The sequence below is a fragment of the Humulus lupulus genome, chromosome 4, assembly GCF_963169125.1.
Source record: "Humulus lupulus chromosome 4, drHumLupu1.1, whole genome shotgun sequence".
In the NCBI taxonomy this organism is placed as follows: domain Eukaryota; kingdom Viridiplantae; phylum Streptophyta; class Magnoliopsida; order Rosales; family Cannabaceae; genus Humulus; species Humulus lupulus.
In genome coordinates, this window is record NC_084796.1 from 236,015,304 (window position 1) to 236,087,392 (window position 72,089).

Below are 72,089 nucleotides of genomic sequence, written 5' to 3' on the forward strand. Positions count from 1 at the left end.
ATGTACCAGCAACTGGAGCTGGCTGTAAAGGGGGCGAGCGTTGGCATACAGGTGCTTGCTCGTTGCCTCCTTGAGCCTCTCGTTGAGAACCTCCAGGGGATCGTACATATCTTCTCAGGTGTCCTTGTCTGATAAGGAACTCAATCTCATCTTTAAGCTGGTTGCATTTGTTGGTGTCATGACCATAGTCGTTATGAAAACGACAGAACTTGGTTGTATCTCTCTTGGAGATATCTTTTCTGATTGGGGCTGGACACCTGAAGGGAACAATGGTGTTAGTGGCCTGGTACACTTTTGCTCTGCTATCGACTAGGGCCGTGTAATTGGTGAACCTCGGCTCGTATCTGTTACTTGTAGGGCGCTTGTTCTCAGATGTGATGGCTCGTTGTTCGCCCTTTTTCCTTCGATGTTCCCATTATTTTTGTCGTTGCCATTGGGTTTCCCAGACCCACTGGTGGCTTTGGTGGGATCTTCTTTCGGCCCCTGGTCGTCTGCAGGCGTCTTCCCTTCATTGGAAATGGCCTATTCGAGCTTGATGTACCAATTCGCTCGGTCCAGAAATTCTTGGGTGCTCTTTACCCCATTATTCCGCAAACTGTTCCAGAGGGATGAATGGCGCCGTACTCCAACAGTAAGTGCCATCATCTTCTCTTCATCACCAACTTTCTTAGCCCCAGCAGCGGCTCGCATAAAATGTTGGATATACCCCTTCAGGGTTTCTCCCTCCTTCTGGCGTATCTCAACCAGTTGCTTAGCCTCAGTAGGATGTACACGACCAGCGTAAAACTGTCCATAAAACTCATTCATGAACATTTCCCAAGACACTATGCTGGCAGGAGGGAATTTGAAAGACCACTCCTGAGCAGTATCGGACAAGGTGGCTGGAAGGATTCTGCATCGAGTGTCATCTGATACCTTCTGGATATCCATTTGTATCTCTAATTTATTTACGTGAGATACTGGATCTTCTAATCCTGTGAAGTTGGGCAAGACTGGCATCTTAAATTTGCTTGGAATGTCCGGCTCCCCACTAGCTGCTGGACGACCTGATTCAATGCATCGAGCTAGGCTTGTACATCGTCTGGTATTATTAGGGCAACTGGTGCTGGATGGGCATACTCGTTGTGTCTTTCTCGTCTGTCATTGAGAGCATCCCTCAGATCCTCATCCCTACGCCTTTGTTTGCTAGCGCCCAGTCGATCAAAGATGTTAGGTTGCCTAGGCTGCCCCCCAACATTCTGGCTCGTCGGTCGGTTCTCTCTTGGTGGGGGGTTCCGCTCTCCACCCTTATATCCTTGCCTTCGACCAACATTTCCTCCGTTGGAATCCGCCTCATTGTAGTCATGGCCATCCCTAAAGTGTGATCGACTATGGTGCGACCTGCTAATCGCATTGTTTCCTTCTCCCCTCGCTGGCATGTCTCGACCGTCAGGTGGAGGCCTGCGTTTGTCGGTAGGTCCCCGGGCATTATTATGTCATGGGGGGCCACTGACCGCAGAGTCTGATTCAATCTGCCTTCTGCCAGTAGAAGGACGTTGTCCCTTGCTCGGTGGATTTGGCTCCTCATCAGTCTAGCGCCTAGGGCTTCGGGGAGGCTGCCCAGACCTATTCTGACTTTGTTGCTGGGGATTGTCTCGACCAGCGCAAGAAGGTGGGTGCTGCTTAGGATTTTGAAATGGAATATCCTGTTGAGCTACAGGGGGTTGCTCCGCCCTCTGAGGACTTGCCGGTTGAGGCGAAGTGTGGTGATGTTATGGGTGACCTGAATGTGGACCTTGTTATGGTGGTACACTGGGTGGCTGATCTGGTTGGGAGGCTGGTGCAGGCTATCCTCAGGCAAACTGAATGGCTGCCTCCAGGGCGACAGTGGCATCCCTCTACCAGCAGTCCATATCGACCTGCCGCTCATTCAATTCTTGGCGTTGCCTATCAATTTCTCTCAGTTGCAATGCCATCGTTTCAGCCACATTTTCCTGATTAGCCCTCAGATTGGCTAATTCCTCCTGCAACACAATCAGTGTCGTCCTCAGGGTCTCATAATCCATTTCCTCCTCTTCGAATTCCACTTGTGGGTCATCTTCAACCAGATTTTGTGGAGGAGGCTGGGTTGGTGCAGCACTAGAGGTTTGTCCAGTCTTTCTAGCTATTTTCTCTATTTGATCATTTTGGAGGTCTTGAGTTTCGCTCTCAATGAAAGCACCGAAATGTTGACCCTCAAATTGGTCAACGACACAAAGTCAAATAAAACGATAGAAATCAAGACAAAAAGATAAATGACACAATAAGATTTATAGTGGTTCGACCCCAGTAAATGGTAATAACCTACATCCACTTAGTGTTCTTATTGATGTACAATCCCAAGAACTGTGATCAATGAACTAAGGGTTCACGAGTTTCACAAACCCTAGGATGAATACAAGTATGGTGGATAAAAACACTATAATTGTCTCTTAGAATTCCGAAGTTTTGCAAGTCCAAAGGAAAAAAGTCTCATCTCTTGAGCCCTTTGATTCTTATTTATAGGCTCAAGGAGTTTTTACATGGGCCGATGTGCCTTAATTACATTTAATACAAGCGTTTCTAAATAATAATGGAAATTGTAATTATTACATAAATGCAAAATTACATATCTGAAGGAAATAAATGAAATGTTACGACCAGGCTGGTCGCCCATAAAATATGATATATGCTAAGTGGATTCTCTTCTAGTTGATGGTTGAACAAATCATACTCACTTAAACAATCACGTGTAGGTTAATTTTGTCACGTCATCAAGTAGTCTTTTTTTGGGTAAACAAGTTTTAATAATTTTTTTAGTTTTAATTTTGTTTAAGTTTTAAGTTGGTATTTTTAATAAACTTTTAATTTTAGTTTAAAAGGTTTAAATTAAATTTTTATTGATTAATATTAATTTTTAAAAAGAGAATAGATTTTTAAAATTTTAAATTCTTTTTTATTTAAAATACACATGTGGCGCTGACGTGGCCAACACACATCAGCAAGTATAGAGCCACATCAACATTCAATTTAGCCACATATGATAAAACTTAACAGAAGTCCCACTTTACAAGACTGTGAATAGCTCAAGAAGAATTTTTAATGGCTTGAAAAAATCAGGGGCATAATAATGTATAGGTCATAGTTCAGAGGCAAAAATCCTAAATAACCTATTTTTTTTATATTTTTATTAAGTTTAAATTAATTTCTTAAATAACAAATATAATTTAATTATTTAAATCAAAATTTGAAGTTAAAATTTAATATTTTTATATTTTATTAAATTTAAATTAGTTTTTTTAAATAAAAATATAATTTAATTATTTAAATAATCAAATACTCTGGGAAATTTGATTTTTGATGCATAAAAGGGGGTCCTATGTCAAAATAAAACCAAGCTAAAAAAATATCACATTTTTATCTTAGTATTCCCTTTCATTCCCAAAATGCCTCTGACATAAGTTTCCCTCTTTTTTCTCCTATTGTAACGCCCTGGCTACCCCAGAACAGTTACGGAGAACGGTGAACTAGAAATTTGACTCGCTACCCGAGTCCTTTGGCTAAAATCGTGATCTAAGTGTTATTATCAAGTTAAGGTGGAAAACCAGTAAAAAGGAAAGGGTACATTTCATTATGTAAATAAACTGCTCATGAGCCTTTTAAAATGTTTACAAGTAGTTCGTATTACAAAAGAGTCGCTACAGTTTCATATATACAATCCCCGCCGGCCTAAGCGGCAAAAATAGGGTAAACCCCTAGTCCCTCTGAGAACTCCTTGACCGTGGCAGTCAAGCGGCCCTGTATGTACATCACACCGCCCAAGCTCTCCACTCAAGGCTGGCCAAGCTTTTCCTTTCCTTTACCTGCACCACGTAGCACCCATGAGCCAAGGCTCAGCAAGAAAACACAATAAGATACGGTATAATATCAACAACGATCATAATAATCATCCAGGACTATCAGTCCAACAAATAGGTGACAATAGCCAAAAGTCACGGTAATGAGCATCGCTCCTTCTAGCCATGTGACGATAGGGTCACCAGGGATTAACTGATAAGTGATTTCTTTCATAAGCATGTTCAGGACAGGTGCATGGTGACTGGTCACCAACATAACCTTCCTCACGACTCTAGAGTCGAAACTATGGACAACGTCCCTTAGCCACGTGACAAACGGTCACCGGGGTCATATACCTTGGCTATAGTCATCTGGTAGTAGACCAGGCAAGCGCTTATAAGTTCATCGACCTTAGGGCCGGTCCCGCATTAATGCCATAGAGCCATTCAATGCGTGATCATCGACTTTAGAGTCGGTCCCTGACTAGTCAGTGTCTTAAACAGGTGATTAGCAATCATTAGCATTTGATATGCAATCCACGTTCACATGTAACAAACAACATGCCTCAATATCAAACCATGCATGTCATATACCTGTACAGGGTGCAACTGTGTCCATACACTGTTTTCTTACCTCAAGTTCGAGCGAGAAGTATGATAAAGACGACCCCTGAGAACGATCGGTCTTTTAGTTCCTTAGCGGTTACCTAATCACAACCAATTATAACCTCCATTAATGAGAATCCACAATAATAGGGTCTTAACCTAAGCACCATCCTCGGGACCTCAAAACATGCCCACACGGTGAGTAGAATCGATCCCGGGCCTTAAGGATTGAAACCCCAAGTCAAAAACCCTTAAAAACACTCAAAACGGGGTTTGGAAGGAACAGGGTAGCGCTACAGCGCTCAACCCCTAGCGCTACAGTGCTATACTCAGAACCGCCCAAGTGCCAGAAACCCTCCTGAGGAGCGCTATAGCGCCCTAGGGTGGGCGCTGTAGCGCTACCTCCAGCCCAGAACACCCCTGAACCGACCTTCTTCATCTCCTTCGATTCTAACTCGATTCCCAAGCTTCCAAAGCCTATTCTTGATGCCAAGTGAACCCAAAAACCATCCCAACACATCCCAAACATCACAAGCATGGGAACCCTAGCCAAAACTCCCAACAAAACCCATGAATTCACCCTAAACATTCCAGCTGCAAAACAAAACTAAAACAGAGCAAACTAGAGAAACTATGGTTAGAAACTTACCCAAAGCTTGGCTTATGATGGCCTTCACTAGTGGAACATACCCCCAATCTCCCAAGGCTTGCTTCCCAAGCTAGAATCCTCAAAGTTGGTTCAGAAATCACAAAGAACAGTGAAGAGAAAAAAGTACGGGAGGACTCTTTTTACATACTCTGCTTTCCAACATTTTCTTCAGCCAACAAAGGTTATATCTATCCTAGGGGTGAAATGACCATTTTACCCCTAGGTCAATTAATGGTTTCTAAAGACTCCCAAGGGCATTTTTGGTACTTTCCTCCTAACTCGTTAATCATAATTAACGCTCTCTAATTCCCGTTATTCTCGAAAATCATAAACACCAATAATTCACATCCCGTTACCCTTTATCTCCCGGTAACGCTCTAATCATCAAAATCACCCCGAGACTCAAACCAAGTCCCGGCACTTAAACCCGTTGTGATTAAACCGCTAATCAACAATCTACGATCGTCTCATGTCGAACAGCTCGAACAAACCCACATCATAATGTGGTCTCAACATATATCACCGACATGCATACAATTAACATTATATTATAATATAATTCTCATAAACGTACATAAACACGTTTAACAGCATAATTAAGCAATTATGGCCCTCCCGGCCTACTAATCCAGCCGTTAAACCACATTAGGGAATCCGGGGCATTACACCTATTGTCTTCTCCTTCTCTATCTCTCACGTTTTCTTTCTCTATCTCTCTAAGCTCCCATACACAAAGGCAGCCACCATTATCTTAATCTATACTAATTTTCGAGCTCATTTTGGATTCCTTTCAAGCCAAGAAACTTCATTTTGGATTCTCTTTCGGATTTAGGGGAAAAAATCGTATGGGTAAGTATATATTTGTTATATGTAGTGAGGAAACTTGTTTATGTACATTGCTTGTGTTATTTCGAACATATATGTGTATGCCTTCATGTTTTATTGTAATTTTTCAGTATTGGAATGGATTTTCGTTCCTTTCTGGTTTTTTTTTTCTTCTGGGTTTTTGGTCTGCCTCGATGATTTTTGATGAAACTCGATAGGCCTCGATGGATTGCATGAATAGAGGCTCGATGGACCTCGACGTGCCTCAATAGTGTTAGGATTTTAACTCCTCGATGAGGCTCGATGGTCCTCGATGGACCTCAATAAAACTCTCATATGTTTATGTCCATCGGCTACCTTGATATGCCTCGATGGTCCTCGATGGACCTTGATAGAGGCATAGAACTTAATATATATATAGTATGTGCCTCGATATGCCTCGATGGGTTCATAAGAATTTTTTTGGGCAGTTTTCCTCGATGTGCCTCGACTGTCCTCGATAGATCATAAGAATTACATTGGATTGTCTGCCTTGATTGTACTCGATAGACCTCGATAGTTTGACCTCGGTAAGCCTTGACATATCTCGATAGAAATCGATTTTTTGCTGTTTTATGTTTTAGTTTTAATTTTTGACCTATTTTTTTGTTTTTTTTATACAAATTCGACTATTTCCATATTTATTGCATTCAATGGTGTTTGGGAACTGGAAATTAGGGATTGGATTTTTAGGGATGCTGAAAATCAAGTTTCTGCCTTTGGAGAAGGGTGTGACGTATGAGCAACTGCTTGACCATCTGTACAATGAGCTTGAAGTGGATAAATGTGTGTATGCCTTGAAACTTGAGGTCTCGTACACATGCCTCTTCACAATCCGTCAAACCTATCATTGTAAAAAATGATAGGCATGTGCGTGAATTCATTGGGTTAGCATTGAAATTTGTAGAGAAGTTGATTCCTCTATGTGTAACATTGGTTAAGAAGGGAGGTATAAGAAATGCATCAACCTCTCCCAGCGTTAATAAAGAAGTTCGATTTGAAGAGAACATTTCTCCCCCATGTCATGATTTCAAAGGAACTTAAAGTGAGGTTGGGACATTTGTTACCAAGACAAATCCAGACGTTATAGTCCATGATGATATCCCTATTAGAGATCTGCCATATTTTCATGCCACAGCAGAGTACAATCCCTATGGCTACGATCCTTATGTCAATGACGATCCTATTGTTGATGCAGTAGATGTTGGTGGGCCAGATTTGCCAACGCAGATTTTAGATGTTATGGCAGTTGAGGAGCGCATAATAGAAGATCAGCAAACACTTGTGACCAGCAGTAGCGTCCAGGTCCAAGTAGAACCGATGATAGTTTTAGATGGAGTTCTCTATTGGACTTAGGTGAAGATCGTAGAATATGGAGTGCTCCCATGTTCACCAAAGAGGATATAGAGGCCTCACATCAACATCATTCCTCAACCGACGAAGCTTTAGGAGAATTGCACCTTGGAAAGTTCTTTCAGAACAAGCTTGAAATGAAAACCAAAGCAGCCATATTTGCGATGAAGAATAATTTTGAGTTTATGGTGAAGAAATATGGTACTGATGTGTGGTCCATTACCTAGAAGGATTCTGATTGTGATTGGAAATTGAGGGGAAAGAAAAAAATGTGATCTGAAATGTTCGAGATTACTGTATACAACAAAGTACACACTTGCTTACAAGAAATTCGAGATAAGGACCACCATCAAGCATCACCATGGGTTGTTGGCCACCTAATCAAGAGGAAATTTGCTACCAATGGTACTCAGTACATGGAAAACAACATAAAGGAGGACATGAAACACCATTTTGGGGTCAAAATGAGCTATGAGAAGGCTTGGAGATACAGAGAAAAAAGTCTTATGTATGTCAGATGCACACCTGAGGAATCATACTCCAAGTTACTTGGATACCCGTGTCAGTTGGAGCATAAGAACCCAGGTACAATTATTGATTTTGTAGTAGAAGATGCTCATTTCTTGTATTGCTTCTTTTCCCTCGGTGTTTCTAGGCGTAGATTCCAGTACTGTTGTCCTGTCATTTGTGTGGACGACACATTCTAAAGAACAAGTATGGTGGCCACATGCTTTGTGCTATTGCGGTGGATGTAAACAACTAGTTGTTTCCAATTGTGTTTGCATTGGTGGACAGTGAGAACCATAACTCTTGGACTTATTTCATGATAAAATTGAAGGAAGCCATATGGGATGACCTAGGCACACCTAGGGGAAGGTGGTGTTCATGATAGCAGAATCCTGCCGAAATGCGGCGTGATAAAAGTGGCGTCGACGGCATAGCATGTGTAGAGTAACATCAATATGCTGCAAAAACATGAAATTTCCTTAGTACCATCAATATATTTTATGATTGAATTAAAAACATAATTGTAATTTACATACTGAATCCCAAAGCCAAGTCTGAATGGTGCAAGAACCATGCCACACCGTGCATCCCAGTATGGACATTTCGATCCCTCTTGTTGTCAATCTTCCCAATCATCCACTTATGGAAACTCTTCTCTTGCTGCAGGTCAGACTTCCTCAAAGGTTCAGTAACCAGCCCCTGTTTATCTACTCTTAACCTCTTTGTAGGGTCAGTGAAGTCACCAAAACGCTTGGGCCTGCGTTTCTTCTTGATAACTTCAAGGTCAGTTGCCTCCTCAGGTTGTAGTACTCGTACACTAGGACTGTCGACATCATTGACAACAACATATGTCAAGGCCTGTGGAGTGGAAGGTGGATCACCAGGCTCGTAGTCATGAGGCAAGATATCATACTCTGTATCTGATTGTGAGTGGGTGGATCGACTATGTTCCCTGAATCAATCTGAGACCACTGAAATCAGCTGCGCCAATTGAGCCATGATCATAGTCTGATTCTGAAGTAAGGTCGCCTGACCCTCCTCAACCCTCTGAAGCCTCTGGGCATAATCAGACTGGCCCTCCTCAATCCTCTTGAGCCTCTATATCAACTGCCCATAATCAGGCTGGGCAACTTGACTAGAGGAAGGTGCACAGGCCTCTGAAGTGTCCTCCTCAGCCCTTGGGACATCCTCGTAATAAATAGAAGTTGCCTTTGCAACCTCTGTTAGCTTCTCTGCCTCCTTCTTGGGCTCTACTTCCTTTGCTGCAGTCCCAGCCTCCACTACAATTGATTCCAACTCAGGGAGTAACATGTAATCAACATCTGGGAGGCTATTGTAGTAGACTACCTCATCGGGACATGGCTTCAACATGGAAAATACCACCAATTGCATTAACAAATAACACATGTCAGAAAAACTTTAATAAAATAAATCGTTAATCACTTAATTTGTCACATTTAACAAGATAAAGTGGAAATTACTCGACGCTTGCCAAACATAGGAACCAATTCAGCTATCGAAAGAATGATATCTGATCTTCGTAGCTGTAACACCCTACTACCTTAGATCCGTTACTAAGTGAGTTTAAAACATGCAATTAACTCGCTAATCGAGGTTTTAAGGCAAAAGAGTGATTAAACCATAAACAGAGTCTTATACTTTGAAAATAATTCCATTCATTGAAAAACGTAAAGCATTTAACATTTGGGATCCCAAAATACTATTTGGAAATATTTACAACTCAAAAATATAATAAAAGTCGGCTAAACGACTGTTGACGCGGTTATTCGGCAACAGATAATTATACGAATAAACGGGATGGATTAGTGCTTAATGATGAACCGTAATATGTAAATATTTATATTCCAAACTAGTGAAAATAATATAGGGGGAAGGTTATAACTCCTTTCTTTTTAGGTGGTTTGAAGGTTAAAATCCCTCTAGTCCACTAGTCAGTATTTTTGATATATCTCTCGTGTTCCTTACAGGGTGTTTCTTTACCAATTAGAAAAACCAACCCTTTGCAATGCCCAGGGTCTCCGTATTTATAGGGAGAGGACACCTGGGTGTTGGCAAAGGGGGTCATCCCATGACCTTCTTACCCATCATGTCACTTCTGTGACATTTATGATTAATTCCTAAAACCTGACAATGAAGTGTCAGCTCCAAGTTGTCATTTATGATTAATTCCTAAAACCTGGCAAAGGGTCAGAGGTGTCAGCTCTAAGTTGTACCTCGAGCTTGATGTAGTCCCAGCTCGTGGTGTCCACACTGTTGACCTGATGCCTTCGTGTATTCTTACTAAACCTTTGGCTACCTCGAGCTAAAGAGGTAGAGACTCGTAACAGCAGCTCCGAGTAGGTGGCTTCCACGTGGCTGATAGGATTATCCCCCTTTTCAGTAGCCCGTGGATGTTTAGGGCGTACAACGACGAAATTTAGGTTTAGTACAATCATCTCCCAAAACACCCCTGACCGTGGTAGCCAGGTAGGCCAAACATGTACGCGCTGCTTCACGCTCTCCGTACTCATGGTTGGTCGACCTTCCTCTTGCCCTTACCTGTACCACAGAGCACCCGTGAGTCGAAGCCCAGCAAAAAAACCCTCACAAGCAGATAACATATACATATTCATCATTCAACATATATTTAAGCCGCCAACATGCTAAACACATACGACCATGGCGTCCCAGGTGCTTTACCAGGCCCTGGGTTCGCGGTCCACACCGTAAGGATATCCCAGGTATCCTATAGGGTCTCGCCCTGGCAACTCGCACTCCGCATGCTAAACGCTGCTCCCGGCCCCTTTCCGTTCTTGGCCTTGTCGCTATCGGCCTTCGTCGTTCCCGGCCTTTGCCGTTCTCGGCCCTTTGCCGTTCCCGGCTATTGCTGTTCAATCTCATATATGCACACACAACATAATAAAGCAAATACTTAAACATGAATAAAATCAATCAAAGGGCTACACCCTGCAACACAATCATATAGGGTCGTACCCTGCAACACAGCTCTATGGGTACAGCAGTTTCCTTACCTATGTCCCGAGCTATCCGCGCACCGCAATCACGAGCACAGTCTCCTAACCCGAGCCTTGAAGAAATCCTAGTCACAACGCATGAACAATAATCAACCATCACATTCTAATCCATTAAATAGTTTCGAGTCATGATTTTAACCTCCAGGACCTTGGTTTCTACCAAACTGGGTAGTAGAAACCTTCCCAAGCCTTAACATTCAAGTTCCCGAGCTAAAAACCCTCATTTTGCCAAAAATCAACTTTTGGGCCGCGGCTCAGCCTCTCTTAAGAGCCGTGGCGTGCCCCAAGACAGAGACAAAATTGCCACACATCTGCCAGCCTAGGGCCGCGGCGCCCAAACCTTGCGCCGCGGCGCCTGGGAAATTTCCCGAAGCCCCACTAGCTTATAAACTCAAGCGGGCGGCGGCGCTGATGAACAGGACCGCAACTCAACCCCAAAACCCAGAAATTCCATGCAATTTTCACAAGCTAACTCCCCTAGAAATCATCCTAAATGCACCCCAACAACATAATTGAGTCCCATAATCATCCTAATACACTTTAAGTAGCACATAAGCCCGAGAAAACCAACCAAAATCCTACTATAACTCAAGTTCAATTATCTAAACTTTAACCCCTCAAACTTCAGCAAAACAGAGGAAAAATTAAACAAAATTCAAGCTTAAATCCTTACCTCAAGATTGGTTTCGAACCTCAGCTGTTTATAATCTGCTCCAAGCTTTGATTTCCCAAACTCTCAGCTTAAATTTAGAGCTTTCTCCTCCAAAAATCCCAAACACCTTCCAAGCCTCAAAAGAGTGAGAGAGAGAGAGAGTTACACGTGGGAGAGAAGGAGAGTTCCTTCTGATTTTTGCTTCTTTCTTCCCCTTCAAGAATATGCCTAGAAACTAAGGATAACCCCAGCTGCCTAACATAAGACCATCCTATAACCAAAATGACCAAAATAACCCTTTAACTTGCCCCTAATCCTTTAATAACCCAATGGTATTTCAGTCATTTTCCATACCCCGCTAAGTCCTCGAATAGTCTAATAAATCCTTATTAATCTCGACATATCCCAACCATTACTTAATTACTACCCGCTATTAAATAATTCTCGAACACATTATAATATCCTCGAAATACCCCTAAGCTCCTCCCGAGCCGGATATTTGACCCCATTGTGACTTTCTAGCTAAATCGCTCCCTACGATTGTCTCGGATCGTGCATCACAAATATATCACCAATATATCACATATATTGCATTTATGCCCTTAACGAGCTAAAATTACAAACATGCCCCTAATAGCCAAACGGGGCCCACATGCATATTTAATTCACCTAAACATGCATTTCTAATCACATACTCATCAAATTAACAAATACTAATAATAAATCACTTATTGCCCTCCAAGCACGCTAATCAAGGCCCTAAGCCTTATTAGCAAATTTGGGATGCTACAGTAGCCTAACTAAACATCCTGGGAATCTGGTTCCCACTATTCTCACCAAACTTACTCACAATAGCTGGCATGACCTCAAAAGCCCAATACAGAAGTGTGGGGCATAGCCATAGAAACTGTACTTTGAATCCTTCTTTTTTTGCTTGAACGCTCTTTCTTCTTCTCCCCGTAGTGTTTCAATTGCTTCTTCATGTCCTTCTGAATTCCTCTAATAACCTTCTTAAAGGACAACTTCCCCCACGGATACTTGAAAAAGTAATCAAGATCCTCAACCATCTTCAGTGAATCACCCCATATGCAGTTGTCTTCTCTGGGTCATTCATTACCCCCTATATCAAATAGCATAAACCTAGCATAAATGCATCTTCTGGGTTTTTCGAGGCCTTCAAAGAATCTTCCAACTGACCGAAACTAACCTTCGAATCACCATTAAAATATTCCTGGATGATTTGATCACTTGAAAGATGCTATCTCAACTCATCTGGGGATGGTGTGTTCCCAAAATTCAGCCTGGTAACTAGGGCAAACTCTGCAATCCCAAATCTACAACAAGTGTTGCCCACGAAGAACTGACCCTCTTCAGGCTTCTTGATTTCCACCTAACGCAAAAACAACTGATGCAGTAGAACCCCAGAAAAACTAAAGGGTTTCGCCTTAAAGAACTGTCCCAATGGGCATGCCTCTGCCCGTTCAACAAGTCCATGCCTCCTAAACTACTCTATAAGGGTATCCAAGTAAGCACTACCCCTATAAGTGTCACGACCAGGAAAATGCTTCTCCAACGATATAATAATGTCAGGCATCTGAAAAAAAAAAAAAAATCTGTTAGTAATATATTTTTAAGAAATCTTGTCAATCGAGCCCCATTAATGCTTTTGCCAACACGAAAATAAAACAACCTCTAACATTAAATGAAACTATCATTAATCAAGCCTCCATTAATGCTAGCCGCCGTTTTATTTACATCTATTGGTGTCCTAAAACTCCTATAATTTTTGCCAAACTGTTAAAAATACAATTTTAAACAATCTGGGAAACAATGAAGACCGTTGAGGCATGTCGAGGCCCATCGAGGTAAAAAAAAAATAAAAAGGCAAATAAAACTATCGAGGCTTGTCAAGGCCTATCGAGGCCTGTCGAGGTCTCACACAATATTGATGCTGACCATTACTGTCGAGGCCTATCGAGGTCTCAAACAATATTTATGCTGACCACTACTGTCGAGGCTTATCGAGGTCTGTCAAGGCACATGCAAAATCAAAATATACCTAATTCTATCGAGGCCTATCGAGGCACAATCAAAACTAGAACCTAACAGATACTATCAAGGCCTGTCGAGGCCTATCGAGGTACTCTAACCCCCATTATTTTCTATCTCTGTTGAGGCTAATCGAGGTCTGTCAATTGTTATCCAGGCCATATCATTGAGGCCTATCGATTTCTATCGAGGTGGGTCAAAATTTTTGAAAAAAAAACCCAGATCTTTGTATTTTCCAGCCCTGATCTATCTTATGAACAAAAATCAAGAACAAAACAAGTCATTGTAGATTAAAAAGAAAATCCCCCACCTTCACCTTCTCCGATCCTCTAGGTGCTTCTCCGGTGCTTTCTCCGATCACAGGCCTATGGGTTTCGACGAATTTCCTTCTATGACAATGAATGCTTCTCCTTCTCTGATTTTGTTGGGTTCCGACGGTTCAGATGTGGGTTTGGATGATTTTTTGGCTTCGTGACCGAGAGTGAGAGAAAGAATAGAGAGAGAGAGAGTGGAGAAAAATGACAGGATTATTTTGGGAAGTAAGATAAACAATATTACCAAAATGAGATTTATGAAGTGATTGGGTATTTTTTACTTTCATCCTTATTTTATGCGTCAAAAATCAAATTTACGAGTACTATAACCTTTGCGTCCAACACAAAATTAATGCAACTAAAAAGTTGATATTTTTTTACTACTTCCGAACATATTACGGTGGGAGGAAAATTTGAAGAGGTTTCTAACTAGACACCTTAGTTGTTACTTAACCCATAATTATATTAGGGCAAAATGGTAAATCAACTACGTCATCCTCTTCACTTTCACTTTCACAATCACATTACTAGCCATAACCACAACTTCCACCAAAGCTTTGGAACTTGGAAGAAGAAAAGAAATCTACGGCTACAATCGTCAACCACTCGCCATAACCAGAAGATATTAGAAAGAAAAAGCCCCCTTCTTTCATGGCTAAAACCTGAAAAACGAAAAACCCAACTTTATTTTGTTTCAATTTTGGCAAAACCAGTCAATTTATGGCCTCCATATCCAGCTGCTTCACTCTTCCACCCAAGCCTCGTGTCTACCTAAAACCCTCTATTTTCCGAGAACTTCCCAAAAAATTTCCCCTTTACCAAACACCCATTTTCCCAGGACGCTCGGCTAAGTACAGGGGATCTCAAACATTTGTGCCGGTTGTCAGAGCTGGCATTGATGTAACGACCGCAATCAGGCCTGGAGGTATTGTTGAGAGCGATAAAATACCCAGTGATGTCAGGAAGCGAGCTATGGATGCTGTGGACGCTTGTGGTGGAAGGGTTACTATAGGGGACGTCGCTAGCAGGGCTGGGCTTAAGTTGAATGAAGCTCAGAAAGCTTTGCAAGCTCTTGCTGCTGATGCTAATGGTTTCCTAGAGGTAATTGTATTCAAATTTGGTTATATGCTTGATTATAATGTATTATATATTCATGTAATGTTTCGTATATGTTCTAGTGCTTAATTTGTAGTTTATGTTATTGGGATTTAGAGTGTTCAAGTGCGTGAAAGGTTTTTGTGGGAATTGAAGCTTGTTATTGGAAAGTTTCTGTTAATGGGGTCTTCGAAGTTTTTCATTTCATTGTTTTTGTGAATACAATGTTTTCAAAGATGGTCTCGACAGGTCTCTGACGAAGGTGATGTTCTCTATGTTTTCCCAAAAGATTATCGAGCAAAGCTTGCGGCCAAATCAGTGAGGATAAAGCTTGAACCTTTCTTTGAAAAGGCTAAGGTAATATCTATCTATTGATCCTTGCTCTTGATTTAGCCAAGTTGTGTACATTCATATGTTTGTTACTGATGTGATATGCATAACCTTTGGCAGGCTGGAACTGAGTATATAGTTAGAGTGTCTTTTGGCACTGCTCTAATTGCGTCTATTGTTATTGTTTATACCACAATCATCGCTATTCTTTCTAGTAAGAGGTATTGTTTTTGGACTTGATTCAAGCGTATTTGATATTTCAGTTTCTTAACCATTATGATCTTTAGAATTCGGTTGTTGTTAGCTTGTTTTGACATTAAGAGTTTGATTATGTAATTTTGGTTGCAGTGAAGAAGATAATCGGGGAAGACGAGGAAGATCATATGATTCAGGATTTACTTTTTTCTTAAGTCCAACTGATCTCTTTTGGTAATATCTTCTTTGCTTGGGAAATTTAGAATGGTGTTTCTTGCACATTTGTATCTCCTTGTAAATCTCTAAAATGTTAATGGGTAAAGTTTGCTTGTTTTGTATTTTTCTAATTTGTCTCGTGGAAACTCATAAGAACTTGACTAGTGATGGTTTTGTAGATGTAAGCAATCAGTAAATAATGATTTGATTTATATATGATTCTTACAACTGTTACGAGTGTTCATATGTATTGCATTATATAATCATATATCTAATATAACAAAATAAAAACCATGTTTGCTAGGATAAGTAAGAAAAGCCTCAATATAATAGTATTCTTTGCAATTTTTTTTTTTCATTCTTGTCTCCTTTCTCCATGACGCTTTCATTTTTACTCAGGAACAATTGGTTATATGCCATTGAAAATATTATTTTCATCCATACTCTACTTGACATATTACAACGAAAGTGTATTATCATCATTTCTGCTTTCAAGTTTTCAAATATAATTGGATACTTAGAACTTGGAAAAAACTTTGGGTAATCTGTTTCTTCTATTATTTTATAAGGTACTGGGATCCAAATTACTATAGAAGGCGAAGAATACAAGTAGATGATGACAACAAGATGAACTTTGTTGAATCTGTACGTGAAATAATGGATCTCTATTTTACTACTCTAATAGCCATTTATTGTGGAGGAAATTATTTATTTATTTTGTAACTGCTGCTTTTCAGATTTTCTCATTTGTATTTGGGGATGGTGATCCAAATCAAGGAATTGAAGAAGAGAGATGGAAGTTGGTAATACTTGAGCACTGAGTTCAGTGGTCCGTTGCTATTAACATTTAATTTCAATTTTCAATTAAGTTGATTGTAAGTTTGTTTTTTAAGGGTGCGCATTTTCTCTTTCATCTCTCCCTCGTGAGTGATGCTTGGTTGTAATGTAGAGTCCTCCTTTGACTTCATTAAAGGAAAGATTACCATAACATTGTAATGGCACTCAGATTCCTTGAGCTGTGATGCAGATTGGCCAGTACATAACATCTAATGGTGGTGTGGTTGCAGCCGAGGAACTTGCTCCATATCTTGACGTAGAAACTTCAGGAAGATCCACAGTAAGTTTATATTTGAGTTAACATAGATTGCTGTAAGTTCCTTTTATTATATTTTATTTTTTCAGTTTCGATTATAAAATTCTGTTGAGTTTCTTATTGCATATCCATGCTGGTTCTTTTGTATATCTTGTCATACTGCTTAAGTTGATCTCCTTTGCTACTGGTTCAGGATGATGATTCGTACATCTTACCTGTTCTTTTACGGTTTGATGGTCAACCTGAAATTGATGAAGAGGTAAAATTAATGCGCTTAGGAGAATGAGCAATCAATTATTTTTTTCTTCCTGATAATAGATTTTTGTAAGTATATAATGAATCGGTCTCTTCAAATTTATGGAACCCTTGAACTTGCACGATCGTCACTTATGATTTATGTGGCAAAAGAAAGATTAACTTATATTGCATATTATGCAGGGAAATATTCTGTATAGATTTCCGTCTCTCCAGCGCACGGCTTCTTCTCAAAGGAGTGGAAGAAAGGAATATGTTGGCAGGAAATGGACTGATTGGGTTGGAGGGGTTGAGAAATTTTTCAAGGAGAAGAAACTGCAATTCAGGTTCTATATTCTTCATGCATTTTTCCATTATGCGATGAAGTCTTTTGTGGATTAAATGTATTCTCTCTCTCTCTCTCTCTCTCTCTCTCATTATTTGGGTCCTCTTTTTGCAGCAAAACTAGCTCTTCTGAGAGAGCGTTGGTCATTGGACTGGGTGGGCTCAATCTTTTTGGGGTTATAATTCTTGGAACTATGTTTAAGTAAGTTGGACTTATAATTATTAGCTACATAGTTTTATTTACTGCATCTGACCCTTTATATGTTTTGCTTCCTTTTTTTTTTGCAGGGAAATTTCAATTCCACCAAGTGGCTTTATTAAATTTGCAGCTGACATATTTCCTCTACTTCAGGTCTGTTTAATTGAAAAATACAATAAAATAAAATAAAAAGTTGCGTTTATGTATTACTATATATCCTTATATGGCGAAGAAGCTTTTAGAAAGTTTGACAAATCAGATATGTTTGATAAATTTATGCAACCATCCTTTATTTATAGTTAGATTCAATGAGAACTTAGCTTCTGAGGCTCTCTGGTCATATAATATTTTTCCAAGCAATATTTTTAGAACATTATTTCTACAGGTCTATGCTGGTTCTTTCTTTGCGATTCCCTTGTTCCGGTGGTTTTTCTTGCGTAATAAGAATGGTCAGATAGAGAAGAGAAACCGTGCAAGAGAACAACGAGCCCGGGCACTTGAGCTTCCAGATATCTCTCTAAGGCGAAAGGTGAGCACTTTTCTGTGTCTGAAGCTTTTTCCCTTTGCTTGTTAGAATCCGACAGTTTTCCCCTAGCTTCAAATCATTTCTACTACATCTATAAAGAACACTAAAATAATGGGCTTATTTCTTTGCTACATAATCCTATGCAGCTTCTCAGCGCCCGGGACATGGCTCAAAGAACAGTAATAGGACGGGATCAAATCGTATATAGTACTGACAAAGATTTTGTTGAGCAAGACTACGAGGCTCGAGAATGGGATCGAAGATTTCGGGAGATAGAGAAAGATTAAGACGGGGTTTCATGAAAAACAGGATCTCGCTGCTTCACCTGGCATTTAGCAGAGCTTTCAAGTGTCATAGAGGCATAGATAGCACTTGCAAATATATTTGTCCCATTTGTTGCTGCTGTCATAGAAATTCAACCTTGTAAATAGAGCTTGTACTTTTCAAGGGAAAAAAGAGCTGACACTTTTGCATAATCTCAAATAATATGTTATAAATGATTGGAGGAAGTGTTGTTCTACCTTATCAAACTACTTGGTCGTATGGGCTTGGGAAGAGCAACGTCAAATTTGGATTTTATTGGCGTTTATAATTAGACTAATACTAATCGTACTTGTATCTGATTAAAGAATAAAAACAAAGCCTTCCCCCAATAAACGGTTCAAAGTTGGAGGTGTACTGTTTTAACTTTTGCCCATCTACCTAATTACAGGAACATGCTTTGTTTTTTTTTTTTTATGATTTTTTTACAAAATAGTATAGTCGCTTAAAATTTTTAAAACCAGAATATCCAAACTGGAATTTAGCTCAAATACATAGTAGTATAAACCCTTATTAAGATGAATATACCACAGCGAACCTTACCTATTCAATAAATTATTATTTTGAAAAAGTGAATGGAATGATGAATTAACAATAATAAGAAATGCGTGTCTGAGTAATGTAGCCTTCTTAATGCACTTTTTATATGAAAAGTTCATATAGTACAAAAGAGAGAACCATAGATTAATATACTACGATAGAAATTGTAAACGGATACTGATAAATAAACAAGAAAATCTTTACCAAGCACACTTGCACTACACTCAGTTTGTTATGTCAGCCAGAAAAAGAATTCGACCTAATTCAAGTCTCAATCCATTTCTTCCTATATAACACAGCTGAGTTTTTTTTATTCAATCATTTTTCTAAAAAAATTCAAAACACTGACGACGATAAAAATTTAAATCATAGCGGTAGTGGACTAAGTCTGGCCTTGGGTGCACAGACTAGAGAATGAGCCCTTGGGAGGGTTAAGCCAGCTCCCTCATCCATGTCAACAAGTCCATCAGTTTTCCACTCAAAGCACTGAAGCATTGAAGCAAGGTTTGTATGAACAACTTGCAATCCAAGAGTAGTACCAGGGCACACTCTTCTTCCACTCCCAAATGGCAGAAGCTGGAAGTGTTGTCCCCTCACATCTACTTGCTTGAAGTTTTCACTTCCTTCTTCGTTGTAGAACCTTTCTGGCTTGAACTCAAGTGGGTTTTCCCAGTGGTTTGGGTCCCTGCTAATGGCCCAAACATTGATCAATAATCGAGTGTTCTGTTTAATCTCATAGCCATCAATAGCGCAAGTTTCAGATGCTATTCTGCTTAATATTGGCCCAGGTGGGTGAAGTCTTAGTGTCTCTTTCACAATAGCTTGAATGTATGGAAGGTTGGCCACATCTGATTCTTCTACGAGTCTTGTTTTTCCAACTACAGTATCTATTTCATCCATTGCTTTCTTCATTATTTTTGGATGATTTACTAGCTCAGCTAGGGCCCATTCTAAAGTAATGGAAGACGTGTTTGTCCCAGCTACAAATACATCCTGAAAATTAAAAGAACATTGCTTTCTGTTAGAACAAGACAACTCTTATAATAGGGTATCATCACACTAATAAAATTAAATTATGATATATATTCAAGAAACATAGTAAAATATTACTCAGTTGACATTTCAATACTTTAACTAAATATACATGTAAAATAATATATAAGAAGAAAAATGTTTGAAATCATACCAGGAAGAATGACTTGATGTTTTCTTGGGTTAGTTTGACGTCTGAGCCTTCATCGTCAGATATTTGAAGCAAAATATCAAGAAAATCTCTTGGAACGAAATTATCTTCCTTCTGTACGTGTGCTCGATGATCTTTTATGATGGTCTCAACCATTTTGTCAAACTTTTCATGGATGGCCGTACTCTTCTTCTTAAGTCCCTGCAAGTCTAAGTTCTTACAGAACCAAATAAAATCAGAAACATTAAAAGCTCCAGCAACCTCAGCTGAGCCGTTGACCACATCAGTGATCTCATCGGCTTCATCCTCATTATGGGCACACCTTTTGCTCATGATCATTCTCGATATGATATTGTTGGTAAGCTTTTTCAGCTCTTTCCCAACGTTAACAGACTCATTCAACTCAGCTTTCTTAAGAATGGACGTTAAGAATCTCTTTCTTTCTTCGGTCCTAACTGGAAGAAGAAGATTAAGAGTTTTGCCACCAAGAAGCTGAGACATGCAAACTTTCTTCAAGAACTTCCAGTAAGGACCGTAGGGGGCAAAGGTCAAGTCAGGTGAAGGGTAAGAAAGGTAGTTAAGAATACTGGGGAGAGGGCGACTAGAGAAGGCAGCTTCGTGAGTTTTGAAGAACTCTTTGGCCACTTCTGGAGAGGAAGCCACTACAGTTGGGACAGAGCCAAGATAAAGATGCATTAAGGGTCCATAGCGGTTTGAGAGGTTGTGGAGAGATTGGTGTGGTAAGGGACCAAGGTGGTGAAGGTGTCCAATGATAGGGAGAGCATATGGGCTTGGTGGTAGTCGACCCTTGGTTTTACTCTTGGTGAATATGGCTCGTACCACAATGGTGGACACTAGCCAAAGCAAGAAGAGAATGATGTAGTTTTGGTAATCCTCCATGACCCCAATCTTTTTTTTTTTTTCTTAATGTCACGACAAACAGGGTAGTGCTTTTTTTTTTTATCAAATATGATCGAAAAAGTAAGTTGAGATTATATATATTTGTGTTAATTGTTGGCATCTATTTATAGATGGGCTTACACCTTGGGTTGTTAGCATGCTATGTAGCAAACATGACCAAATCTTATTATTGTTGATTGGTCAAAAAATTATAACATTATTGTTGAGAAAAAAACAAAATTTCCAAGCACTGCTGTGGAGTAAAATCAAAATAACCGAGGAGAGAAAAGTTTGCCAATTTGAATCTGACTTTTTATTTTATTTTATTTTATTTCATTATGCACACATAAATATTTGAACACGAGTAGCCTAGCAGAAAATTGTCATTTAGTAAATATTAATGTATTTGTCTTTTTATGTGTACATCTCATTTTATTTGAGGTATGAATGTTAATTAGATTAAATTTACAATCACCTGGTTGTGAAATTAATCTAAATAATTACGCTAGTAATTAATTACGTTTACTTAGTTAAGCTAGTATTTACAACCACTAATTGGGAAATTAAATTTATTTATAATTCTAAATTTATAAAAGGGTAACACGCTATAGTGATTGTTTTAATCACTATCTATAGATATTTTTAATATTTTTGATACACGGATAAGTTGCAATTCTATTTTTCTTATAAGATAGTCGATAATGAAGTTTATATGATACTTCACACAAATTTTCAAAAAATTCTGAATAATTTAAGATGTCAAAATTTAGATTCAAATAGATTGTTATACATATAATAGTTTCAATATTTATACGCGCGTGCAATACGTTATTTGAATCCTAATTTTAGCATCCTAAGTTATTAAAATTTTTTTGAAAATTTGTAAAAATACATCTATAATTACAAAAAAAATAGACCTACAACTTATCGAAAATACTAAAAGTACATATAACTAGTGATTAAAAACAATCACTATCTAATATAATCTGCTTTTATAAAATATAAATGTTGTTATTTGATACCTTAAAATATTAAGTACCACATGATACAATAAATAGTAATTGTTGTAATTTAATATCGGCTTCGATCACACTTAGTATCTTCAATTGACAAATAACAAAATATTCTAAATACATATTTATATAGATTAGTGTTGCTTTAATGATATCTTATAATATTTATTAAATTAAAATGTGTGAGATCCAATATTAAATTACACAGATAGCGATAAACTGCCTTATTGTATTGACGAAGACCAGGAGTTCCTTAACAATTCTCTTATATAGAATTAACAATTCTCTTATATAGAAATGTGTAGTTAGTTAAGATTAAATTTCAGTCAAAGTGGAAATTCTAAATACATTATTTTCTAGTCTTTTTACATTCTTTCGTTATGTTATTAATTGTTCGACACATACATAAATATTACGCGGAGAGCTTTGACTTTCCACTTACGCATGCGTACGTAATGACGGGCGTGAGCCGCCACTACCCTTTTCCATAACATACACATATATTTATTGGGGAAATAAAATCTATTTTATGAATACACTTTTCATCAATAATTTAAAAATCTGTAACTTAAGTACACTTAATTTTGGAAAAAAGGCGATACTATTATTAGGTGGAGTTTAGATTTTTATAGTTCTAGAATACTTGGAGGGTTTCTTCAGTACCACAAAAGTCTTCTAGTCAAAGAAATATTGCTATTTATATATGTACTTTGTCATGATATTCAAAATTAGACAACCATGTGCAGAATTCTTCTGATCTGAAAGAATTTCTTTAATCTCGATGAAATAATAGGCATGCTACGATTGTATTTAATTAGTTTTCATTAATTTGAAGAGGTTTATATGTTGTGAGAATAAAATTTGACCCAAAATAATAACAAAATAAAATTTGATCCAAATTACAACTCTCACACATTGTTTTTGTCTCAGATTTTAGCTAGCCAGATACGTACCAAAATTTAATGACGGACAACCTTCACACTTGCTTGAATTCAGACTAAACGTCTGGATCATACTTAATTAGGCTCGTAAAATATTTTAGTAAAAAGATAATTTAAAAAAAATTAACATGAAAACCGTTTTATATGTGCAATTATGAGTGATAGACTGTAATATTGCATTATTAGGAAATATAAAGTGCATATGGTGTTGTTGGAAGTGTCCAAATTGCATGAAAGAGACAAAGTTGAATAATAGACCTGTATTTACCATTAGGTATTTTTTTTGTCGATTATAGGAGATCAATAATATTATCATCAATGCACTGCAAATAGTAGGGTCACTTTTTTTTCTTCCACCGAACTCGAATTTATGATGCCTTTACCAACATTGAATATCTATCGGCCCATTCAGAAAGACTAGAAAAAGAACGGTCATTATTATGTCATTGTACTTGTACAGTATAAATATATATTATTAATATTATTATATGATGCACTAAATGCCCAATTATATGTAAGGACAAGATTAAAATTCTAGACACTTATTGTCAAAAAAAAAAAAACCACACTTGCACATAAAATAATCAAATGCCCTTTTAATATATGAAGATCTAGATTAATCTATACATAATAAATCTCAAGATGACCCATGTCAAGAACATTCAATATAGAATAATCCATATATATAAATAACCACAACCCTAAAAAAATAATTTTGCATATGATAAATTTAGAAAATCTACTTTTATGTCTGTACACATTATATGCTTTAAGCTATTACTTAACCTTAGTTATATATACTTTAATTCAGGTTAATCTTAAGAATAACAATTATACATTTCATCATATATATGTGGGCACATACATTATTTTCTAACAATATATACCCTGAGAGATTAAGAAGCCTATCTTTGAGGTGTAGCAAAGTTTGATATTCGTCTTGCGCATTGACATATATTTTATTCCTTGTTCTTTGTAATTTTTAATAGATCTATGTGCATGAGAAGATGCCATTGTAGTTATAGTTGCTAGACTATAATATATCTCATGCAAAATAGATAGTTTATTTTGCAAAGTTTTATAGTTTATTTTGCAAAGCTTTATAAGACATAAGATATCATGCTATCACTCTTACACATGTAATAAAAAAAATTAACCATTATTTCCCTTAGCCCATTATGTTTGTTTTTTTAATCCTACCAACACCTCTGTAAATAATGAGAATTGTTAAGAGGCACTACTAATGTCTAACACCACAAAGAGGTGACATATTGTTATTGGTGCAATCTAATATCAAGTCTCACATATTTGAATTTAAAAATTATCTACCGGGCTTATGAGTTGTATTTTGCTCAGAAGGGGAAATTAAGGCAAGACACCAACTTAATGGGAAAACCTATGTATCATGAACCTCAAGTAAGTTTATACTTATATTAGGATATGATATACACAATTTATTATGAATAGTGTTTACTAAGTTATGTATTGTTTTTAATTTTGATTAGTGCCCTCATCAACAAAACAATGTTGAAGATCACTATAAAAAATCTTACTTTTAGTTAATAAAATTTACGACTAAAAGTGAAAAAATTGTGACTAAAAAAATATTATTATACTTGTGTCATCACTAAAAAGTCTATTGTTAGGATTATAAAAATACACTTAAGCAACACACATAAACATTAGTATTCAACATAATATCCTAGATCTTAATCATGTTACTAAAAGTGCATAAATGATCTAAAACATGTTTCTATAGAACCTTTGCTAAATCAAAGAAGAAGATGAACATAAGAGCGGAAGCACTAACCTGAAGTCATTGATGGAGCTTGCATATAAGGTTATTGATCTTCCAAGAATACACTTTTCTTGTATGTATTTCTCTGTGATTGGGAAAGAGAGAATACGAATGATCGTGTTTCTGGGGGACCACTACCTATTTATTAAAAACTGATTATTAAATCAATTTTTGGTATTTATAATTTGGCCTCTTATCAAATTATAAATACAACTTATGGTGTCTACACATTATTTTCATGACCTTGAGGCCTTCTCTCCCCGAGATGAGGGATTCTCCGAGAAAGGCAAAGAAATCCCTCCCAATCCCCCTAAAGCTAAGGATCCCCGGTTGGTAATCTTTCCAGAGAATTACGATGACGATGGCTCGAGTCTACATAGGGAGGTCACCGAGTACTACAATGCTCGCATCGACGAAGGCAACGAGAGTGTCCGACTGTTGACCGAGTTTCTGCGCGAGGATTGGCTGAAGGAACCTGTCTCTGCTCCTTGCCGCGAAGAACTTTAACCTCTCCTCGTAGGGAGAATAGGAGAGAAGGTCATCCCACTCGGCACGGAACTCCTGCAGGGAATAACGACATCCTTGTGCGAGATGACCGTAGGCAGCTTCACCCATTGCGGTGGTGACAACGAGATGGCGCTGGTGGCAACCAAACGTCACGCTGCCACTAGGGTAAGTCTTGATTTCTGTTCAAGTCCTGATGAATATCTTGTCTTTTTGGCTGATTCGTCCTTCTGAATTTACAGGTTGCGACCTTAAATTAACGACTCGGGGACCTGGTGTTGACGTGGTCCCTTGAGCTAAAGAAGGTTCGAGAGGAGCTGGCTTGCATTTAGGTGGAGCTTGCTTAAACCCAAGAGACTGCAGTCCCCCTAAAGGAGCATACACGGCTCCAGAAAGAGGTGGAGGACACCAGGGCCTGTGTTTGAAAGGTGGAGAACCAACTGGTCACGGAGAGGTCGAAGTTGTCTGCCTTGGAGGAAACATCCGCCAAGTTATTGGAAGATGCTGCAGTCCGTACACGGACCGTGGAGGAGGAGCTGGCCCGAGTCCGCGAGGAGTTTCAGTTGAGCCGAGTGGAACTTGAAGCTCGTGTCGATGAGATGGAAAAAACCAATGGGGAACTGGCCAAAGACCTCGACGTGATGGTTGAGGACATGCTCTTCGTTGCGTGGCAGAGCAACAAGGACATGGACCTTTCTTTCATAGAGGATCCTGACATGAGGACCAAACTCGAGGCACGTCTTGAGGTGAACGCTGCCCACACACTCAAGAGAGAGAGGGCTCGGCGGCGGGCCGGACTCCCGAGGACAACCCAGTGGTCGAGCTGGTGACATAGGTGCCATCAGGCGAAGGCCCCCAGTAATTTTTAAATAGAACACGCCTGTGTGCCATAGTTCTTAGGGGTACAAACACTCAATGCTCAAGCCCCCGAGCACACTTGTAATTATTTGCCCGTTTAAGATTTATGTAGCTTGCCTTGCTTATTATTTGGTTTGGTTCTATGAATTCACCGTAACTTAAATTGCCACGAGAATAAGCACTCAAACCATTTTATGCACTTGGTTCTATAAATTCAACGTAAAACGAATGCCACGAGAAACAAGAACTCAATCCATTTTAAACACTTGGTTCTATAAATTCAACGTAGCACGAATGTTACGAGAACAAGAACTCAAACCGTTTTAAACACTTGGTTCTATAAATTCAATGTAACGAATGTCACGAGAACAAGAGTTCAAACCGTTTTAAACACTTGATCTATAAATTCAATGTTACACGAATGTCATGAGAACAAGAACTCAAATAGTTTTGAACGGTTGGTTCTGTAAATTCAACTTAACACGAATGTCACGAGAACAAGAACTCAAACCATCTTACAGGTGGTTCCCGCGTTTAGTCCCTTGTAGGCTCATAGTCCTAGAAGTAAATTTGACGCGAAATTTACCGTTGATCCTCACTCGATGTCCTATGCTCATGCAATCCAAAGATTCGGCTTTTCAGGGGTCCTAGCACGTGAACCCACTTGCCCTTCGAGTATGCATTACTCGAGAGGTCGGCCGGGGGTTTCAACATTGCTCTCCGAGTGCATATCTTGTCACTTCCATACCATCTTGCACCTCCTCAGGAGGTGATGTTAACGAGGCACCCAAGCATAGGCTGTCTGGGTATCTGCCCGTATCTCGCAGATTAGGATTTGGTTATTACACATTACGATAGTGGTACTAGGTCAGCGATATCTTCACACGAGAGGATATAGCCAACAACCAAGACTGAACGCTATTGGTGGAAAATGAGCGACTAGTATCTCTTCTGGTTCGAGTTCCAGTCAGACACAATATAACCTAGAAGAAATTACTGAACTTTACATGCAATTTGAGGAACACCAGAGGCAACAGGAGGAATGGCAGAGGCAACAGAAGGAACAACGATGGTAAGAACAAGGGCAATTTCAGAGTTATTTTCAGACACAACAAGCCTGGATGGCTTAAATGGCTAATTTATGGTCACAACAGAACCCTGGACAACCGACGCCCCTGCTTCCTCAGTATCCTCCACAATTTTTTCAGGCACCAGCTCCGCCACCTCCTACTCAGGATGATTTTGATGATGATGATGCTGATACCACTCGACTCTAGGTTCTAGTATATTTCTTATTTGTATTGAACTTGATAATTATAAGTTTAATTTTCTGTACTGAACTTCTTGCTTGTTGTGTGTTATTTGTTTGTACTAAACTTCTTAATTAATGTGTTTAAGTTTCTGTACTGAACTTATTAATTATTGTGTGTTATCTCCGTTTTCTTTCGGGCGCCCGGGTCCACGCTTCGAGCCCTCGGACCGCCCGAATGAGTTTGGGTCCGGCCCGGGCCCGTTTGGCAAAGGGTAAAATAGGTGTCGACAACCCACGACTAGGTGAGGCCCAAAGGGCATCCGGGGAGGATCGTCCGGGACGGTCATGCGGGAGATAGTATGAGTGGCTTCCAGATAACAGTCGGGATCGAAGTGAATAATCCTGGAGCTTGGTAAACGGTCCGGGCTCCTGGTAAATGATCTGGGCCCATGGTAAACGGTACGGGCCCTTGAAAAATGGAGGGGGACGTGGGTAAACGAACCCGGGTCGGTTCTCCGAGGTTGGCAAGATAAATCATCCGTGACCTTGACTTCATCCCATGAAGCGTGGGGGTTGTCCCCACGCTTCACCTGCTGAAAAGGCTACCTCAGGATTGTACGCTTTTGGTTCAGACCTGCGCCGCCACTACTCTGACCAATCTTGTCCCCTGAATCTGCCTCGTAACTCGAAATGCCCAGCCCAAAGCTCCAGTTTGTCGCATGCCAGATTTGGTTTGGGCTGGCCCAGTGGGCTCAGATTAGTGTATTTTTATGTTTTAATCCTTTGTATTGGGCTTCCAGTAGAGAGGCCTGCAATATTTATACCTTTATTGAGCCCAGGTCAGCCCAGCCCAAGCCCAGTGCACCTGTGAACCTATAAATACATGTAGTAGGGCACTGAGGAAAGGATCCTTTTTTAGCATATATATAGTTACTCTGCTGAAACTTGTAGAAAACTCCATTGTTGTAGATTCTCTAAGCTCTAATACAACTGTCTCGTGGACTAAGGCTCATTAACGCCCCAACCACGTAAAAATCGTGCTTACAACTTCTAAACCCTTTCTCATTAATCTCTCCTATCTTTTATTATTGTAGTTTATGAAAAACTCGGTAAATATTTTGGTGCTTTCATTGAGAGCCTAAGAAAGCTAGAGTTGACCTCAAACATCTGCAACCATGGTGAACACAAGACACACCACTTTTGACCCTACTAACCAAGAGCAGGGCAATGGAGAGCCACTGCCCAACCAACCTCTTCCTTAGAGTCCACCTGAGGACACTCCTCATCAGGTGTCCCAGCCTGACGAGTCGCAGAACTATGAAGGTGGAGTGGAGTACGAGGAGGATTACTATGAGGAAGAGGAGGAGAATGAGGGGGAATACCATGACGAGGCTGAGGATCCCGAGATCCCAGAAGGAGTGGACCCCAACCAGGAGGATCCGGAGGTGACTAAACTGAGGCAGTAAGTCCTGGACCAAGAAGCCAGGATTGCTGAACAAACAGAGGCTACTCGACGGATGCAAGAGCCCCTCCAAGCCTTGCAGGCTTTCATAGACACCCAGGCTCCGGCGCCCAATCCCCCAGCTGTCCCGCCTCCGGGGACGAAATCGCCCGCTACGCAGGCCAGAAACGACGCCCTTGAGGACGCGAGGCCAATCCCTCCTCTGGGACAAGCTCCCGAGCAAGGAAACCCAAACTGAGAGAAAAGGAATGCCAGGGCAAACTCCCAAAGGAAAAACCCTCCCATCCAGAGAGCCGGGACCCGTCCCTGGCCACTCCCTAGGAAAGAGAAGGTGCGCCCCGTTCCAGGACAGGGCCACCCGACCAATCCGCAAGGGACGTGGCCACAGGGTACCAGGCCCCAGTATGCCCCAGGGCAGGCCGGATGGGAGCGGTCTTTACATCCCAGTGCTTCAGTGAAAAAAAGTCGCCGGGAACTCCCACGTAACGATGAGCATTATGCCCTCAGCTCTGAGGACGATACATCCCAGGTAGACCTGCGCGATGGGCTGAATGCCCGAAAGGAGCGGGCCCACAAGGAAAAGATCTGCCCCCGCGATGGTGACCTTAGAAACAACCTCAACGACAGGAGGAACAAGAGGGTTCCTTTAGAAGATGGTATGGCCAGGCAACTCATGGAGCAATTGGCCACCCTGAAAAAGGTCACGGACCGCTTGGTCCGCAAATAGGAAGGAGCGAACACCGATTCCAACGAGGAGGACAAGGAGCCCTGTGCGAGGCACATTCTGGGCACCATGCTCCCTAAGGGATTCAAGATGCCGAGTCTAACTGCCTACACTGGGAACACTGACCCCCGGGATCATCTGTCCCGGTATAACCGATTAATGACCGTGGCCCATGTCAGTGACGACGGCAAATGCCTCTATTTTTCAATCACTCTGGGCGGGCCTGCAGAAGAATGGTGGAAGAGACTCAAGCCAGGATCCATCCAATCCTGGTCAGGACTACAGTCGGTGTTTCGCAAACAGTTTGTGGCTGCCATGAGAATGGACATGCAAATCAGTGCCCTCGCCAACATTAAACAGCTCCCCGTGGAGACATTGAGAGCCTACATCCAGCGTTTCACCGAAGAGGCCTCCAAGACCAAGGTGGACGATGGGAAACGCCTGGTAGCACGGCAATCCGGGATCTGGGCTGGGTCCCCCCTCTGGGATGATATGCAGCGTAGCAAGGCGGCTACCCTGGAGGAGTTCATAAGGAGGGCCCAAGGATTCATTAACTGGGAAGAGGCCCAAATCCAGGCGTTCGGATGGCAACCGGCACCTTAGCCTAATGCCCAAGCATTTCCGGGATATGGAGTGCAGTTTCCGGCACAGCAATACGTCGCTCCCCCGCTTGCCCTAGGATCGGCAACCGCGCCTGAGATGACCTTCACCACGCCCATAGTGTATGGTCCTGCCTCTTCGGGGTATGCCCCGGTCCAGTCCACCCCTTTTTTCGGATATGGAGCCACAACGATCAGGTACAACGCTGCCCCCGCTGGAGCCCAGCCGTCCCAGGAAGGGGGAACTGAGGCGAGTATAAACCCCTCTCGGGGGAAGAGATCCGGCAAGGGACAGAACCAGTTTGAGCCAGATAAGAAAGGCAAGAGGGGCTACGAGCCCTAGTATTCGGAGTACACCAACTTGGTGGACACCAGGGAGAACATCTTCCTGGCCACGGAAAGGGCGGTGCATTACCGAAAGCCGACCCCCATGTTCAAAGGAGGAAGGAATCCGAGAGATACTAGAAAGCGGTGCGCCTACCATAAGGAGGTGGGCCACACGACCGAAGAATGCCGACAGCTCAAGGATGAGATCGAGAACTTGATCAAGCTGGGGCATCTCCACCAGTGGATCAGGATGCTCGTGGGAGTCCCGGGCCTGTCAACAGCCCCCGGACAGTCCACGGCCCCGGGTGCACCTAGAGCGTATCCACCTTAGGGAGGGTACGCAAAGGATCCGGCAGTGCAGGCCCCTCAGGGGGTCCCCGCTGTGCAAACACCTGGGCTTGGAATGCCCTACCCATCCGGAACCGCACTCCCCAAGTAGATGGCCATGTGGCCACCATCTCCAGCGGGCCTCCTCTAGGAGAGCCGTCTCGGAATGATAAAAAACGCTACCTTAGCGAGCTCGACCACGATCAAGAGGTATGCGCTCTGGTCCAGGCCCCTACTCAGTGCTTGAAGCTGATGAACCTCCCTATCACCTTCACGGAGGACGACGCCCGTAACGTCCATTTCTCGCGCCATGACCTTCTGGTTATAGACGCCCAGATTGCCAATAAATTGGTGTCCCGGGTGCTGGTGGATGACGGAAGCTCCGTCAACCCTCTGTTCAAGCCCGCCTTCGCCGAGATTGGCTTAACCAAAACAGATCTGGCCTCATGCCCAACCCAGATCTACGGCTTCAACGGGGACGCGATACTCCCTATGGGAAAAATCTAGTTGCCCGTAACTTTGGGAAGCGAGATGCAATGCTTGTTCAAGTTCTGCATGTTCGTAGTAGTGGACTGCCCCACTGCTTATAATATCATTTTCGGTCGCCCTGCATTGGTCTAGTTCGGGGCTATCACCTCCATCCGTCATCTATGCATGAAATTCCCTTGCGATAACGAAGGGGTGGGGACAGTCCGGGGAGATCAGAAGAGCGCCCGAAAATGCTACCACGTATTCGCCCAGCCTATCTACATGGTCTGGGAGGAACCCCATGAGGAAGTCGTTGGCCCAGTTTCACCTCCTCCAGCCAGAAGAATTGTTCGGGAGGAGGACGAGCTGGACCCGTGGATAGGAGACGACCGCGTACTGGAGCCTATGGACGAGATTGAGGAGGTGTGCATCAGTGACACCGACCTGACCAGGGTAATCCAAGTCGGGAAAAATCTGACAGCAGATGTCCGGGCCGCCATCGTCGCCCAGGTAAAGGAAAACCAGGATATCTGGCCTGGTGTCATTCGGATATGATGGGGATCGACCACAACATCATCTTCCATGCCTTGAACATTGACAAAGATGCGACCCCGGTCCGGCAAAAGTGAAGGCCCCTGGGAACGGAAAGGGCAGAGGCCCTCAAGCTATAAGTTGAAAAGTTGTCATTGATCAACTTCATCCGTGAAGCTGTATATCCCGTATGGCTGGCCAACCCAGTTCTGGTACCAAAACTGAAAGGGACCTGGAGGACATGCATCGATTTCACGGATCTCAACAAAGCTTGCCCCAAAGATTGCTTCCCGCTTCCTCGGATCGATCAGATGGTGGATGCGATGTCCGGGTACGAGATCTTGAGTTTCATGGATGCCTACTTAGGCTACAATCATATCTCTATGAATGTAGCAGACCAAGAGCATACTAGTTTCCAGACCGACAAAGGGGTATGAATATAGCAGACCAAGAGCATAATAGTTTCCAGACCGACAAAGGAGTATACTGCTACATCGTCATTCCTTTCGGGCTCAAAAACGTCGGAGCCACCTATCAGAGGCTAGTCAACAGAATGTTCCGGACCCAGCTGAGGTGGAACATGGAGGTCTATATTGACGACATGCTGGTCAAATCCAAAACCTCCGGAAAACATTCTGGCGACTTGGCTGAGGCCTTCGCGGTCATTCAAAGGTACGAGATGAAGCTGAATCCCAAAAAGTGCACTTTTGGCGTGGCAACCGGGAAGTTCCTGAGGTTCATAGTGAGTTTTCGGGGGATAGAAACCAATCCAGAAAAGATTAAGGCACTGAATGAAATGCCCTCTCCCCGAAAGCATAAAGACGTACAAAGTCTGACCGGGTGGATAGCCGCCTTAAGCCGTTTAGTCTCAAAAGCCACGGACAAATGCATCCCGTTCTTCAATGTTCTTCGGGGAAGCCAACGTTTTGAATGGTCAGTCGAGTGCGAAAAAGCTTTTCAAAAGCTGAAAGAGCATCTAGCTCAAGCACTGATATTGGCAAAGCTGGTAGACGGGGAGCCACTATACCTCTATTTGGCCGTGACCGAACACGCGATCAGCGCCGCACTGGTGCGGGAGGACGAGAAAACCTAACTCTCAGTGTACTACGTGAGCAAGAGGTTGTTGGAGGCGGAGTCACGATATCCGTTAATTGAAAAGTTGACATTTTGTTTGCTAATGGCGTCCCAAAAGCTCCGGCCTTACTTCCAAGCCCACGCCATAAAAGTTCTGACCAACCACCTGTTGCGGCAAGTGTTGTAGAAACCCGAGTCATCAGGAAGACTCTTGAAGTGGGCCATGGAATTGAGTCAATTCGATATAGCTTACGTTCCTAGAGTCTCGATCAAGGGACAAGCCCTAGCCGACTTCATTGTGGAATGCTCCGGGATCACCGAAGAGGACGATCCCGCAGATCCCGCGGCGCCCGTGTGGAAGGTATTCGTGGACGGAGCCTAGAATGAAAATGGAGCAGGGGCCGGGATCATCCTAGTGTCGCCACAAGGGCACCAGTTGCAAAACGCCCTGCGCTTCCATTTCAAGGCGTCGAACAACGAAGTTGAGCACGAGGCCATGCTGGGCGGGTTGCGTTTGGCCCGGGAATTAGGGACCGTGAACCTGGAGATCTATAGCGATTCCTAGCTGGTTGTTAGGCAAGTCTCAGGAGAATACCAAACCAAAGGGGAAAGATGGCGGCTTACGTGACCCCGACGAGAGAAATGCTGCAAACGTTCAAGAGGCACTCCATCCGCCATATCCCCAGGGAACAAAACGTGTTCGCAGACACATTGGCAAAACTGGCCACCGATGCCGAGGTGGAGCTGTCAGGACTGGTCCCCGTCAACCATCTCCCCAATCCAATCATTCGAGTCTCCGTGATCAACGCCATCGACCACTTCGCGTCTTGGATGAGACCCATTATCCACTACTTGACAACCGGTGGGTTGCCAGCGGACAGGGCTGAAGTCAGGAAGCTTTAGTACCAGGTCCACAGATATGTCATGATGGACGGAAAGCTCTACTGTAGAGGGTTATCCATGCCATACCTCAGATGCGTATCTGGGACCGAATTGAGCACAATTATGCATGAAGTGCACGAAGGTTTCTGCGGAGACCATACGACCGGACTCAGTTTGTCCAAAAAGATCCTGCGCCAAGGATATTTCTGGCCAACCATGAAGAAAGACTGTATTGATTATGTCTGCAAGTGTGAGCAACGCGAAGATCTTGCGAGCCCCTCCGACAGAAATAACCCCTCCGACAAGTCCCTGGCCTTTCGCGGTATAAGGGATCGACCTGGTAGGATCGCTCCCAACCGGGAAGGGAGGGGTGAAGTATGCCATCGTGGCCGTCGACTACTATACCAAGTGGGTTGAAGCGGAGCCCATGAATACAATCACCTCGAAGAAGGCCTTGGATTTTTTCATTAACAACATCGTATGCTGGTATGGACTCCCCTACAAGATTGTGTCCGACAACGGAAAGCAGTTCGACAGCATCCACTTCACGGATTTCTGTGAAAGATATGGTATCGTCAAAAGCTTCTCCGTAGTCGCCAGGCCTCAAGCGAATGGGCAAGTAGAGGCCGTCAACAAAATCTTGAAAGGAACATTAAAGAAAAAGCTCCAAGCCTGCAAGAGCAAGTGGCCCAAAGATTTGCCCCGCGTGTTATGGGCTTACCGGACCACCGAAAGGACGTCTACCGGGCACACTCCTTACTCCATGGTGTATGGGTGCGAAGGCGTCATCCTTGTTGAAACAGCCATCCCGTCCCACAGAAGAGACACATACGATCCCGCCCAGAACCACGCCTTACTCCAGGAATCCCTGGATCTCATCGAGGAGATCCGGGAAGAGTCACAAGTTCAGTTGAAGATGTACTAAGGCAAGATCTCTCGGCATTTTAACTCGAAAGTGGAAAGTCAAAGGTTCAAAACCGGCGATCTGGTCCTGCGAAGAGTCTTCCCTACAACCCAAGATCCAGGAGTAGGGATTCTGGGCCCGAATTGGGAAGGGCCGTACGAAATCCAACACGAAGTGTGCCCGAGAACATACCGTTTAAAACGACTCGACGGTACAGAAGTCCCAAGGGCCTAGAACGCGGAGCATCTCCGTAAATACTATCAGTAGTCAGGAGAACGTGTCCCAGTTTTATATTTTTGTTGTAAACAATGTACGCCTCAGGGCGATTCTTTGAATAATAAGAATGGCATGTACAAAATGTCATGAGGAAATATTATCAAACAATGAAAATTCCAATCTGCTTCATTCAACAAGTGACCAGAGACTAGTCTCCACTCACTTAGGGGGTATCTCCGGTATGAACAAATACGAAAACAAACCCAGTTGGACACAAGGCTCAGGCCTAGTCCTGACCCAGACCTGCAAGGTCTAGGGGTACAAACCCCGTGGGACCCAAGGCTCAGGCCTGGTCCCACCCCGGACGAACGCCGTCCGGGGGTACAATGTAGGGGACCGAAGGCTCAGGCCTGGTCCCGCCCCTGACGAATGCTGTCCGGCGGTACGATGTAGGGGACCGAAGGTTCAGGTCTATTCCCGCCCCGGACGAACGCCGTCCGGGGGTATGATGTAGGGGACCGAAGGTTCAGGCCTGGTCCCGCCCCGGACGAATGCTGTCCAGGGGTGCGATATAGGGGACCTAAGGCTCAGGCTTGGCCCCGGCCTGGACGTGCGTAGTCCGGGAGGTAAAATATCTAGTAGGACGTTGGGCTAGCCCGTGTCCTAACATTTGGTGGACCGTGCGTGGTCCCAAACAACCAAGTATTCGTCTGCGTCATTTCCACAATAGCTTAGGATCATTAGAGCGCGGGTCCCAGGTGTAAGTTGTCTAAAATTAGTCTTATAAACGGCCTAGGCTGTGGGAACCTAGTCTAGGTTTCAAAATAAGCTAATCAACTAAACCCCGATGGTCCAGACCGTCATATTTTCAACATGGGGGACTGGACGAGTAGATTCAGCGATAATTATCAACTCCTTAATGGCCCACACTGTTGGAACCTGAGCAACAGGATTAAAGTGAGTTGATAAATTAAAGTCAGGAATAATCTAGTCCAGGCCGTTGGAACCAGAACCAAACACTCAGCTCATTCATGCACAGTGGTAAAACACTTAGTGAAAGCTTAACAGATGAAAATGGGAAAGCAATATGCAAAAGATAACGTGGATGTGTAAAGACGAAAGTTAGGAAAGCTTACTGTAAATTGCTGGTCGTGAAAAGTGGTGGTTGTCCGGCGATAGTGACGGTAGAATCTCTGTCTTGAACTGTTTGAGGCGATTCAGTAGCTCGTCGAGAATGCAGGATGGTGTCGTATGCTCAGGCAAGGGTGCAGATATCGGAATCGTTGGAAATAGGTGACGGAGAAGACGGAGCAAACGGCGGAAGATGTCATCAACAGCTCGGTCATAAACAAATCCTTCGAGTTTCTTTTTCTGGCTCGAGAATGTAAAGGTTTCAAATGAAAGCCCGAGGGGTATTTATAAGATCCAAAGTGCTAGCTTTGATCTAACGGTTGGGATTGACCCCCCCCCCCCTACTAGAAGGTCCAGAATCATGCAGGGATATTAATGGATCCACTCGAGTGCTGGATCATGATACCCCCGAGGCGCGATCTGCGCCGCTTCGATCCAACGTCCCAGAAAGAGGAGCACCTCAAAGGCCGCCCCATCCTACGGTCCTCCTTGTCGCAAAGATAATAATGGGACACACTCGTGTGGATGGGACGCTTCGTGAATCGAGCTGACATAATAGCCCTAGCATAGTGACCCTTGAGGTATTTGTTGACCTTTCAGGATCAAGTGCCATCAATGCAACCGTTTATAGGGGGCACGTGTATCCCCCGTAATGAACCGGGCCCTTGGTAAACGAACCCGAACCCTGGTAAACGGTCTGGACTGGTGAAACGCAAGCCAGGTCAATGAAGCAGGCGGTGGCTCCACACTTATCCTACACGCGATGCCCCTCGCCGCGGACCCGTCGCTTTGGGAAACGAATCGGGAAAATGCCGGAGAAGTTCCAGGACTGAGACAAGCCTCCACCGCGCAAGCCCAGATGAAGGCTTGGGGGATAAATGTTATCTCCGTTTTCTTCCAAGCACCCAGGTACACGCTTTGAGCCCTCGGACCGCTCGAATGAGTTTGGGTTCGGCTCGGGCCCATTTGGCAAAGAGTAAAATAGGTGGCGGCAGCCCACGACTAGGTGAGGCCCAAAGGGCGTCTGGGGAGGATCGTCCGGGACGGTCGTGCGGGAGATAGTATGAGTGGCTTCTGGATAACAGTCGGGATCGAAGTGAATAATCCCGGAGCCTGGTAAACGGTCCGGGCTCCTGGTAAATGATCCGGGCCTATGGTAAACGGTACGGGCCCTTGACAAACGGAGGGGGACATGGGTAAACGAACCCGGGTCGGTTCTCCAAGGTTGGTAAGATAAAGCATCTGTGACCCTGACTTCGTCCCATGAAGCGTGTGGGTTGTCCCCACGTTTCACCTGCTGAAAATGCTACCTCGGGATTGTATGCTTTTGGTTCAGACCTGCGCTGCCACTACTCTGACCAATCTTGTCCCCTGAATCTGCCTCGTAACTCGAAATGCCCAGCCCAAAGCTCCAGTTTGTCGCATGACAGATTTGGTTTGGGCTGGCCCAGTGGGCTCAGATTAGTGTATTTTTATGTTTTAATCCTTTGTATTGGGCTTCCAGTAGAGAGGCCTGCAATATTTATACCTTTATTGGGCCCAGGTCAACCCGGCCCAAGCCCAGTGCACCTGTGAACCTATAAATACATGTAGTAGGGCATTGAGGAAATGATCCTTTTTTAGCATATATATAGTTACTCTGCTGAAACTTGTAGAAAACTCCATTGTTGTAGATTCTCTAAGCTCTAATACAACTGTCTCGCGGACTAAGGCTTATTAACGCCCCAACCACGTAAAAATCGTGCTTACAACTTCTAAACCCTTTCTCCTTAATCTCTCCTATATTTTATTATTGTAGTTTCCGAAAAACTCGGTAAACATTGTGTTTAAGTGTTTGTACTGAACTTATTAATTATTGTGTTTAAATGTCTATACTGAACAATTAATATGTAAACTTTTGAATTCTTGATGTTAATTAAGTATTAGTTATTTTGATTTTAATTTCAATTAATAACTAAATATAAAAAATTATAATGATATTGATTAATAAATATGGAAAAATAAATTATATAATTTCTAAAAAGAAATTGGGGGGGACTTTTGCTGGTGCTCTATCCCACCAATTAACCTTTCACCAACGACATTGTTCGCCGGTGAAAGTGGTCCAATCGCTGGTGAAAAAGGGTCGTCAATAAAAAATTCGATGCACTTTTGCCGACGCATTTTTTGCTGACGTTTAAAACGCCTATACAACATACGTTGTCGGCGCAATTAGTACAACGCCGACAAAAGATGGTTCGCCGACGAAATATCACTGGCAACCTTTGTCGACGCTAAATTGTGCAGGCAAAATGTTTTGACTTTTGTCGGTGCAAATTTGCGCTGACAAAAGCTGCTTCCATTTTTGTAGTGTGATGATGTGGAAGTGCCATGTGTAAAATAATTAGCAATTTTTTCCCTCGAACGTTGACCACTACCAAATTGTGCCATTTTTATCAAAACCAATTTATTAATTTTTTTGAAGAAAATCTATTTTTTTAAAAAAATAATAATTAAATCCTGAATTTTTTTTAAAAAAAAATCATTTTAAAATATTAAGAAAATTGTAAAAAAAATCTTTTCTTTTACAATATAAAAGAAATATACCTTAAAATAAAAATTAAAAATAAATCCTGAAACAAAGTTTTTTCCCCTTCGTCATTATCCTCTAAAATTAAAAAAAAAATTTATTTGTTTAAGCCCTTCGTCCTCCTTTTTAATTAATTTTTTTTTCTTTATTTTAGTATTTATTTTAAATTTCATTCTAAAATAGATTTATTATATATTGTAAGAGAAAAGAAATGGTAAGAAAAAGTTATTTGTTATTAATTGTATTTTTAATTTTTTAAGGATTTAATTAATATTTTAAGAAAAAAATTATATATATATATATTTTGAAAGGACACAATTTGGTAATGGTCAAGGTTCTACACATGACACTGCCACATCAACTGACAAAATGTCACATCATCAATCTGTAAGCCGTCTAGGATGAAATCTAATAGAAGTTCTATATTTCAATAACGTGTATAGTTCGAGGAGAATTTTTAACATTGCGAATCATTCGGGGGGCATGATAGTTCGGGAGACAAAAATATTATTTATTTAAATATACATTACATAAATTAAAAATATAAATGAAATTAGAAAAAAAGAATTAGAATTTTTTAATAAAAAGAGCACAATTCGGTAGTGATCAAAGTTCGAGGGAAAAAATTGCTAATTATTCTACACATGACACAACTACATCAACAAACACAATGACACACCATCAATATGTTAGCCACTTAGGACAAAATCTAACAGAAAACCCATATTTTAGTAACGTGTATAATTCGAGGGAAATTTTTAACATTGCGAATCATTCAGGGGACACGATCCTATAGTGATCATAGTTCGGTGGCCAAAAATTATATTTATTCAAATATATAATACACAAATTAAAAATATAAATGGAATTAGCAAAAAGAATTGATTTTTTAAAAAAAAAAAGAAGTCAGCCTCCATATGATGACAAACATTGCCTGTCATTTTAGAAATGATCAGTTTATAATAAGAAGTCTCTTTCAAAGGCAGTGATAACATTGTTGATTAATTAAAAAGGGTAAGTGAAAAGTCACTAATTAACAACAGAGTACTTAAATGAATAAAATGACTTGGCAATAAGACAAACAATGAGACAATGTATGGACAAAGGATTTTTTTTGGAACAATTAAGTCTTTTAATGAACTTTTAATATGAAAAGTTTATATAGACGAATAAAAGCCAAACAACTCATGCATAAAAGAGATATATAAGACAGACAAAAGGAGGGTAGTAAAAAATGCAAGAAAACCTTTATTAAGCACACTTACAACAATAGCTCACTCAGTTGTTACGTCGACAAGAAAAAGAATTTGATTGATTCAAGTCCCACTCAATTTCTTTCATTGTAACATAGCTGAGTTTTTTTTTTATTCAAACGTTTTTTAAAAGATTGACAAAAATAAATATAAATTGAAGGCTAGTCAGAAGAATGATGTTCATTGAAATCAAAGCGGCAGTGGACTAAGTCTAGCCTTGGGTGAACAGACCAGAGAATGAGCCCTTGGGAGGGTTAAGCCAGCTCCTTCATCCATGTCAACGAGACCATCAGTTTTCCACTCAAAGCACTGAAGCATTGAAGCAAGGTTTGTATGAACAACTTGCAATCCAAGAGAAGTACCAGGGCACACTCTTCTTCCACTCCCAAATGGCAGAAGCTGGAAGTGTTGTCCCCTCACATCTACTTGCTTGAAGTTTTCACTTCCTTCTTCGTTGTAGAACCTTGCTGGCTTGAACTCAAGTGGGCTTTCCCAGTGGTTTGGGTCCCTGCTAATGGCCCAAACATTGATCAACAATCGAGTCTTCTCTTTAATCTCATAACCATCAACAGTGCAAGTTTCAGATGCTACTCTGCTTAGTATTGGACCAGGTGGGTGAAGTCTTAGTGTCTCTTTCACAATAGCTTGAATGTATGGAAGGTTGACAACATCAGATTCTTCTACTAGTCTGGTTTTTCCAACTACTGAATCAACTTCTTTCATTGCTTTCTTCATGACTGTTGGGTGGTTGATTAGTTCTGCTAGGGCCCATTCTAAGGTAATGGATGAGGTGTTTGTCCCAGCTACAAATACATCCTGAAAATGAAATTTTTTGTCGTTTGTTAAAAAATAAGATACTGATGATCAGAAGAAAGATGGATTCTACATATTCATTATTATGTTAATTAGAAATTCATACCAGGAAGAATGCCTTGATGTTTTCTTGGGTTAGTTTGACATCTGAGCCTTCATCGTCAGATATTTGAAGTAAAATATCAAGAAAATCTCTTGGAACAAAATTATCTTCCTTCTGTACATGTGCTCGGTGATCTTTTATGATAGCCTCAACCATTTTGTCGAACTTTTCATGGATGGCCATACTCTTCTTCTTAAGTCCCTGCAAGTCTAAGTTCTTACAAAACCAAATAAATTCAGAAACATTAAAAGTTCCAACAATCTCAGCTGAGCCGTTGACCACATCAGTGATCTCATCAGCTTCATCCTCATTATGGGCACACCTTTTGCTCATGATCATTCTCGATATGATATTGTTGGTAAGCTTTTTCAGCTCTTTCCCAACATTAACAGACTCATTCAACTCAGCTTTCTTAAGAATGGACGTTAAGAATCTCTTTCTTTCTTCGGTCCTAACTGGAAGAAGAAGATTAAGAGTTTTGCTACCAAGAAGCTGAGACATGCAAACTTTCTTCAAGAACTTCCAGTAAGGGCCGTAGGGGGCAAAGGTCAAGTCAGGTGAAGGGTAAGAAATGTAGTTGAGAATACTGGGAGGAGGGCGACTAGAGAAGGCAGCTTCGTGAGTTTTGAAGAACTCTTTGGCTACTTCTGGAGAGGAAGCCACCACAGTTGGGACAGAGCCAAGATAGAGATGCATCAAGGGTCCATAGCGGTTGGAGAGCTTGTAAAGAGATTGGTGTGGTAAGGGACCAAGGTGGTGTAGGTGTCCAATGATAGGGAGAGCATATGGGCTTGGTGGCAGTCGACCCTTGGTTTTACTCTTGGAGAACATGGCTCGGACCACAAAGGTGGACACTAGCCAAAGCAAGAAGAGAATGATGTAGTTTTGGATATCTTCCATGGCTGAATTTAGAGTGAGGAACTAGAAGTAAGAACAGGCTCTAGCTCTACGTTCTACTTTGAAGAACAGGCTCTTATATTTTTTTGTGATGAACTATAATATGTGAACCACTATCTATTTATAGTCATTACCGAGCTATGCTTCTTTATCAAGCTTCGACCATAACTAAAGAACTGGTCAGATATCTATGAATAGTGAACATACTAGCTTGTTGAGAAAACACGGATATTTACCATAACTAAATAATTATGAGTCAAAATTCGTGCCTTGTTTATTGTGATTTGTCGTATGACTTTTTCGTTTTTTTTTAATAATTAAATTTTGGTTGGTGGGGAAGAACGTACTGTTCTTTACGTAAATACGAACAAATCTTTGTTTTTCATTTTTTTTAATTTCAGTTTAATTTTATTATTGGCGAAGAGTTGAACCTATGGGATTATAATTTAAGATTAAAAAGCACAAACTTTCAATTTCACTCTACCAAAGTACAATGTCGACAGTCTTTATATAATTTGATTCTATAGACATATATGGCACGAAAAATCAAAGGACATATACAATATACAAGATTAACAATATGAATAATTATAATCTAGTAGAATCATGGAATGGTGCATGCATGTATATGTTTCGTTTTTGATCAACCTAAAATGATGAAGAAAATCTGAAATCAAGTGATTAACTTTTGACGAAATCTAAATTAAAAAAAAAAAACAGAGATAGATTTAAATTGTACAATTTATCTAGATCGATATAATTAATGATTATTAATTTATTTTTGTTTAATTACTCTAAATTATTGTATAAAAATTAAATATCTTTGTATAACCTACATGTCGACACGTATCGAGGTAAACACACACTAACACTACATAAATTGGTAAAATTTTGTGTCACCGGTAAAAGTTGACAAATATATGTAAAAAAATCTATAAAAGGATTTAACTGTAAATTATATGCTAAGAATTGAAAAAATAGATAAATATTCAGAGGGCAGCTCCTAGTCCCTTATTATATACGATACCGATCCGAGTATATTAATATATCATATCAATGTAAATCTTCTGATTATTTTAACGTTAAAATTCGCTTTATTTTGTGATATTGCGACAAAAGTGATATATTTGAGGGTAAATATTTATATGGTATTCTTTGTTTTATCAAAATACATATTTGATAACTTTTATGTTTTCCATAATACTTATTGGTTACTTGTACTTGAAATCATACATATTTGATATTTTGATATCAAATTTTATCAATCTGACCAAACTATCTTCAATTATATAAATTTTAAATTCATATTTAATTACTTAATTCCATGTAATTTATGATAATTTGGTATAAAATTTTATTGTTTAAATTTGAGTTTAAATTATTAAATATGTACAATTTCAAATAAAATGTACCTGATTTATATTATTAAAAACATAATGTATAAGTCTTTATTAATACTGGGTACTAAATAATTATATATGAAGAGTAAAATTGATGTTGTTTTAGGTAGTGTTTACAATACATTTCGTACTTGAGTATGAATATTACCATATATACGAAACAAAACCCTTGAACTACTATTGATAATTAAATAGATTATTATTATTATTATTATTATTATTATTATTATTATTATACGTTACTATGTTGACGATGACATAGTATGGCCCTAGTCAGTCAAAATATTATCACATTGTCAAAGTCCAAATTCTTAGGGAAATAATTGCTTTATTAATATTAACAATTTCAACTGAAGTAATAATATATATAGTCAGCTGCGTTATAATTATTTTTTTATGTTTATTCATAATAATAATAATAATAATAATAATCAGAAGTTGCTTAATTCGTCTGCAATCGTGATATGTGGGGAGAAAAAAATGTATTATTGTATGAATATTAGTCTAATTTTGAGATTATGAAAGAGAATGTAATAGCATTATTATCCGGTTTGAACGAATGCCCATCTTCCAATTTGCATAAAAAAGTCAGTTAAGTTGAATATATATAAAATAGATCAGTGTAGTTTTCGTCACATGATGAAAACAACTATATACAATGCATAATAATAATAATAATAATAATAATAATAATAATAATAATAATAATAATAATAATTCATGCACTGCACTGCCCATAACATTATACTATAGTATTTAAACATCAAATTCCAATATTTATTAATAAGCAATGCCATTTTCATTGACTATCGAATCCCCGCGAAATAATTATAGACGAATATAATATGAATTACGGACCATTACAAAACTTAAGTATTGTTCACCCCACACCAACACTACAAGAGTGTAGTATATTATTATAATTAGTACAATTTAGTATTAAGTTTGACACATTTTAATTTAGTTTAATAAATAATTTTAAGTATCGTTAACTAACTATAAGTGTTTTCTTATATGATGTTAAGAATCTTAAAATGTCAAAGCAACAATTTTATAAAATCTCAATAAAAATTATAATTATTTTAAAAGCAAGGCATATATATTTTAAAATATAACATTTATGTATAGATTAATTAATTAATTTAATTAATTAGATGGGTCTAAATGACACCTTCTATTCTTTTTATTATTATTATTAATACCTACTTTAATTAATTAATTATTATTAAATATATATATATATATATTATTTAGACAAATTGACATAAACGTTCTTATAAAAATAACAAGAAGTAGATTTTTTTTAGCATACATTCAAAACATTTAGTATATCTTTCACTTTTATATTTATTAATTTGTTATTTTCAACAAATAATTTTTTACATACATACTTGTAGAAAGAAGTTTTAAAAATTTATGAGAAATTTATTTAAAAAAGTAGGAAGATAGAAAAGAAAATTATATAGAAGCACTATTTGACTATCCTATGACACTTAAATTAATTATGGTGTCAACCAATTTATCAAATATTTTCCATGTAATTTTTTTCTTTCAATTTTCTCATAAATGTGTTTTGATGTTATTTGTCTTAATTTTTCTTTACTTAGCCATTTAAAACAAGTATTCTCTATAGATGAAAGAAATTCCACCTTATAATTATGACCAAGCTTGTACTATATAATTATATATCCATGATCTCCATTCGTACTTTCTTAATAAATAAATAAAATAGAAGTATGCTGCATTAACAATTATCATGCAAAAACCATAAATTCAACAAAAATAATTTTCTTTAATATTCTTAATTTTTTTTTGTTAAATTAATTATAGTGAAATTTCCTACCGGCATGCTTTTTTTTTTTCTTTTTCACACCGGCCTATCATTCATCTTAATTCATTTTTTTTATTATAACCAGCTTCTACAATAAAAATATCTATATATAAATATATTTATACAATATTGGTGGCTTAATGGCTACATAAACTCACTTTCTTAATTAATTACAATTTAATTATACGACTATAGCTAATATACGCATTTTCTTTTAACCATGGCGGCCATCTACCCGTTAAGTTTCAACTCTGCCATATTCAACCTTTATTATAAAGTTCCTAACACGATGGAAAATCTTATTATATCATATCACGTCACCCATGCCGTTGACTTATAATCTATCTTCTAGAGTTACTCTATTTTCCTCAAAACTAGATATTAATATCCCAAAAAATTAGCTGTGACCATTCACATAGTATAATCCTACGTAGTACTGTTGGCATATAGCTTAATAGCGTGAGTTATTACTTTCTTACAAATTCAAAAATGTAATAATAAGTTTAAATAATAAATTATTGTCTAAAATAATTTACATAAATTTTTTAGTTCAACTTAAACTTCTAACGTTATATAGTAGTGCTATTTGAACACATCTAAATAGTAATTACTATGTGTAAGGGCAGATTGCTTAAGATGAGACTTAAAAAGCTATAATTTATTATAATCTAAAATTAATTTGTATTTATAATTAGCTTAAGTTAATTAGGACTGAATTATTGCATTGCTATAAAGCATCTAGGGTGTTGATCGTGTTTACATATTATAATTTAAATTTATATATATGAGAGTCGATATTTATTTGTGTCCGTAAACACTGCCCAATTACCTTCTTAGGTGGAAACTCATTGTCTTTAATGTTATATCATTGTCTAATGGCGACTGAAAATATAGGGAATGAGCTTTTCTTAAAAGTAAAATAAAATTTCAATGAAAGATACGTTAACAGTATTATAGCGAGACACGGATAAAAAATATTAATATAATTAATTGACATTGACCCTCTCAAAAGTTGTAAAAGTTAATGAATCAAAAATGAAATTATTCATTGAATAAATAATTTTGTGTTCATTATTAACTTAAATTTTGATGAACGAAACTATAATTTCACTAAAGTTAGACTTATGTGGTTTTTTTGGAATGTGAAAAGAATAATAACGACGTAGTGTATATGTTTTTCAGAAGTATTTTGCTTATTAGAGAAAAAATGGTGTGTAGAATTTTTTAGTTTTCAAGGAAAATTCTTTCGCAAATACACAAATATGCATTTTTATATAAAAGAAAGTTTGACAAAAGCCATGCATGAGACCAAAAGCCATGCATGAGACCGCTGACTATTTTTGTATAGGCCATGTCTTTTTTTTTATTATTTGTTTGGTCTATTTTTTTTAGAAATTTATTTTTGGATTCTGTATTTTGTAAAATAGTTCAAATGTCATAAGATTAGTTTTGATGAAGAAAAAACTTAATATAACAACATAGTTGTTAGACGGAATAATTTTGCAATTGTTTTTATCCTGAATTTTTAGTTTGGTAAATTATTTGTGTTTTTAGTTTAGAAAACTTTGACAAAAATCGAGTTTAGAATTTTATTTGAACAATTTTATAAAATACAGAATCTAAAAAATAATTTGTCAAAATACGTAATCTGAACAAATAATGAGAAAATACATGGTCTAAAAGGTATAAATCTTAATTTATAATAGGGTTTATACTTTTTTGGACCCTGTGTTTTTTCCCATTACCTGTTTGGACCCTGTGTTTTGACAAATTATTTTTTGGACCCTATGTTTTATAAAATGGTTAAAATAAAACCCTAAACTCAATTTTGATGAAGAAAAAATTGAATATAACAACACAGTTTTTAAGCAGAATGATTTTATTTTTGTTATGAATTGTTAGTTTGGTAAATTATTTGTGATTTTAGTTGAGAAAACATTAACCAAAATCAGGTTTAGGGTTCTATTTTAACTATTTTACAAAATATACAGTCCAAAAAATAATTTGTCAAAACACAGGATCTAAACAAGAAATGATAAAAAATACCGGATTCAAACCCTTAATAATAATAATAATAATAATAATATATTTGAAATAAGTAACATAGTATATAAGACGCAAAGGGAAAAATAAAGTGGGGTTTTGTCTTCATTATTTTATCCTTCCCACGTCAAAGCAAGACTAAAAATAATTAAGTTGTACTCTTGTAAATCAGATGTATTCGGCTGAGGAGAAAAGTAAAAAGTAGAAAGTAATGGTATTATGGAGGTTGGGTGGTCGTCAAGGGTCTAAGTTGATGACCCTAGCTATATTATGACATCAATATTTTAGAAAAAGAACTTTCCTATATATAACCCTATTCATTTATTTCTATCTTGGATTTTGTACGAAAAAAAATTAGTATAATTTCATTAAAAAAATTTCTCAGTAAAATTAAAGTTTCAAACATAACTTAAGTAATATTAACCTTTTTACTATCCAATGAAAGATTAATATTGGCTAGCTAATTTGGTTTGTTTGTTTGATTGGTTTTTTTTTTTTTGAACTTCTACAAATTAGCTAATCTTTTTAATATTTAATTTTATTTGTCACTTTTGAAAGCCAATAACAATCTAGCATTTGGATAGTAAAAAAGTAAGGGTGGTGATATATAGTAACTTTTTATTTAGAAATATAGAAATTTGGGACCTAAGATTTTACATATATTTTTAAAACGTTTGTTTGTTCGTTTTTTATGGGATTTTTTATTTTTATTTCTTTTGGTAAATCTTTCATTACTCCAATAACCATCTACAAACAAACAGCACCCACCAAAGGGGCCTGAAAGCATACTTCTTTGATCTGTACATTGATTACACTATGTTTATAATACAGAATACCATTCTAAGTCCTTTGTGGAAACTTTTTTTGGCCAGACACTTGAATTCTATTCTTACTAGCTACTTTAATCTTCTGTACAATGTTTTTTGGATTGTCAAGGGAGGATAGCCAAATTCTTTCATTTCTGGCTCTCCATAAGTGATACACCAGTACAGCAATAATAGCTGAAAGAGCCATTTTCCTTAACTTTGTTGTCTTCATTCTTCCAATCAACCTCAAAATACTAGGCAGCTGACAAGAAGAAATCTCCCAGCGAACCCAGCTCTTAATCTGTTGAAGACAATCGCTAGTAAATGGACATTCAAAGAATAAGTGAGCAATTGTTTCATCTTCCACTGTCCAAAACTGACATCTAGCATCAGGGAGGACATTAAACCGATACAACCTTGTTTTAGTTTTCAACCTGTCTTGGATAGCAAGCCATAGAACGAAACTATGCTTTGGGGTATTCAATCTCCCCCAAACTTCCTTGCTCCAATTGACCCGATCATGTACAGGACATAGAAGCTTGTATCCCTCTGCAATCTTATACCCTCCTTGAGTGAACAGAGCTAAGTCCACAAGAGTCTTCACTTTGTCTTTGATTGCTACGATCTTCCTCCAATACCAGCTACCATGTAACGGGGCATTGTAACCCCACCAATTTTCTTCTTTTATGTACACACTGTGCACCCATCTAACCCACAAATTATCTTCTTTAGCCGCTACAGCCCAAACATACTTAAACATGGCTGCGTTGTTCCATTCAGAAATGTTCTTGAAGCCTATACCTCCTGCTGCTTTAGGCTTACATATGCTGTCCCAAGCAATTTGCCCTGCTCCAGCCATCATTTGTTGACCATTCCACAAGAAGGCTCTACAGATGGCCTCAATTTCTTTTAGCAACTTCTTAGGCAGCAACATGATTTGGCTCCAATAGGAATGAATTGCAAGTAGAACAGAATTAATCAAGACTGCTCGACCTGCAAATGAGATATTCCTTGTACTCCAGAACCTAATCCTATTGGTCATTTTATCCACCAACAAGCTACACTCCTTAGCAGATATACGCTTAGCACATATGGGAATACCTAAATAGCTGAACGGGACATCACTTTTCCTAAAGCCTGAAGCTTCCAGAATGCGTTGGACCTCATTATTATTCATCCCACTGCAATATATTGCAGACTTCGAAGCATTAGGCTGCAATCCTGATGTTTGCGAAAACAACTTGAGGCCCTGTAGTAGATAATAAATGCTCTTGTAATCACCATTGCAAAACAGTAAGACATCATCTGCAAAATAAGATGATTCAACTTCAGCTCTTTGCATCTGTTATGAAAGATAAAGTCAGATTTCTGGCCAACTCTTTTCATTATTCTAGTGAGGTACTCCATTCCCAGTACAAAAATAAGAGGTGACAGCGGGTCCCCTTGTCGTAACCCTCTTTTGGCTTCAAAATAACCATGCAGCGATCCATTGATCATGAGTGAAAACCGTGGTGTTCTAATACATGTCATGACCAGCTGAATAAAGTGCTCAGGAAAATGGAAACCATACAACATTTCTTCTATAAAGCTCCATTCAATAGTATCATAAGTCTTTTGTAAATCTAGCTTTATCAAACAACTGGCTTTTGATGATTTTCTCCCATAATGACATAGTAAGTCTTGGCAAATCATTATATTGTGCGCTATGAAACGACCTTGAACAAAGCCTCCTTGATTTTGAGCCACAAGACTAGGGAGGACAGTTTTGAGTCTCGAGCATATCAATTTCGTAGTTGCTTTGTAAATAACATTGCAGCAGGCTATCGGTCTATAATCCTTCACTGTATTAGGGCACTTGGTTTTGGGGACAAGTGTTAGCACAGTGGTATTTATCTCTTTAAGGAGCTGCCCGGACTGTAAGAAAGAAAAGATAGCTTCAGCAACTTCATCTCCAATTAAATCCCAGTTTTCTTGGAAGAAGAAACTCCCATAACCATCTAGACCTGGTGCTTTAATTCCAGGTATTTCAAAGAACACTTTCTTAACCTCTTCTTTTGTATAATCTGTCAAGAGTAGGTCTGATTGCAATTCTGTAACTTTAGGGCCTTGATTCACAATTCCAACCAGCACATGCTTTCTTTGCAGCATCTTACTACCCAGAAGTTCCTGGTAGTAGCTTAAAAAGACTTCAATGACCTGTATGGGCTCATCTACCCGATTACCTTCTGAGTTAACAATAGATAGAACTCTATTGTGCCTTCTTCTCTCACGGATGCTAATGTGAAATAATGTTGAGTTCTCATCACCATCTCTAGCCCAATTCAATTTAGCTTTCTGCTGCAAGAAATAAATATAATCCTTGTGAACCTGGGCATACCTGTTTCTAGCTTCCAACTCCATTACATGTATGACAGGATTTAAAGGGTCACGATGAAGTTTATCTTGACATTCAGCTAGGTGATCTCTAGCTTGAATTTATGCACTAGTTATATCAGAGTAGCCTTGAGCATTAATCTCCTTGAATACTGCCTTTAGAGCCTTCAACTTAGTAATTACTCGATACATTTTTGTCCCTGTAACTTGTTGCTGCCAAAGCAATTTAACCTTTTCAAAATATTTTGGATGTGTAGACCACATTTTAAAGTATTTGAAAGGCTTCCTGCCACAAGGGACGTTTGAATAAACAGTAAGAACAGCTGGAGTATGATCAAACAATCCTTCTTCAAAAAACACAGCTTCTGCATCAGGGAACAGACTCAACCAAATTTGGTTTGCAAGCACACGATCTATCTTAGAATAGATCCTGTCTTCTCCATGTTGTTTATTACACCAAGTATACAAGTTTCCACTATATTTGACATCTTCAAGTTGACAGTTTGCAACACATTCAATGAAATCAGTGGATGACTTATACCTAACTCTATTGCCAATTCGCTCCTCTTTTGCTAAAATGTCATTGAAGTCTCCCATTACAATCCAAGGACCCATAACAGAGAGGTCCTGAAGCTCTTTCCAAAGCCTTTTCCTCCCCTCCTCATCATTAAAAGCATAGACATAAGTAACAAAAAAGGAATTCTTATTGTCAACAGTTGCAACTCCAAGGTTAATCAACTGACTAGTACACTTGATGATATTGACATTAAAGCTAAAAGGATTCCAGCTTACAATAATTCGCCCTCCAGAATGCCATGCATTATTGGAGGTAAAGCACCACCCAGTAAAAAAATTAAGATATAAGGCTCCTAGTTTCTAAGCCTTAACTCTTGTGTCAAGAAGACCAACCAAACCAACCCTCTGAGTAGCAATAAATTGCTTGACTAACTGCTGTTTTTGTTGGTTGTTAATCCCTCGGACATTCCAGCTAATAATTTTATCCATTGGAAAGAGGAGGTGCTCCCCCTCCTCCTGTATTCCCACTTTGAATTCCAACTTCCATCAGTTTTTGACTCTGTTGTTCCTTATTTTCAGCTTGCACCAGATCACTACCATTAGGTTCTATTAGAGCCTGAAAGGAATTAGCCACCGAAGTGTTAACTGGGGGGTCTTTTGCTTTAACTTTCCACACCTTTGTTGCTGGTTTGAAACCATCAGGATCATATATAGATTCTATATTCAAAGAAGAGGTCATATCCTTATTCAATTCTGGCATTGTCTCTCCCAAACCAGTTGCCTTCTCTGTATCCTTAACAACCCATTCTGGCTTCCTTCCCTCTTTTCGTCTACAAGCACTAGTATCATGGCCCATCCCCTTACAGTGGTCACAACTTACTGGCTTCCACTCATACGTGACAGCCACTGAAGTGTTAAAACCATGCTCATCCTCAAACCATATAAGATCTGGAAAATCTTGCTTCAAAGAAACTTCAATGAGAACCCGGGGATAGCTTAACTTGTCTCTTATTTTGGTAATGGAGTCAACCATCAGAGGCTTTCCCACTTGGCTAATGATTTTGAATAATGAATTTTCTCCCTAGTATTTCAATTCAAGATCATCCAATTGTACCTAAATTGGAACCGATTGAATATCCTGCTTCTTGAAGTTAACATTAGGGTCCCAAGCCTTCATAATGACTGGCCTCTTGTTAAAGAAAATATAGCCCCCCGAAATCACTTGATCCCTGTCCTCAACAGAATCAAAGCAAATTAGAAAAATACCATAAGACAACATGCCCACTTTGTTGATCTTATCCTTCCAAACACAACGAGCAAAACCATCTAGAGTTGACAACGGTGGATTTCCTCCTAGAATATAGCACACCATAGAGGATTTCTAGTAGTCCACTTCATCTTCAATATCTTCCATTGTGATCTTGATTTTCTGTTTCGCAGCAGAATTGGCAAATTTGCAATCTAGATTTTGCATTATATTGCCAGATCGCAAGATAGGAGGTGTAACACTCTTACCTTGAGAAATCGCAGATGCAGTTTGCCGATGAGCTTCCATGAATTGCTTAGCTTCCATGACCTGAGCAAATTTCAATCGAATTTCTTCTCTCTGTTGATGCTCCTTCATAACTGCTCTAGGTGATGACTCCTCTGTACCATTCACAGGTTGCAGATGACGTTCGACATGCTCAGCTTCAATTTCCTCATCTGAGAAATTTATTGGTTCAATTCCAAGGACTTCATCCATGGATTTTGTCTTCCTTACATTAGAACTAGAATCAGGCCCTCGTTTTTTCTTTTTCTTAAGAGAAGATTTGGGTTTGCTCTGCACCCTCGCCCTCGTTTTCGCCATGGCACCAGCTCAGAGAGCTGAGAGAAAGCTAGAGAGAGAAAACCCTTTTTAATACAATATGGGATTTTTTATTTACAAATGCCATCTTTGGGAATATACTAATTTGGTAAAATAAAAAATTAGTATCTATGTTGCTAATAATAATTATCGAGTACTTAACATACATAACATGAAGAATACTAATAAAGAATAAAGAGAGAGAAAATTGAAAAAATAACATTTTTTTATAGTTTTTTTAATACTTTTTATGATATTAAAATCAATTTTTTTTTTTTTATAAACGGATACTTTTAGAATATAACGCCTGTCAATTTTTTTTTGGAATGAATTTTAATGATTTAATTAGTTATAAATAAAGACAATTTGTTATATTGACTAAATTTGTGCCAATGTCTTAAAGTATATATAATTTCAAATTACACAGCACATCCGAAACATGAGTTACTAATAAACCATTCCTCTTTCACTACTACAAAAAAGGGCAATTGTGTCAGTTAAACGCGTCAGTCAACGTAGTTGACTGACGCTGTTGACCAAGAATTAGCATTTGTGGCAGTTGGACACTGCCACAAATGAGGGCCCAATTGCGTCATAACTTACACTGGCGCTGTTTAATGGAACCGTTTGTGTCAGTGGGGCACTGACGCAAACGGGATGTTAACGGCGTCAGTGGCCCACTGACGGTAATGGGCGTTTGCGTCAGTGGGGCACTGACGCAAACGGCAAAGTAAAACGCGCGTTTTACTTTGCCGTTTGCGTCAGTGCCCCACTGACGCAAATGCCCGTTACCGTCAGTGAGCCACTGACGCAACTCAGTCTCCCATAATAAAACCCTCATCGTCCCAGCCGAGCCCCATTTCACTCATACCATAATTTCAGACCGTTTTCCTCCCAAACCAGCGGCGCCCAACCGAGGTTCTCCCCATTTAGGTACGTTTTCAGCCATTTTTTTTTTCAATTTTAATGTTAAAATAATGATTTATATATGTTTATGAAACTTATATATAGTTTTTTTTGGATTTTTTTGTATAGATTTTGTTTTTTGAAGATATAATTTGAAAACCCATAATCTTCATTGGATTTTTGGGGTTTTCTACATCAAGAACCCACATTGCACAATTACCACAAGTAAGTGTAATTTTATTAATTTTTATGATTTAAATATAATTTTTGTGAATTTTTTTTTTATAAATTGACTATATTTCGGATTTTTAATTTTTAGATAGTTTTATTAACTTTTTTTTTAAATTTAATTAAATTTCGAATTTACTATGTAAATGAGTATATATATAGATTAATGTATATATTTTGTATAAGTTTCATTTTATTAAATGTTTAGTTTGATTATTATTAGTAAATTTTTGTTTATATTTTGTTAACTTTTTAAAATTATTTTTAAATTTTGGGTTTAATTGGTTAAATAGGTATATATTAAAATTGTTTGTTTTTTTAAGTTATATTTTATTATTGATTTAGTTAGGATATTTATAGTCGATTTTTATTTATGTGAGTTGTTAAATTTAAAAAAAAAAAAATTATTTCGGGTTTAAGTAAACAAATGTGTACATATAACAAATTATTTGTTTTCTTTAAGCATTTTATTGTTTATTTAGTTACAATATATCTTTATGATATTTTTCTTTATATTTTGTTAACTTTTTTATTATTTTTTTGTATATTGTTATATTTGAGTAGGTATTTTGTTGACAACTTTGTTGGTGAGATCAAGCTTTGGAGAATTTTATATTAGAGGTAATATTTTAAACCTTAATGTATAATTAATATATTGAACTTAGTAGCATGTACGAATTATAAAATAGTGGAGATATGATCTGGGACTGTGTGCTGCGGTGATATAAGGCTGTAATTGTGCATGTTTGATTGATTACTTGATTTGTTGTATTTATGTGATGAATATATGTTTATTTAAATTTTGGGAAATATGATAGAAATAGGAGAAATACTGTCTAATTTTTTTTTTTTAAGATTTAGTAATTTGGGAATTATGTATGTTTGATTGATTAATTGGTTTGTTGTGTTTATGTGATGAAATATGTTTATTTAAATTTTGGGAAATATGATAGAAATAGGGGAAATGCTGGTCAATTTTTTTTTAGGATTTAGTAATTTTAGAATTATGCATGTTTGATTGATTAGTTGAATATTTTTGTGTATACCATGTGATGTATAAATGCACATTTTAAATTTGGGAAATGTGATAGAAATAGGGGAAATGCTGCCCAATTTGTTTTGGACATATTGTTTCCTTTATTTACTTTTCGATTAAGTAATCCACGAACTTAATTGTTAATGTTTGTTTGTTTTTTTTGTTGTGTGAAGTTTGACAATGGATAGAGATTGGATGTCAGCGGATAGGTTATCTATGAAATATAGGAATGGAGTTGAGTTTTTCTTGGAATTTTGTGCAAGAAATACTCAATCTCCTAATAGTATTCCTTGTCCATGTGTTAAGTGTGGTAACGTTGTGAGGATGCCAATTTTTAAAATAAAAGACCACTTATTTAGGAATGGAATAGACAAAAGTTATAAAATATGGTTTTTGCACGGTGAAAGAATGAAAGGAGCTGATGAGGGACCATCTAAGAATAATAAGTATTTTGATGTTGATTACGAAGTTGATGATGTTGCAGAGATGATTGATGATGCACAATATGAATCACATGTGGATCCAATTAAATTTCAGTCAATCTTAGAAGATGCTGAGAAACCCATTTTCCCTAATTGTATAAGGTTCACTAAATTATCAGCACTGCTTAGGTTGTATAACTTAAAAGCCAAACATGGGTGGAGTGATAAGGGAATGACAGAGTTGTTAACATTTTTAGGAGAATTATTACCCGAAGGTAATGAAATGTCGTCTTCATTTTATGAAGTGAAGAAGACATTGCGTTCGTTAGGCATGCAATATGAAAAAATACATGCTTGTCCTAATGATTGCATCTTATATCGAAAAATATTTGTTGATGCAATTGCATGTCCGACATGTGGCGAGTCTAGATGGCAAAAGAAAAAAAATTCAGATGTAGTTAGAAAAGGTGTCCCTGCAAAGGTTTTATGGTATCTTCCACCGATACCTCGTTTGGTTAGGTTGTACCGAAATGATGATCATTCTAAAAATTTAATTTGGCATGCTAAAGATAGAGTAAAGGATGGCAAGCTAAGACATCCAGCTGACTCGCCAGCTTGGAAAACAGTAGATGTTAAATGGCCGGAATTTGGGAATGAATCGAGGAATATTCGTTTGGGTCTTTCTGCTGACGGAATTAATCCACACAATTCCCTTAGTAGTAAATATAGTTGTTGGCCTGTAATGCTAGTCATCTATAATCTACCACCATGGTTGTGTATGAAGAGGAAGTTTACCATGTTGACCTTGTTGATATCTGGTCCTAAACAACCTGGAAATGATATTGATGTATACCTAGCTCCTTTAATTGATGATTTGAGCACATTGTGGTATGAGGGGGTTAATGCTTACGATGCTTATAAGAAAGAAAATTTTAATCTTAAAGCAGTGTTGTTGTAGACTATTAATGATTTTCCAGCCTTAGGTAATCTTTCTGGATTTAGTGTGAAAGGGTACAAGGCATGTCCCATTTGTGAAGAAGGGACTCATTCTGAATATTTAAAACATTCTAGAAAGATTTGTTATATGGGACACTGAAAGTTCTTATTCGAAAAACATAAATTTCGAAGTTTGACAGATGCCTTTAATGGTAAACCTGAATTTGGAAAGGCTCCACCACCTTTACTTGGAGGACAATTGTTAACAAAGTTGAACAAAGTCCAATGCAAGTTCGGAAAACCTAGAAATTTTACAAATAAGAGAAAAAATGTTAGACGTGAAAAAACAAAGGAGGTTGTAGATGGTGCGACATGTTGTTGGAAGAAGAAATCTATTTTTTTGAGCTTGAGTATTGGGAGCATTTGGTTTTGCGGCACAACTTGGATGTAATGCACATTGAGAAAAACGTGTCAGATAGCTTAATTAGTACATTGCTGAATATTCCTGGTCAGAGTAAGGATGGAATCAAAGCTCGGTTGGATTTAAAAGTAATGGGTATACGCAGTAAGTTACAACCAGAGGTTGGTGAGAGACGAACCTATTTACCACCTGCATGTTATACTCTGTCTAAAGAAGAAAAACGAAGTGTATGTCATTCTTTGTCAAATGTGAAAGTACCGGAAGGTTATTCTTCAAATATTTCTTCTCTGGTAGATATGAAAATTTTGAATTTAGTTGGAATGAAGTCTCATGACCATCATACACTACTTGAACATCTTCTACCGGTAGCTATCCGCTCTGTGTTGCCCAAAAAAGTTCGATATGCAATTACCAAACTATGTTTTTTCTTTAAATCTATTTGTTGTAAAGTGGTAGATGTGTCGAAGTTGGACAATCTTCAAACAAATATTGTGATAACTATGTGTGAGTTGGAGCAGTATTTCCCACCTTCATTTTTTGACATAATGGTTCGTTTAATAGTTCATTTGGTGAGAGAAGTAAAATTGTGTGGACCAGTATACTTGAGATGGATGTACCCATTTGAACGGTATATGAAGGTTTTAAAAGGTTATGTTAGAAATAGAAGTAGACCTGAGGGTTGCATGGTTGAATCCTACATCGTTGAAGAAGCAATGGAGTTCTGCTCAGAATACTTATCAGGTGTTGCGAGCATTGGACTATGTTTTTCTAAAATTGAGTTTGAAATAAGTAAATGTGGTAGAGGTGGTGTTGTTTCTGAAGTAAATAAATCTGATCGAGATGAAGCACATCGCCTAGTCTTACAAAATATTGATGATGTTCAACCATACATCGAGTAAGTTCTTATACATATGCATGATCAATCTTATTTTTCTCTTTCATTATATTGACAATGATATAAATGATATTTCTTGAAGAGGACATTTCAATTGGATCAAGACTCCTTATCCTAATAAGTCTCGGAATAAAAAATGGGTACAAGATGAACATTATCGAAATTTCAGCACTTGGTTCGAAAGTGAGGTAAAATACTTGTGTTGTTCTTGTTTGAGTGTTATTGTATTTTAGCTTGTTAGAATTTAATATACTTTGTTTTATTTTATTGTATTCTAGGTTCTGACTAACACCACAAACAAAGTGTCTGAAACACTAAAATGGATAGCACGAGGTCCTTCAATGAGCGTAATTAAGTATCAATGCTATTATATTCATGGTATTCAATTCAACACCGTAGAACGTGATAACATTAGAAAGACACAAAATAATGGTGTTACTATTATCGCCCAGACTTTTCAAATATCTAGTTCCAAAGATAAAAATCCCATAAATTGTGATATGACATTTTATGGGGTGATCAAAGAAATTTGGGAACTAGATTATGTGACTATTCGAATTCCAGTCTTCTTGTGTGATTGGGTGAAAAGTGATAATGGGGTCAAAACAGATGACTTAGGATTCACACTGGTGGACTTAAATTGAATAGGACATAAATCTGACTGCTTTATAATGGCATCACAAGCCAAGCAAGTATTTTATGTGAGTGATCCAGTAGATGCTTGATGGTCAGTTGTCCTAACAAGTCAACCGAAAGATTATCTGATCAAAGAGTCTGGGAGCGATGACATTATACTTGAACAAGAAACGTTTACCATTGATTCACCGCCTATTGATGTCACCATTGACAATGATGATGACTATATACGCGAGAATGGTGAAGGGTTGTGGGTAGAAAATTAAAGGTATATATATATTAATTTTATGATTTTATTTTTATGTATTTTGTGAAGTTTATACTAGATAATATTTGTGTTTACTAAATTGCAGGTACATTGATTATGGATCCATCATATGATGAAGATGGCGATCCGTTTGTTGATGATCATGGTAATGGTCTAGAGGGGATTAATCCTACCGCACCAACAAATACACAAGAAAAGAAATATAGGGGTAAATCAAACTGTAGTGATGTATTCAAAGCAAGAAGTGAGGGTCGCAATTATGAGGTCGAGTACAATCGTTTTGGTCGAGCGATGGGAAAAGGGGGGATCAAGATGAACAACACCATCGGTCTTCTATCACGCACAACCCTTCCTTTAGATATCGACAATTGGAAACAAATGCCAAAGGATAAAAAAGAGACTTTATGGGGTCAAATACAGGTAACCTATAATATTGACTATTAAATTTATCATAACGAATTAATATATTGAAAAAAGTTTAATATTTTTGGGTTCGTTTGTGCAGGAAACGTTCAAACTTCCAGATTCTTCAAAAACAGACGTCCTCAAAGAAGTAGGAAAAACATGGAGAAATTGAAAAACAAGACTAACAAAAGATCTTATATATGTATATAAGAATGTAGCTCCTGAGCTTCTTGCCAAGCCGCCATCAGAGTACATCGAGTATTACAAACCAAAAGATTGGAAGAATTTTGTTGCAAAAAGACTAACCCCAGACTGGGAAGAGATGAGAAAACAAAAACAAAATGCTCGGGCTCAGAACAAGTATCCACATCACTCAGGGCGTGGTGGTTATGCACTGGTAGAGCAAAAAATGGAAGAGGAATTGGGTCATGAGTTGACCGAATATGACAGAGCTGAGATGTGGACACGGGCACGAATGAACAAGAATCGAGAAGTTATTGATGAAGAAGCTCGAGATGTGGTCAATAAGATTATAAGTGTTCTTCGATTTTTTTAAATAATTGTAATGATTAATCTGTGTGTTAAATTCTAATCGATTTATTTACTATGTATATAGGCGGAATACAGGCAAAAAGTAGCAGAAGGCGAGTTGGTGGAGGAAGGTTCAAATGATATACTAACAATGGCATTAGGCACTCCAGAGCATGGGGGACGTGTTAGGGGGGTCGGTGCACATGTCGCTCCCCGTCAATTTTTTCATGTCCCACCGCCAAAAAGATTCAATCACAAACAAAAAGGTGTGGAAGATGCTCGTTATAAAGACCTTGAAGAGAAATGGCGTCAATCTGAAGAAAGGGCATGTCAACAGGAGGAAAAGTTAAACCAGTTGATGGCGCATATTGCATCTCAATAGAGCGGTGCATTTGGATCATCAAATGCATCTGGTTCGGGTGTAGGAGGAGCCTCAAACACACCACACGCACCATATGCCCCTCCACCACCGACACAGGCACAACAGGCTCCGCCACCACCGACATGGACATCATATGCTCACCGACCACCCTCACAGCTACCACTTGCTCCTCCACCACCGACGCAGGCACCATGTGCTCCCCCACCACTACAGTCAAATTTTCCTGAGGAGGTAATAGTTTCTTATTAATTCATTATTGCATATATTTGATACAGTAAAAATAAACTAGTTTATCGAAAAGTCTAACAGATTAATTGGAATGTAACCGATTAATTGTAAGTTGTGTCTTGGTTCGACACAAAATATAGTTGTAGAGGGGAAACTTGTAAGTACCTGTTGCACAGAAATACATAGCGTTCAACTGCCTCCTGGAAATTATCGTGTCAAAGTTGAGGTAGCCATTCAAGAGAACGCTAGTTTACCATATCCGCTTACAATGGAAGGTTATACATTGGTTGGACAAGCAGTCGGGTATGATGTTGGTGTTGGGGTTTTATGCCCTAATTAAAACCCAAATTCTTTGTAATCTCATTTTATTATCAATAAAAGAATAGAAATCATTTTTTGACTTGGTCAATCACTTTGCTCATATGTTTTATTTTCATGATTATTTGTTTAATATAAACTTCTATTAAATCCCGAGCATATAGCTAATCTTATTTATAGTGACGTAATCACAGTGGAATATAAATATGATTATATGTTCAAAAATAAGTTAGTCCTAAGATTAGTCAGTGCACCGGATTTACATTGACTTGCCAATCTACGATATGATCTACTTACACATTACAGTGTTATGTTCTTTCCAGAACATTAGCAAAGTAGATAAGATCAGATGTATTTGTTACATCGGACAGGACCGATATTGACAGTTGATAAGATAAGTAAACATACCGTTATTATCTATTCTAGTCATATCATATAGTTGACCATAGGTCAATTCAATCTCAATTCTGAGTGGTTAGTATTCTAACTGATTGTATTATTTGAGTTCTTTGACTTGTTCGTTACCAGCTTACCCTACGGACTAGCCCATACTTACATCTTGGGAACTCGGTAGTATAATTGAGTGGGAGTGTTAATCATAGATATGAACATCTATAGCTTCTGATGAAGAAGTGAAACGATGGTTTCCTTTTAGTTTGGTTCAAGGTGATAAATGATAGAGATCTCATTTCAGTAAATAAATTAGTTTATTGAAATATCATTTACAAGGAACTAAGTGTTTTAAGGATAAAATACAATGAGGGGTAAAACGGTATTTTAGTCCTATCTCATTGTAGACCGTCTATAGATGATTGAGTGAAAATTATGGTTGTAACAATGGATAATTAATAGCGTATCTTTATTTGTTATAGAGCGTTCTATGAATTCAAGAGTGCAATTCCAAGTCTATAGTGGAGTCACGAGGAATTAATAAGTTAGTAAATTTATTTGTTAGATTTATGATAACTTATTGGAGCTTGATTTCATAGGCCCATGGTCCCCATTGTACCTTGGATAAAATCATCTAGATAGTCTCAATTAATTGATTTAATTATCAATTAGAATTATCAAAGTTGACCAGGTCAATTTTGGATAGTTTCACAGAGTTGTGTAATTTTGAGAAGAAAAGAGAAATTATGGCAGATTTATTAATTAAGATAAATTGGTATCTAAATTAATAAATAAATTTAAATCAAGGTTCAAATTATAAATAGTTAATTTGATAAATGATTTAAATAATTATTTAATTAATTAAATCAATAGAAAATAATACAGGCCTTGATTTTAAGTCCAATGGGCTTATAATCAAATAGGAAATTTCACGGGCCTATAGCCCATGATAATTTCGACCTAGGGTTTCAAAATGGCTGTTATTTTATTGATTTTTTAATTAAATTAAATGGCCTAATTGAGTTTATAAAAGGAGTGCTTAGAGAGAAGATTTTAGAGATGACAGATAAGTCACAAGTCAGATTTTCTGATAGTTTTATATTCTCTCTAAACACAAGTCCTTTTCTAAGCCACTTTGTTATTTTCTCTTCTTCTCTCTATATCTATCTCATGTGTTGAGAATTGCCCACACTAGTCTAGGTGGTTCTAAGGATACATTGGAAGATTGTGAAGAAAATAGAAGATCGGTTCAGTTTCTTGATAATACTCTGCGACAGAAAGGATACAAGAGTTAGAGAAACTGAAGGAATGACTCTTAATTCCGCTGCGTATACTGTAAGTATTATATTATTTGTTTATCTTTGAATTCAATTTTAGAAACATGTTTTAGGCTATCTCGTATTAATTTGTTTAATATTAGATATACATGAAAATAAATAAAGATCATGTATAAGCTTTTTCCAACAGTTGGATGGCCACAACATTGGGTTCTTACTAATCAACAAACGAAAGAGCCACTTGCGCCCTCTACTCAACAACCAAGACAATAAAAAAAAAAGAATAGAGGCATTGACACAGGAGCCTACAGAAGTGCCTATCTCAAAAATATTGAGGTGTTTGGTGAAGTTTATTGATAAATGGCAAGCTGACCGCGTGGTAGAGATTCCAATTGTTGAAAGGGTATTTGGATTCGAAACTATCGCTCTATTAGGGAAAGATGATATCCTTCACTTGTGCAACTATGAGATGATTGGACAGACCGAGCTAGCATTATATATGAGGTACAATGGTGTTTATAATCTTAGTTTATTTAGTTTAACTTGAAATTTAATAGTTTATTAACTTTTTTAATTATATGTAGATTCCTCGATGATTTGGTGCAAATGAAGGGATTGAACCACATGTACACTTTCATGCATCCCGCTTTAGTGTCCACTAATGCAGGAACCAATGGAATACGTGCTAAAAATCTCTTTGATCGGTTTCTACAGATGGAGCTAGAGACACAGTTTCTAATTTGTCCTTGGAACAACAAGTAAGTCAACTTAATTTTATATTCATATATTTTGTTTATTGATAAATATCTTACACAAGGTTTTTTATTGCAGCTTTCATTGGATGTTAGTATTAATTCAGCCCCACAGTCATTTGGTAGCTTTTTTGGATCCTGTAAACTCACATTTCCGTCCGGAAATCAAGGAAATAATTATCATGTAAGTTTTTCATTTTACTTAATTAATTTATGATTTTATTTCAAACTCATACATGGGTAAATATTAATATTGTGTGCAGGGCGTTGGATCAATATGATACACACCAAAGACTAAAAGAGTCAATCAATCTAAAAGTTTGTGTTCCTAAGGTAAGTAAATTATATTACTTATCGTATTCAACTTTTTGACATATTTCTATTATAATAACTTACTAAATATAATTCTTAACTTTGGATAACTATGTTGTAATAGTGTCGAAACCATACTGGGCCAACCGAGTGTGGCTTTTACGTTATGAAATTTGCTAGAGACTTGATTTCACAGCCTAGACCGAAGGCCTACTTGAAAAATGAGGTATTGATTTGCTTTTTTATTTTCATTTAAACTATCGTTCATGATTTTATTTGGATGATTATTTGTAACTTATTATTTTAAATATTTTCTAATTAGTTTACGAATACGAATCCATATTCGGCTGACGAAATCAACGAGATACGGGATAAGTGGACTGAATCAATTATGGCGTATCTCAATTAGCAAATGAGCAAGTGGGTGAGGAAATTTTAGTTTAAGTAGGTTTGACACTTAGAAATTTAGAACACAAGAGTACATATATTAACTTTGATATTTGAATTACTTTTATAGTTTTGATCACAAATGTTAACTCTAGATAAATGTTTATAAAAACTTATATTGTTGTTTTTCTGTTCATACTACTGTTTTTCTGTTTCTGTTGCTGTTTTTTCTGTTTCTGCTGCTGATTATTTTTATCAAAACAGGCCAGGGAAATTGGCATAAACATTTGCAACTTCCCTGGTTAATACTTTATGTGACAGTGCCCAACTGACACAAAAAATACTCATTTTTAACATTTGTGGCAGTGCCCCACTGACGCAAACCAGAGTGTCATTTGCGTCAGTGGGGCACTGCCACAAATGCCAGTTTGTGGCAGTGGCCCACTAACGCACATGACACTCTGGTTTGCGTCATGGGCAATTGCGTCACATAGTACACTGACGCAAAAACTCAACTGTGGCAGTGCTAAACTGACGCAAATGGTGTTTGTTTTTCTTTTATCTTAAAATTGTTGACCTTAGTTAATGAAAAAAGATAGATTATCTACAAAGACAGTTGAGTAGAGGAAATGGAATGAATATAAGATTCTTTTGCATAGGATACTTTTGTGGAAACAAATTTATCAACATTTGGATTCCTTTATTGGCTTTTGAGCTGAATTTGGTTAAGCGTTATCCATTTCATGTGTAAGATTTGAATTTCAGAGCTCGTAGTGTTTTATATATTTATTTCCTAGTCTCATAGTTTCATAAACTAAGCTGAAGCTGAACATGAACCTCTGTAGCTGCCTCTTGTCCTAAAATAACTTGAGCAAGAGCTTAAAGTTCCTAAATGGGGAGGCATGATCCAAGAGGATTCTGTGGGATACTTAATTATTCATAACTAATTGAAATGATACATAATTATTCATAATTAATTAAAAGTATTAGTTGTTGATGGTTTAAAATTATTAGTTTATTAATAATTAGTAAAAAGTTTGAAATCATTGATTGTTAATGGTTTGAAACAAAATTTACTTTATTTTTACTTTTCTATTTTAGGCAATCCTAAATGTATATAAAATTTATTATGCACATGAAATAATTAATCAATTGGAAAGTAATTTTTTTAGCTTCACAACTTGTTTTTTTAAGTCTTGCATAATATTTCTTATGGTATTAAGAAAATCCACTTTTATAGAAAATTTATCTTTAGATCAAGAGTTCTTTAGAAGATTTGTGTTGGTTAAGTAGTATCAGAACGCCAGATGTGAAAAAGGGTAAAGAAGAATTTTTGATCCAAAACTTCTATGGAATAGAAATTTTAGTAGGAAATGAATGCTCATACTTTTTTCTGGAGGTGAATTTATTTAATACAAGAGGAAATATTGTGCAAGATCGGAAAAAGAAATTTTGAAGCCAAGAAATTGCTTTCTAATTGATTGATTATTTCATTTTCATAATGAGCTTTATATACATTTGTGATTACTTAAAATAGAAAAGTAAAAATTAAGTAAATGGTTTTAACCATTAGCAATCAATGGTTATAAACTTTTTACTAATTATAAATAAATTAATTTTACACACTACTAAAAAACAGCAGTTTAGCGTTGGTTACAGAACGACGCTGTTGTTGGTGACGCGAATGACCTATCTAGTAGCGTCGGTCTGTAACCAATGATATTGCTCAGATGCATAGGTCTGTGACCGACGCTTCTGAAGTTCAGATGCGTTGGTCTGTAACCGACGCTTCTGAGCCTCAAATGCGCCAGTTACTACACTACAAGAAAAACCACTTTCAGGGGCAACAATATTAGGGGCGACATATTGTCGCCCCTGATATAGCAATATCAGGGACGACATGTTGTAAGTCGCCCCTAATATTATGGAAAGTTATTAGGGGCGACAAAATGCAATATTAGGGCCAACGTGTATTTTATTTGAAATTTAGGCGCCATTTTAAAATTGGTGTAAAGTATTAGGGGTATCATATCGCCCCTAATATAGCAATATCACGGACGACACGTTGTAAGTTGCCCCTAATATTATGGAAATTATTAGGGGCGACACGTCCCTCCTAATTTGGAGCCGCCGCCTCTGATAATCAGATATTTTGCCCAAAATTAAGAGGAAAATTTTGGTAGTGCGTTTTACTTGTGAAAAGTATGTCGCCCCTAATAATAGGGCTTGTCGCCCCTAATATTTTTAATTACTCCTCTTTCTCTCTGCCCCTCACCAGATGCCTCACTCTGTAACAAAAAAAAAAGAAAACTCCTTCACTCTTCCCTCTCTCTTCCCCCAATCTCTCCCTCACTCTTCCCTCTCTCTCCCTCTCGACGACTCCATCTTCGTCTCCCTCTCCACTCTTCCCCCTCTCTCTTGGCTCTGTCTCCCTCTCTCTCTCTCGGCTCTGTTCCCTCTCTCTCTCAGCTCTGTCTTCTTCTCCATCGGCACTGCCTCAGAGCTGCCTCCACCACTGCCTCACAGAGCTGCTGCAAGACCACCGCCTCACGGAGCTGCCTCCACCACCGCCTCACAGTGCCGCCTCCACCACCTCTGTAAGTATATATATATGTGTATATATATAATGTGCCCATGTGTGTATAATATATTTATAGTTTTTTTATTTATTTATGTGTTAATTTTATAAATATATTGTTGACCCTCGAATTAGCCAACGACACGGAGTCAAATATACGACAAGATATAGAACGACACTTGAAAAAATAATCTAATGGATAGGAAAAAACACCAAAAAATTATAGTGGTTCGGCCCCAGTGATTGGTAATGACCTACGTCCACTTAGTGATATTGTTATTATTGAATCTTAAAGTCGTGATCAAAGAACTAGGGTTCTTGAGTTTCACAAACCTTAGATGTAATACAATAAGACGGTAAACAACTCACTTTAGCTCTTTTTCTCTCAATCTTAAGCAAAAAAGACTAAAATGAAATCCAAAGGTCCCTTCCTTGAGTTATTTCATGCATATTTATAGGCTCAAAGAGGGTTACACATGCTAACGTTTCCTATATTTCCTTAATAATCGCGTATCAAGGATAATTATGAAGAAATATTCAAATGTAGTTAATATTAGATTACAACTTAAGAAGGAAATAAATCGGGCTTCACGATCAGCCTGGTCGTATAAAAAATTTAATGCTGGAGATGAGGTGTGCTCCTGGTCGATGGCAGAACAGCACCTTTGTCCTTCAATTCCGTCACGTGTCAATCCACGTGTAAGAATTCTTTGCCACATCATCAAAAACTATTTTTGGGTAAACATTTTCCCCCCAAGTTTACTTATTGCGTCCAGCAATAAGTAAACTTAGGATACTGACTCTTTGAATACCTCACGAAATCTGTCAGAACCGCCCATGCTTTCTCGAAAAAGATGACCAATCATGTCTAATCAGGTCCTTTCAGTTTCCCAAGAATGTGTCCGACGGCTATCACGCTTCCCCACTCCTTGAAAAATTACCCTTAATGATTACCTTGGTAACCGCTCCTCGGCTAGTATAAATGACCCTTCAGAATCATTTTTGACATTTTACATACTTTTGCCTTCCTGAAGAACATTGAAGAACTCGTGTTCCAGAGCCCAGAAATTTTCAAACATCTACACGCGGATATTCAAAAGCTTTCACCTTCGGACTTCAATCTTTACCTGAGTAAGTTTTATGAACTTTCTTGCCTTTTGGGTTTCTATACGAAACTGTCTTATGCTTGCTTTCATCTCTAAATCCTTTCGTGTTCTTGGCTGAAAATGTATGGGGATTGTTTGCATGTTGACAGATGATTGATAGGGTAGTGAAATATTGTTCCGTAGGAGTTAGGAGCCAGTTTGGTAGTCGAGATTGTAGATTTAGGGCGTAAAATCAAAGTAAATATTTGATTTTTAAGCTAGGTGAAAAGCTGGGTTTTTCCCGCCCCTTCGGAGTCGAAAAAGCTTTTTTCCAAAAAACTTTTTACTTCTGCTTTTCAATCTGTTTTTCAAACTGCTCGTATAGAACTTAATGTTTTTGTTAGAATGATGCTGGTCGTATACGCGAGCAAAATTATTCCAACTTTCAACACAAGCTTTTAAGTTTTACATCTTATCTCCCCCTTTCTCTGTTCGCAGCTTTCATGCAAGATCCGTGGGGAGGAGAAAGACCCATCGACGATGAATTATTGGCTCAACTGCTTGAGGACGAGGGGAAACCGTCATTGCTAATGCCTGACATTCCCTTTTCTCATGCCACTTCAAACACTCCATCTATCCTTATTCAAAATATGGCTAGAGAAAAAACTACAGCCCAGAAAAAGAAAACTCCCAATCCTTGAAATCAGCCTGCTCCTCGAGCTGAAATTCCCTTGACCAGTGGTTGAGCAGAAAATACTCCTGACCCCAATATCCAAACTCATGCCCACCCCGAAATGCCATTCTACTAGATGTTGAGTGGTATGTTGTTTCTGAAAGCCGGGTGACGATCAGAATGATCGCCAACTATATTAGGAAATATGGACTCCCGGGGGTGACATTAGTTCAACCCAACCAAGACCAACGTGCGAACTTGCTCGGAGGCGCCTTCAGCGTCTGGTCGAGATACCATATTGAGGCAGGGGCTACCTTGCCTCTTCATCCATTCTTCCAAGGGGTGGCCAACTACTTCGGGGTCGCCCCTTTCCAAATAACCCCCAATGGGTATAGAATGCTTGCAGCACTCTTTATCCTATATAGCCACAAAAAATGGCCTGTGCCAACACCCTATGAGGTTAATTACTTGTTCGACCTCAAGTCTAACCCCAACCAAGAAGGTACGAGGTTCTTTCATTTTTGTCATCAGGAAATAGGGCGCACCTTCCTGACCGACACCACCCACATATCGAACGTGGGAGGTACCACTAGAAGTACTTCCTCACGACTGACATGGTCGCGAATAACTCGACCTTCACTCAAGGAGGTAACGCCTTTGGACCACTGGTCGTTAATCTTTCTTTGATTTTTTCTCTACATTTTCTTAGATTTTTAGTGCCTTTCAGGCCCATGGTTGCGAACAGACCCCACTCCAGACATGGAGTTAAGATCAGCCCTCTTGCCCAGTATGACTGACGTGGAGAAAAGCGTCAAGCATCTGGTCATAGAGGCTAACCTTAGGCTGGTCGGCCTTTTGGGCCTTCATCAGGATGTGAGGGAGTCAACAGCGGGGAGTGCTACTGGCAGAGAGGTTCCCGAGCAGCACCGAGCCGTGGAACAACCTCTTCCGAGGAGGGCCACTAGAGTAACAATCAGGGAACCTTCCGGCACTCCGCGGGCTGCTGCTCCCCCCGCCCCAAAGGGAAAAGGAAAAGAGAAGTTCACTGAACCCCTCTCTCCCATCGACGAATATTCAGATGAGAACGGTACTGATCTTTCGCTCTTAGATAGTTTGCCAATTCCCTATCACTTATTTGACGGGGACGACAACTTTAAGTATACTCCAATCTTAAGTTCAGATTTCTTCTAGGCAATAAGTAGTTCAGTAAGTAATGTAGCGACCAGTAGTTGTAGCGCGGGTACTTTACTTATAATCTCTTCACTTTCATTTTTAGCCCCGTATAAATATCTTGTCTCATTGCTCGTGTTGTTTCCTTTTGTACAGATATGTCATCTGAAGACGTGTTTGAGCATTACAAGGCTGCTGCTGCATCTTCTGGCAAGAAGAAGGACAGCAAGAGGTCTCGAGGGGAGAGCAATAAAACCGCCTCAAAGAAGGCTTGAACCGAGGACCCTCCAGCCATCGTCCCTTCGAAGGAGAACACACCACCTCCATCGCCACTCGGGCAGCCGGCCTCAACTCCTCTGGTCGGCCAACATTCCACTCCTTCAACACCCATCAACCAGTAGCCTACTCCTCAGGTCCCTACTTGCCAAACACAGCATACTCAGCCTGAAGGCTCCCTATCCAGCATCATGGTCAGCTCAGCTGGGGAGAGGATATACAAGCTCTCCAAACACAAACGCAGTCAAGAGGCTATTACCGAACCCATTTCCATGGAGCCAGACCAAATAATCAACCGAGGGTTGAACGAAATAGTTAGCGTAAGTTACCTCCTAATGTTGAATAATTTATTTTTGATTCTCTACCATCGCCTTATCCTTTTTTATTTGATTACAGGGATTACTGACCATGACCGCTGGTTAGTGCCGTGTTGGGGCGATGGAGTCCCGGGCCAAAAATTTTGACACCAGGCTTGCTGAGGCAAAGAAAGCACTCGAAGAGAAAAATGCTGAGTTGCTCGAGAAGAACAATGAGCTAACTAAATAGAATGGCGAGTTTCTTGAGAAGAGTACGGAGCTGTCTATGTAGAAAGAGGAACTGCTCGAGCAAAAAGCCACTTTGACCAAGGAGCTGCTGGAGGTTCGGGACGGCTTGAAGAAATCCAACGAAGACAAAGAAAAGTTCAAGGAGAGCGCCAAAATCAACTACCAACAAGCCGCACAGCTCGAGCTTGATTTGATTGCGAGCAGCCAGGAGATGGAGGAGCTGGAAAAACGCGTGAAGGAGCTTGAGGAAGTTGAAGCCAAGAACTTGGAGAAGTACAAGGAAGCCACTCATCTTTGCTTCTACGAGTTCTGGAAGCACAACCGGGAGGCTAACTTCAACTATCTGCCAGAACGCCTGAGGCGGAATCTAATGTCTCAGTGTGCCATTCGCCTGGAGGAAGAAGAGAGGGCTAAAGTACCTGCTTCCCCGGAAATCTCTCTGGCAACAGGGATAGATGGTGCAGACAACAAAGCTGGTGCAGCTGTCGACCAGGACGTTCCTCAAGACCCTCCAGCCCCTTAGCCTTTTTCTCTTTTAATTACACGACCTGCTGGTCGTGATGTAAAGACATTAATTTTTTATTGCTGCATGGGCAGCTATGTTCCTTTTAATCAGAAAATTACATCCGAGCAGTACTGCTCGCGTTGTAAAGTAATTCATTTTTGATATTATAACACATTTTTATTTTATTATAATATCTGTTCGCATGACCGAACTTAGCATAACACTTTGGATTGATTTAACAAAATACCAAATTTTGAAAAATACTCTAAGTACCCTAGCATGCTTTCACTTATTTTGCTCACGTGTTTACATACCTTTTAATGATATGCTTTGCTTACTTGTACCTTATATGCCCCCCAAGTGATTGAGGAGCTTTAGGTCCTTGGTCACTTGCCTTGACCAAAACCTGTTTGAACAATGCTGCTCGAAGCAAAATAATTGAAATTGTAATACAGCAAAACAACACACGTAATGAGAAAATACTTGTAATAAATACAATAATTGGCAAGAAATGACTGGCTGCGCATAGTCCCTTATATTTCTCGTAATAAATGGACGAAACATGTATGTACGAGTGATCAATAAGATCTTACACTTATAAGCGATCGGTCACATAAAATGACCAACCCTTTTTCAAAACTTGTAAAAAGTAAAATTAATACAAGCCAATTCTTTAAGAAGAATTGTTTATTGGTAATACTTGCGTAGGTGTTGTAACGCCCTACTTTCTTAGAGCCGTTACTACGTGAGTTTAAAATGTGCATTTAACTCGCTAGTCGAGGTTTTAAGGAAAAAGTGTGAATAAACCATAAACCTGAGTCATAAACTTGAGAATAATTCTATTTACTAAAAATCATAAAATGTTTAACATTAGGGATCCCAAAACACTGTTTAGAAATATTTACAACTAAAAAATATAATCAGAGTCGGCTAAACGACAAAATCTAGTTTCATTACAAACATCTCCCAAAATACCCCTGGCTGTGGCAGCCAGTCAGACCAAACATGTACGTGCCGCTTCACGCTCTCCGTACTCATGGTTGGTCGACCTTTCCCTTGACCTTACCTGCACCACAGAGCACCCGTGAGCCAAAGCCCAGCAAGAAAACCCTCACAAGCATATAACATATGCACATTAAACACTTAGCATATAAACAGGTCATCAACAGGCTATACACATACGGCCATGCCGTCCCAGGCGCTTTACCAAGCCCTGGGTTCGCAGTCTGCACCGTAAGGATATCCCATGTATCCTTTAGGGTCTGGCCCTGGCAACTCACACTCTGCGTGCTAAACGCTACTCCCGGCCTCTTGCCGCACCCGGCCTTGCACTCCACGTGCTTTACCCCGTTCTCGGCCCATTGCCGTTCCCGGCCTTGCCGACCTCGGCCTGCGCCGTTCCCGGCTCTTGCTGAACATTTACACATATGCATACATAGCATGATAAGCAAATACTAAACATGAACAAATTAAAGCAAAGAGCTATGCCCTGCAACACAACCACATAGGGCTCAGCCCTGCATACAAGCTCTATGGAAACATTGGTTTTCTTACCTGTGTCCCGAGCTTCCCAAGCACTGCGATCGCGAGCACAGTCCTCTATCCCGAGCCTCGAAGAAATCCTAGTCACAACGCATGAACCATAATCAACCATCACATTCTAATCCACTAAATAGTTGCGAGTCATAATTCTAACCTCCGGGACCTTGGTTTCTACCAAACAGGGTAGTAGGAACCTTCCCGAGCCTTAGTGTTCAAGTTCCCAAGCTAAAAACCCTCATTTTGCCAAAAATTCACATTTGGGCCGCGACTCAGCCTCCCTTAAGCGCCGCGGCGCGGCCCTAGGCAGAGGCAAAATTGCCTCATATCTGCTAGCCTAGGGTCGCAGTGCCCAAATCTTGCGCCGCGGCGCCTGGGAAATTCCCTCGAAGGCCACTAGCCTAAAAACGCAAGCAGGCCGCGGCGCGAGCCTGAAACCCAGAATTCCCATGCAAACTTTTCGAGCTAACACCCCTGGAATCATTCTA

At 38.8% G+C, this 72,089-nt stretch overlaps 4 protein-coding genes across 4 annotated transcripts; 1 reads left to right on the forward strand and 3 right to left on the reverse strand.

Moving 5' to 3' along the window:
• Window positions 1–14,389: 14,389 nt before the first annotated feature.
• Window positions 14,390–18,782, forward strand: LOC133831355 (uncharacterized protein At5g03900, chloroplastic). The gene is made up of 13 exons (XM_062261614.1): window positions 14,390–14,963; window positions 15,207–15,314; window positions 15,408–15,508; window positions 15,636–15,716; window positions 16,268–16,343; window positions 16,436–16,501; window positions 16,726–16,815; window positions 16,985–17,050; window positions 17,230–17,372; window positions 17,486–17,572; window positions 17,659–17,722; window positions 17,955–18,098; window positions 18,242–18,782. Exons 1-13 carry the CDS (start codon window positions 14,583–14,585, stop codon window positions 18,380–18,382), a joined length of 1,548 nt encoding a protein of 515 aa, XP_062117598.1. The 5' UTR covers window positions 14,390–14,582; the 3' UTR covers window positions 18,383–18,782.
• Window positions 18,783–19,112: 330 nt separating this feature from the next.
• LOC133831357 (cytochrome P450 93A3-like) lies at window positions 19,113–21,120 on the reverse strand. Its single transcript, XM_062261615.1, has 2 exons — window positions 20,143–21,120; window positions 19,113–19,949 (listed from the first exon to the last, which is right to left on the reverse strand). Exons 1-2 carry the CDS (start codon window positions 21,037–21,039, stop codon window positions 19,323–19,325), a joined length of 1,524 nt encoding a protein of 507 aa, XP_062117599.1. The 5' UTR covers window positions 21,040–21,120; the 3' UTR covers window positions 19,113–19,322.
• An 18,727-nt stretch (window positions 21,121–39,847) lies between these two features.
• On the reverse strand, window positions 39,848–41,737 carry LOC133829457 (cytochrome P450 93A3-like). The gene is made up of 2 exons (XM_062259184.1): window positions 40,792–41,737; window positions 39,848–40,688 (listed from the first exon to the last, which is right to left on the reverse strand). Exons 1-2 carry the CDS (start codon window positions 41,686–41,688, stop codon window positions 40,062–40,064), a joined length of 1,524 nt encoding a protein of 507 aa, XP_062115168.1. The 5' UTR covers window positions 41,689–41,737; the 3' UTR covers window positions 39,848–40,061.
• Window positions 41,738–50,240: 8,503 nt separating this feature from the next.
• LOC133833020 (uncharacterized) lies at window positions 50,241–52,026 on the reverse strand. Its single transcript, XM_062263285.1, has 3 exons — window positions 51,877–52,026; window positions 51,196–51,735; window positions 50,241–50,888 (listed from the first exon to the last, which is right to left on the reverse strand). The coding sequence occupies exons 1-3, from the start codon at window positions 52,024–52,026 to the stop codon at window positions 50,241–50,243; spliced, it is 1,338 nt and encodes a 445-aa protein (XP_062119269.1).
• Window positions 52,027–72,089: the final 20,063 nt, after the last annotated feature.

What these genes read in the sequence shown, in the direction of transcription:
- LOC133831355 (XM_062261614.1), top strand. Translation starts at nt 14,583, where the DNA reads ATGGCCTCCATATCCAGCTGCTTCACTCTTCCACCCAAGCCTCGTGTC. An exon ending in AGATGAACTTTGTTGAATCT is followed by an intron (nt 16,344 to 16,435) that starts GTACGTGAAATA and finishes GCTGCTTTTCAG; the next exon opens with ATTTTCTCATTTGTATTTGG. An exon ending in AAGAAGAGAGATGGAAGTTG is followed by an intron (nt 16,502 to 16,725) that starts GTAATACTTGAG and finishes GCTGTGATGCAG; the next exon opens with ATTGGCCAGTACATAACATC.
- LOC133831357 (XM_062261615.1), bottom strand. Translation starts at nt 21,039, where the DNA reads ATGGAGGATTACCAAAACTACATCATTCTCTTCTTGCTTTGGCTAGTG. An exon ending in ACATCAAGTCATTCTTCCTG is followed by an intron (nt 19,950 to 20,142) that starts GTATGATTTCAA and finishes TTTAATTTTCAG; the next exon opens with GATGTATTTGTAGCTGGGAC.
- LOC133829457 (XM_062259184.1), bottom strand. Translation starts at nt 41,688, where the DNA reads ATGGAAGATATCCAAAACTACATCATTCTCTTCTTGCTTTGGCTAGTG. An exon ending in ACATCAAGGCATTCTTCCTG is followed by an intron (nt 40,689 to 40,791) that starts GTATGAATTTCT and finishes TTTCATTTTCAG; the next exon opens with GATGTATTTGTAGCTGGGAC.
- LOC133833020 (XM_062263285.1), bottom strand. Translation starts at nt 52,026, where the DNA reads ATGGTGTGCTATATTCTAGGAGGAAATCCACCGTTGTCAACTCTAGAT. An exon ending in CTGTTGAGGACAGGGATCAA is followed by an intron (nt 51,736 to 51,876) that starts GTGATTTCGGGG and finishes TTGAAATACTAG; the next exon opens with GGAGAAAATTCATTATTCAA. An exon ending in AGAGTCAAAAACTGATGGAA is followed by an intron (nt 50,889 to 51,195) that starts GTTGGAATTCAA and finishes AATATCATCAAG; the next exon opens with TGTACTAGTCAGTTGATTAA.